The 51,126-nt window shown below is 37.8% G+C and overlaps 2 protein-coding genes across 3 annotated transcripts; both read left to right on the plus strand.

Moving 5' to 3' along the window:
- Positions 1-3,720: 3,720 nt before the first annotated feature.
- On the plus strand, positions 3,721-19,027 carry LOC111336974 (uncharacterized). Its single transcript, XM_088736837.1, has 16 exons — positions 3,721-3,991; positions 5,697-5,831; positions 6,085-6,201; positions 8,238-8,375; positions 9,293-9,415; positions 9,701-9,943; positions 10,106-10,234; positions 10,695-10,814; positions 10,956-11,078; positions 11,512-11,637; positions 11,865-12,074; positions 12,379-12,574; positions 13,144-13,305; positions 13,646-13,890; positions 14,767-15,306; positions 16,175-19,027. The coding sequence occupies exons 1-16, from the start codon at positions 3,922-3,924 to the stop codon at positions 16,420-16,422; spliced, it is 2,925 nt and encodes a 974-aa protein (XP_088592963.1). The 5' UTR covers positions 3,721-3,921; the 3' UTR covers positions 16,423-19,027.
- Positions 19,028-29,437: 10,410 nt separating this feature from the next.
- On the plus strand, positions 29,438-45,954 carry LOC111336982 (coatomer subunit beta). 2 transcript variants are annotated; one of them, XM_022943182.2, is made up of 27 exons: positions 29,438-29,647; positions 29,726-29,955; positions 31,506-31,568; positions 31,815-31,921; positions 32,272-32,386; positions 33,169-33,261; positions 34,154-34,291; positions 34,739-34,858; positions 35,196-35,303; positions 35,451-35,528; positions 35,656-35,724; positions 36,186-36,331; positions 36,664-36,760; positions 36,975-37,026; positions 37,920-38,043; positions 38,386-38,506; positions 38,684-38,755; positions 39,218-39,376; positions 40,821-40,910; positions 41,036-41,119; positions 41,530-41,674; positions 42,162-42,229; positions 42,549-42,600; positions 43,112-43,257; positions 44,688-44,777; positions 44,891-45,043; positions 45,667-45,954. In XM_022943182.2, exons 1-27 carry the CDS (start codon positions 29,557-29,559, stop codon positions 45,724-45,726), a joined length of 2,871 nt encoding a protein of 956 aa, XP_022798917.2. In that variant the 5' UTR covers positions 29,438-29,556; the 3' UTR covers positions 45,727-45,954. The 2 variants fall into 2 exon arrangements, with proteins under 2 accessions (XP_022798917.2, XP_022798916.2); XM_022943181.2 differs by having other exon boundaries at positions 29,439-29,647; positions 37,914-38,043.
- The last annotated feature ends 5,172 nt before the right edge of the window (positions 45,955-51,126 follow it).

Below are 51,126 nucleotides of genomic sequence, written 5' to 3' on the forward strand. Positions count from 1 at the left end.
CATGCTTGGGACAGCTCGATTTAGTATCAGTTTTCGGATTTGTTTATTTGCTGTTGTTTTTTCACGACCACGACAGTCCACAGCCAACTCCGAAACATCAATATCTCGTTTGCAACAGACTGAGTTACTTCCTCCTCACCTGTTCTGTTTACCGCCAGTTGTGGCTACACACTACCACGGAACTGTTCCATATTTTTCTTGTCTATCTTGCACCTGACCGTACGGCGGCCCACAGGGGCAGTACAAAAATATTTATCACAGTGCAAAGATATATATTCCAGTACAAAAATATCAATTTCAGTACAAAAATATTTATCCCGGTACAGAAATATTTATCCCAGGACAGAAATGTTTATCTCAGTACAAAAATATTTATCACAGTACAAAAACATTTACCCCAGTACAAAAATAATTTTGCAGTACAATAGTATTTTTCCAGTCTCTTTACTTGTCATTATCCCAACAGTAATTGTGACTTCTTTTTCTGGCTCTAGTTTGCTTTTCTTTGTCTTGTTTGTCGATTTTTCTCGAAAAAACGAGCTTCTCTCGGACCCCTTTTTAGCTTTGTACGACTTAAAGCTTGGCAAAGAAAATTTCCTTGTCTTCGGAGAATCCGGCGGTTAAGTGGTGTTGCTTGTAGACGTTGCGGGTGATGCTACAAGGAAAACCTCTGTGCCACATTTCGGGCAATACCTGTAAGCTGGATCCACGATTTTGAAACTACAGCAATGGCAAAAACAAGGTAGCCGCCAAAGGTGCCGCCATATTTAACCTCTAGGAGATTACTTCCCACTCCCCACTTGTACTGGAAAAATAGTTTTGTGCTGGGATAAATAGTTTTGTACCGGGATAAATAGTTTTGTACCGGGATAAATAGTTTTGTACTGGGATAAATAGTTTTGTACTGGGATCGATAGTTTTGTACTGGGAAAAATAGTTTTGTACTGGGAAAATAAAATTTGCACTGCATGCCCCTGTGGGCCACTGTATGACCGCCATAACCTTAAATCAACAGGCAGGCGAAGCTAAAAGATGACAAAAACGAAAAAAAAAAGCAGGAAAAAGGGAAGCCAATCAGACTAAGATTTACTAGAAGCTACCATCAAAACAATCCTTTATGATAAAGGATCTAATTTGTGTCGGTTCAGACACCGGGGCAAAGTTTGTCGGGTGTAGTAACGACCGGAAAAAGACTGATAACACGTATAAAAAAGCCACGGTGATAGGTAGTGTTTTTTCTTAAAATAACTTTTCAAATTCTACTAGATCCGGCGACCTGCGACACACGCTCATTATTTAGCACATAACTCAGAAGAACTTCCTGCAGCAATAAAAAATTTAGAAGACGGAAAACTTAGCGACGTTATTAAGTCTGTGCGCGAGTAATCTTGAGTGGCCTTGCTGACGTAATCAGCACTAACACCAACTTGACGACCGTCCCCAAAACAAACCTTCAGAAACCCAGGGCAGTATAATCTTTCCACAGCAACCTATAAATCAAGGAAATTGTGCTGAAATATGACGCAGAAAGTTGCAGAAAATGATTAAATATTCCACATTTTCTTAACATTGAGTTATTTCAGTTCCCTCGATAATCGAAAGTTAATTTCGCCTTTCTGAGCGCCAGGATTTTCCATGACCATTTCATTCACCACTTTATAGTGCTCTGCTAGTATTTTTAGCGGAAACTGTCGCTAAGCTGTGTAAATATCGAACAGAAAAATTCCAGTCAGATTTTAAATTCTTGAATTAAAGATTATCAATTGTTAACTGCTTCATGATTTTTTAAGGTCTTAGTTTCTCGTCATAGAAAGCTTCTTTCCTTTTTGGGTCATGAATGTTGTAATTACAAAAGGTTAAAGAAAGACATTATTTACATAGGAGTCATTCCTTTAAGACATAACAAACACCGATAACAGGGTCGAAATTTGAATTATTTCCATAGCTGAACTGCGCTTTCGATCTTGAGTAAATTTATGAATTTTATCGGGGTACTGTGTTGTCTTCAGTTCATTCTGTTCTGTTTGAATCCTCAAGTTTTTCAGGTGACTTGTTAACTCGTCTTTTTGTTCTTTCGAAATGTTTCATAGTTCCCTAAGGAGCTAAATAAAAACAACTCAGTAGATAACAAATTTCAGGACTTGTGAAGTCAAACTTGACGACGATAAACTAGCGAGAACGAATCGAAAGTAGTTATGCAAATAATTGAAAGGTCAGCGATGTTTGTTTGTAAAATGACGTTGCATACCAACTGGATTTCTATTTCAGTAGTCCGTCCATTGGCTTAAATCAAATTTGACGAAATTAGCACCTGAAGCGAACTATGAGTACCGACCTGGGAAATTGAAGGTTTAAAAATAAGCATACATATTTTCTCTGACAGCTAAAGCGAAAGGTTTAAACTATCAAATGTAATGAAAGAATAACAGATTACAGAGTGTGTAAATAAATAGACGTTTCACCATTCGCTGTAGTAGTCTTTAGTTGTAAAAACGGATGAAATAGACTCCCCTAATGTATTATTCACAAGAAATTAATGTCAATTTTGTCGCAGTCCGAGTTCCTCCGAGTTGATCAAAGACCATGATGATGATGATGATTTTTTTGTTCGACGATGAGGAAATGATCGGAAACGGTTCTTACTGCTGCCAGGAAGAATATTCTGTATCTTTTTTGGAAAAACTTCAACTGATGGAGACACCAGCTTAAAGGAAACAAAAACGAAATGAAACTTGTCAGCTTTACAGGTGAATTTGAAATTTTAAGTGTTCCGGTGATACGGATTCTCTTCCGCTTGGAAACGAGCAAATTGCATTCATCATTTTCGAGAGCAGCGTGATGAAGTTGGCCAATATATCTAGTCACAAGACAAGTTGACGTATTTGCTAATCGGGCCTCTCTTATCAGATTTGTGTTTCGTACTTTCTCTAGCCATGGCGACAATCGATGACAAAGAAGAAAATAGACTGTCTGGGTCTAGAAGAAGCAGTATTTGACAAGCGATATGAAAATTTATAAATTTTAAATTACAGGATGTTATCTGACAGCAGCTATATAAGCAATGATCGAGTGAAGTTCTTACTACATTTGTTCCTTACCTTGGGTATCGTTTCAGGCGATGTTTCCGCTGAAGTTGCGAAATTCAAAAATATAATTCATTAACTCGTATTGTGTAGGAAACTAAGTAGTAGCAAAGTGGTTTTTACCAATAAATATTCTAATTTATAGTTCAGCGAGATTCACACGTGCGATTAATATAATGAGATGTGATTATCAACCATATGAGTGAGTTATAACACTAAAAAATTCTCATGAGTAACAGGAACACTGGCTAGAAAACAAAATTTTCATAACGTGTTAGTTCGAATCTGAAATCTGTCCTCAGGCATGACTAGTGGAATACTTACTGTTTCGTTTTCTTCCTGACCCAGATGTACAGGGCGTGAGAAAAAAAAGAAAAAGAAAAAAAAAAGGAAAAAGGAAGGAAACAAATAACCTAAAGATCGGACATAAGGTCGCTAATTGTAAACTTTACAACGAAGAAAGGGAATTTTTCTATTTATTTTTGGGAAAGAGATTTTCGTTTAAGATGTTGGTTCGCTCCTCCTCACTCCAAATTATGAAATGTGTAAGCTGCATGTGATAGTGTGGTGTTATTGCATCAGCCACTTTTCCCGCGCAATGCGCGTGAGCACGCCCTCATTTCGTCAACAAAACATTGTGATCGCACTCATTCATTCATTCAGTCAACTACCGGCGTGCCTCTGATTCCAGCGTGGTTCAGGTCGCTTTTTATCAAAAATTATCAAGAAAAAAGGAGCCATTTTCTATTGTTTAGTGAAACGAACACTTACGAAAAAGTATAAAACGCTTTGGAGTCGTTGTCGCAGTCTAAAACGCTTTGAAGTCGTTCTCACAAGGATGAGTGTGCGGACCGGAGTTATCCATGTGGCAGTCTGTTTTGTTTATATCTTGACTACGGTTCACACTGGTGAGTTGAAATTGAAGGCATTGAAACCACGTGCAGTGAAATCAATTTACAAAACTAAATTGTTAAGTTGTAAGATGACTTTCATGAAAAATGAAGTTATTCTTCTCTAAATTTGGATCTTTGTAGTATTTTCACGCTTGACGTCGCGCTATGGCGTATTTTCTTCTCTAACTGATAACGACAGCCTCTTCGTTTTCTCTCGTTTTTACTTGTCTTGCTATTGCTATGTTCACCTACTAGGTACCTCCCGAATTTTGTTTTCAAATCTAAGCTTTCCTCTTCGGAACGTGTCCCCCATTTCATGAATCAAAGTACAATTATGATAAATTCAAGGCTTTCAATTTGGCGGTTTTTCAGTGATGCGTAAATATTGCACCCTTTGACTTACGAAAGTTTCAAGTCCATATTTACTATTTTAAAAATCAGACCCTGTTGGATACTTTGGAGTTTTGCTTGTATTTTCTCTTTTTGTTGTACTTAAATTTCTACTTAAATCGAAATGAGATTATTTCTAATTTTGGTCAGTCTAGAACCTCCGTCAGTTCGTTGTTGTGGGTGACAAAGTCCTTACTATCAACAATGCTAACAGATACAAATTATTACTATGTGGGCGATAGCATCTACGCACGCTATTTCCATTCATAAGAGTATTCCATCATTCTTTTCGTAGGAGGTCAATACATTAGGTTTTCGGAAGGCTTAAGTTGTGTTTCTTGCAGCCTGAAATATTTACAACTCTTTCCATCGATGATTCTCGTCTTCAATAGGTTTGTTGTACAGAGTTCACAATGGAAGTGAGGAAATGAAAGAGATTGTGTAAAATTGTAGCGCCATTTTCAAATATGTGTTCTGCTTGAAGTTCTTTTTGTCTTTTGGCGGCAACCTCTTTGAAATTGCTGAAATAGTTGATCAATCATGTGACTAATTTATCCGCGTTGTTATTTTCCGCAATATGGATCATTGTTTGGGATATTAGCGCGAAGGAGCATACGAGTTGCTTCGTGTGAGTTTCGATACTACGGAGATCAATATTCGCTTTGTTCCAGTATTGCTTCATGCGGCAACGAAAGGAAAGAGTTGGGTTTCACGTGGTTACATCTTTACCCTATCGCCGTCAGACATCAATAGACTGCTGGTGATTAAGTCAGTCTCTCTGTCGCATGGCGAGCGCGTGCGATTTATTGCATCAGCCATAGATCAACAGAAAATGCCTGCCAAGGCGGGTTCAAAGTCTTATTTGTAATTTCGATTTTTTTTGTAGTACTGGTACCTGCGGAGTTTTCATTGATTCACTGAGGCCTGAGACATGTTTGGAATGTTTGGTCGTTCTTGAAATTTCCTGAGAACGAGACATATTTTAAAAAATTTAAAAAGAAATATTTAACAGAAAATAGGCTTTGTGTTTTAAAAGCCATCCATTATGGGGGAGGGTCAACCACAGATTTGATTTAAGATCAACAGCTGAAAAGAATTCTTCCCTGTCGGTCAAAATTTAGAAACATTACTGCCATGTGATCCTCTAGATGTTATTGGCTAAGACACAACAAAACACTTAACCCTAATTGGCTTGTGTCCAGTACAATTGTTCAAATTGAAACGAAAGAGCGACTAAAAACAATTGTTCCCAAGCCACCTCGTCTGCAATTGATATGCTAATATCATGAGTAATCTCCATGCTTATTTGTTGTGCCATTTTCTTTCATAGGGATATCTAATCCTTCAAGCTCATATCAATGTGGAACAGGACAGTTTACCTGTACAAATGAAAAGTGCATTCCTGCTCATTGGAAGTGTGATAGAGAAAATGACTGTGGGGACCATTCAGATGAGGATGGTTGTCGTAAGTACATGATAATTAAACAGAATTTCATTACCTATGAACACATTTCATGTCTGAAAACAGAAAACTTGTATCAGGAATAAGTGTGGGAAACTTGAAATCTGATGTCAGTGACAACCATGACCAGTGTTCACAAAAACTTGTATTTATAGCTCCTGAGGTTTCAGTTTTTCAGACGTCATGTTGGACTGGTATGAAAAATAAACAGGCATATCTCGTTGTTGAAGTAATTGTTGCATTGGTGTCAATATAGCTGACCAAACATGCCAAGCAAATGAATTCCGCTGCAACAATGGACGATGCATCTCACAGTCATGGTATTGTGATCAAGCTGATGATTGTAAAGATGGATCTGATGAACACGGATGTGGTATGTTAACAGATGAACAATGGTTATTTAACCTTTCAATCTTCTCGAGTGATTGACCTTTAACTATTTTCTAACAATATCAAAAGGTAATGGATATGGACAAACATCAGTCAAAGAGTGTAATCTAGACCCAATGCAAAACACTTTTCTCACAGAACATTTCAGGCACCACTACCCTGAAAGCAATTTGTTTCTTGTTGCGTAGTTCTGCTGTTGAAGGAGAAACCAACTGCTTTCAAGGCGAGATTAAAGCAGCTAGTAATTTCTAAACTTGTTCTGACATTTACTTCTTTTTCAAGCTCACTAGCTTTCACATTGAATCTCATAATTGTCCTTAACTTTCATGACAGTTTACTGCATGAAAGTAGAATCAGATTCAGTCAGTCTGGTGAAAGAGTCGAATTACAGTGAAACGAACTCAACCGGGGCCACACAACGTTTTTTAGCCAATTACAAGACAAGTACGGAACAAAAGAATGGGAGTTCGTTCACCAGCGGTCAAATTAAACTGCTCTTTTGACTGGAGTCGATGTGAAGACATGCGAAAGCTTCTAGTTTTTTTATGGTGAAATAAATGTTGTTTATTTCGTTTACGGTAAAAGCTGATAAATATTTACCTAATAGCGGCCGGTAATTTTGAAGACGGAACAGCCTCAACGTACGTAAGTAAAGAATAATGCTGGGTAAACCAATGAAATTTATTTTTCGAAACACGGTCTGGAATGTCGGAGACAAGAACCTGTATAATTTACCGAGTATCGCTGCAGGGAATTTTGAAGACTGAACGAACTCAACGTAAATTTACCAAATTATTGCTGAGTAAACTTTTATAACAAAAATTTTTCGAAATAGGGTATGGAGTTTTGAAGAAGAAAGCTTGTATAACTTACCGAATTTTGGGGCCGGGAAGTTTGAAGGCTGAAAGGACTCAGACTTAAAGAAATTTACTAAATTACGGACGAGTTAACTTATAAAATATATATTTCGAAACACGGTCTGGAATGTCAAGGATGAAAACTTATGTAATTTACGGAATAATGCGGCTGGGAATATTGAAGACCAAACGGACTCAATACAAATGTATTTGCGGAATTGACACGGCCTGAGATTTTGAAGACGAAATGGTTTTACCTCAAATCAGTAAATGTTTGAAATACTTCCCGACTTTCAAACTACAATGCAAACGGAATCAACCACCGGTAATACATGCAAAAACTAAATTTGAAATTTTCTTTGTCCTTGTGATTGGTTACTAAAATTCCCGGTAAAATTGTAGATACCCATCTGGAAACTCGATTTTTTAAAATTGTTTATTTCATCTTTAATTGTAGATACGGCCGTTTTTCAATGATATTTTAAAAATATACTTGTGTTGAGCCGGTTTCGCCTTGAGGTTTAGCCGGCCGTAATTTGATATATTTATTTACATTGATCGAGCCCGTTTCGTGCTCAAAATTCGCGGCCGCAATATTCAATAAATTACATAAGCTCTCGCCTTCGGCATTCCAGGCCGTGTTTCGGAAAATATATTGTATAAAGTGAGTCGGCCGCAATTTGGTAAATTTAACTTTAGTAAATATTTATTCACCTTTACCGTAATAGAAATGAAAAATATTATATTTTTTTTGCTTTAAAAAAACTATAAGCTTTCGCATACCTTCACATCTGATCTAGTCAAACGAACAGTGAAATTTTACCCTTATGGTGATTGATCCGCTGATGAACGAACTTCAATTTTTTTTGTTCTAAACTCGTCTTGTGATTGGCTAAAAAACGTTGGGTGGCCCCGGTTGAGTTCTTGTCACTGTAAATCCCCTGGTAACATTTTGTCATTTTGTGTCTACATAGGAGGTAATCACAATTGTCTCACAGCCACCAATAAATTGGAAGAATCCATGTACTTGATTATCATTATTAGTAGTAGTAGTTATCGTTATTATTATTAACGGTGGTAGTAGTAGTATTGTTATTACTATTATAATTATTACTATTATCAGTCATATATCTGAGCTTTGAACCAAAATTTTTTTTCTCAGAACAAAATGTGAATTGTAGTGCCCAAGAATTCAAATGTACAAATGGCAAATGCATCAGAAGTCACTGGAAGTGTGACAGACAAGATGACTGTGGTGATAACTCTGATGAGGATTCATGTACTGATGGCTCAGGACGGGGTACATCTACATTTACTATCATTCGATATTAAAAAAATAAATTACAACGAAACATAATCTGTAGAAAAAACAATATCAAAGTTTGTGGTGGCCCTGACCCTTATCCTTGCAAGCACTCATACTAAGTGGATTGAACTTAAAGCTCTGTGTGGTCATTTAATTGCTTTTTGGTTAATAACACAGTATTGGCTTACTACAATTTTCAGTCGTGCAATAAGTGATATTCTTTACTTAATAAGTCTATTTATCCTGAAAAAAAGGGGGAAAAATATATATTATCACAAAGGGGGGAGATATGCTTTTTAAGTACAATGGCAAACGCATAATTTAAAAGTAAATAATGAGTACTTTAAAATGGAGAATAAAGAATTTTGTGAATCATAAGCATATAAAAACCATATAATAAATGAATCTCTCGTTAGTTCAAATGCAAAGCTAATGAGAAGTATTGACCTAACTGTCCAAGCACTGAAAGTATTAAACCAATTATAAGCATGATTTGATGGTTTAGGTATTAAAGAGTGTAATTAATACTTAATCTTATATTCTAGTTAATGGAAGAGCCATTTTGTTGCAAGTATAGGATATTATCAAAAAACACAAGTTCTTTAGGTAACAATGTGTATCATAGACCCCATCTGATGGGTAACCAATGAGTCTAGTACACCTCTTGGACTGAGCAAGGCCTGGAAACAGGTTCATTTTAGACACGTACCCTACATCAATGTTGTTTATATATGGATTATGTGAGGATGGGAAGTCCTATTAAAATATTAACTGTTAATGCTATCTCTATCCCTGCCTTTTGTTGTTGTTGTTGTTTTTTTATTGTAGTTTTAGTCAAACTCTTTTTTCTTCTCAAGTTCTCTTCTAAAGCATAATGCATTTGCTAAAATGTTATGATTTTCACTTTTCAGCACAACCAAGTTGTGGAAGTGGTGAATTTACATGCAACAATGGCCAGTGTGTGCCTTGGTCATGGGTTTGTGATGATGATGATGACTGTGGTGACAACTCTGATGAAGAACCTCGCCACTGTTGTAAGAAATAGTTTGTTAACCCCTTAAACTTGAAATATGTAATTTCTTTGTCACAAGCGTGGATCAAAGATAATATCTTAACTCCCCATGCATCTTTATATTTTAATAGTGCTCCCAGTGGCCATCTGTGTTCCTTGTGGACTTCCTAATTTTACCTAGTAATGAGCATCAAAGGGTGAATTCCAAAGGTCTGGGGCTCAAATCCTTGTTTAGGACTAAAAAAAAAAACTCATAGCTATATATTTAACTAGTGATTAACACACAGTTTAATTTTCTTTCTTTTAGCTGCCAAAACCTGCAGTGCTAGCCAGTTTACTTGTACTAATAAGCAATGTATTCCACTGCGATGGAAATGTGATGGTGATTCTGACTGCAGTGATGGTTTTGATGAAAGTGGATGTCCCACTAGGGCACCTCCAGTTTGTTCAGAAAAAATGTTTCGCTGCGATGATGGAACCTGCATCCGCGGTCATTGGAAATGTGATGGAGAAAATGATTGTGTTGATGGATCAGATGAGAAAGGATGTGGCAAGTATCTGAAATAGCACTGCATTCATAAATGAGAAAATATATTACTTTATTTTAGTTTATTATGATTAAGTGAGAATCATCAATCATTAGTTAGAATGACTGCATTAGAGACTTAAAGATAGATAAAATTGTTAATTTGTGTATGTTTTGTTGTTTTAGCTTCTGCTGTTAACTGTACTATGGATCAGTTTTCTTGCAATGATGGAAGTAAATGCATTCCAAAAACTAAAAAGTGTGATGGAGTAGAGGACTGTCAGGATGGGTCTGATGAAAGTTCCAGTTTCTGTGGTTAGTTGTAGATTTGTTTCTGCCATGGATTTGTGATGTGTAGCTTGAATGACTAGTGTGAGTAAAACTGTTTTATAAATGGGGTTCATTTCATGTATACTGGGAGCAAGTACCTTTTTTTCATTGTTGCATAACTAGGTGTTGTTCACTATTTTAAAAAAGAGAGTTTCTAATTCACCTCCCAAGGTGTTCTGGTTATACTCAGCAGAAGTGTTATTTTTAAAGGTAGCATAGAATGGAGATTATAGATTATAAGACATCTTTATTATAAATAAGATAATCAAAATACTCCATACTCCATAGTTCTCTCTTTTTCCTTTTCCTTTTTCTTTTTTTATTTTCTGAATTAATTTTTTGCTCTTACAATGTAAAATCAATAGTTACACCCTTCATGACAAAAGTGAACAATCTGGGTTACCAAATAAATAAATGATGGAGTGAATGCTTTTTTGTCAACTAGTGGCTAACTGTACTGCTGATCAATTCAAGTGTGGAAGCACACCAAAGTGTATTGAAAAATCGAAACTCTGTGATCGAAATAGAGATTGTCCTGGCGGAGAGGATGAGCAGCAAAACTGTGGTATGTTTCATGTACTGGTCATGCTGGGTATTGGAAATAGGAACTTTTTTCATTTAATAGATTGTCCCAATGAGCTCTTTTTCTGACTAGAGATAAAGTTAATGTTTTAATTTAAAATTTTTGTTTTGTCTCTTTTTTTAGATATCAATGAATGCATGGATCACAATGGTCACTGTCAACAAATATGTAATGATCTGAGCATTGGCTTTGAATGCTCCTGTCTTTCGGGCTATATACTTGCGGAAAACAAGAAAAGTTGTGATGGTACATTTTATTGAAATTTTTCATTTGATTTGTTAAGTCTTTTGACAGGTCATAGTCAGAAAACATGTTAAAGTTTCTATCTCCAGAAATAGTTTTACTCATTTTATTACCTTAGTTTTTACTACCACTTAAGAAATGCCACTTAACTCCAAACCATTAAAGTTAGACATTAAACATTAATTAAAGGCAGGAATTTCACCAAATGGTACATTCAGGAAATAATACAGTCAGACTGAGTCAAGTAAACTATGACAAACTACCATACCTTATATTTAGAGAGTGATATCATTTGTGAGGTAGAAATATCATATCTTCAGTTTTCTGGTTCAACCAATTGTTACAATTTTAAGTGAGTTTTGTACTTCTTTTTGCCATGACTGGTTGGATGTCAACAGACTCAATTGAGTGAGGTTAATATTTCTTCATATTTCAGATGTTGATGAATGTAAAGTGTTTGGAAAGTGCAGTCAAGATTGTCAGAACACCAAGGGAAGCTACAAATGTTCATGTAAACCAGGTTATCAATTGGAGCCTGACAAGAAGACATGTAGAGCAAAAGGTAATTTTTTACCTCTTGTGAATTTTCTAGATGTCAGTAGATGTTACCTCTGGTGAACTCTAAAATACTGAGTACAAGACTTACCGAAGTATTTGTGGGTTTCAGATATGTTTATCTTAAGTTTCCTTGTTGTTGCATTTCTTGGGGTAGTAAGAAAGAACTAATACATAAAAGCCTTTTGGAATTTTAAATGGTTGAATCGTATTTTGATCTGTTCCTGCATACAGGCAATACACCATACCTGTTGTATTCAACACAATTTGGTATTCACAAGATGCCTTTGGATAGAACCTCCAATGCTCAAACTGTAGTTGTGAAAAATCAGAAAGGAGTGGTAGCCATTGACTATGACTACTATAACAACTACGTGTACTGGACAGATGTCAGAGATGAGAGGATTTGTCGTGCTCAAATTCCCACCCATGGAGGAGATGCAGGTATTGGTAGTGATGAGATTGTCTAGTACCTATCAGAGTGTGCTATTAACACTCTGATAACAACATTACAGATTAAGTCTTTTATTAAAGATACTCCAATTACTTGATGTGCAACAGAACAATAAACTCTTAAGTCAAAACATTCAAATTAGGTAACTGAACAAGTATTTAAGAGCCATCTGTCTCTCTTTACATTGTAAACTATCATTTTTCTTGGTTCCACAAGTTGCACCTCATTTCTATTCCACCATAAAATAACTTGTTATGTTAATTCTTTTATACTGATATATTTCTTTTATTTCAGCTGATTGTGAGGTTTTGGTGTCAAATACTCACACTCCTGATGGAATTGCTATTGACTGGGTTGGCAAAAAAATGTACTGGACTGACGGGCACTACAACAGAATTGAGGTGGCAGAACTTAATGGTTCTCATAGATTGACCCTTTTCGACTCTGGACTAGATGAACCAAGAGCCATTGTTGTGGACCCTCTTTCAAGGTTTGTTGATTATTTCTTTTAAGTTTTAAATATGTTTCATCATTAGATCTAATGGTGTAAAGTGCTGGATCAAGTATATTGAGACTCTGAACTACTTTACTTTGTGTATGGGGGCCACTAAGCTTAGCGTTACCAGCCAGTCCTGCTTGAGCTGGCCCTTTAAAAGGAGACCATTAAAGGATTTTAGTAGTTTAAAAGTCTCCTGAATGGAAGGTTTTGGTCAAGTTATTTTCTAAATGATTTATTACAAAGGATGTAAAATATTATTCCTTCAAACATTTTGTTTAAAGACAGTGCATGGATCCAGGAAAGTTTAGAGTGAGTGCATGGATCTCGTTAGTTAATTAAGAATAGTAAAGAAAATAAAGTTTCAGGAAAGTCCTTCAAGTTCTGCAAACCTCAATATCACACACCTAGAAAGGGATCAACAGGCAGGAGTAATTTAATTTGCATTTTATCAAAGTAAGTTCTGAAACACCAGTAGCCACAAACTTGAGCTTATTAGTCAACCAGTAAGGAGTGCTTGTTGCAGTGAGTGAGCTCCCTGTTTATTTTCTGTTAATTTGTAGACATCTATACTGGACTGACTGGGGAGACAACCCAAAGATTGAAAAGGCAGCTATGGATGGAGACCCAAAAACAAGACAAGTCATTATCTCTGAAGGGTTAGCTTGGCCTAATGGACTCGCAATTGATTACACCTTAAAAAGAATCTTTTGGGCTGATGCAAGGTAATACACAATTAAGGCATAAGATCAGTGAGTTATATATGTAGAAATATCTATGTTTTAGGATCAGCAATGCTTGCTGCGAATTGTCTAAATGCAATTAGTATCTGCCTTCTTCAATTTAGGCAGTTCGATCATTGGTTTGACACTGTGGTCACCAATTGAAGGATGCCTAAACATATTTTGGATAAGATGTCAGGATTTCAGAGTGATTTTGGCACAACTTCTAAACTGCAGAAAATATATGTCCAAGCTTTTATCTGTTTTGTAACAGGCCAGAGACAAAAAAAAACTACTTCCATATAAGGAAACAATTTTGATTTGCAAGCAATTTTATTTTCAGACTGAAGAAGATAGAATCCAGTAGGTATGATGGCTCTGACCGCCGTCTCATTGCCAGCGTCATACCACATCATCCATTTGGGTTGGGCGTGTTTGAGAACCAGTTGTACTATACAGATTGGTACAAGTTTAACAAGGGAATCAGAAAGCTAAACAAATTCACTGGATCTGATAAGCAAAAGATCAAACCCACACTGTGGTCCCACATGGATATCAATGTGTATCATCCTCTCCGTCAGCCTAATGGTAATGGTGTGAATATTATTACTTGATATATAATCTTCTCATAAGGGGAAGCAGGGATTAACTCTCATTGAAACTAAACGGGTATGCTCAAGGCTGTGCTCTGAGAAAAATTGAAGGGAGCCCAGTGCTCTGAAACTGGGAAATCCAGGGTGCCCAGCATATGCTTTTATAAGAAAAAAGCAGGTTCCTGAGTTGCCTAAGAGCAAAAGTAAGGTGCCAGGGGCCACCGGGTGCTACTAGGCCACAGCCCTGGGTATGCTGGCCAGAAAATTCAAATCCAAAAGGAGAAGGATTAAGGAACTGGCCAATATGGACTTAAAATACGAAGGAAAGTGAAAATTAATTGTTGAGTTGTCTTAATAGCCTAAGCTGGCTAAATAGCTCTGGTTTCTTTGCTTTCCTTTTTCATTGTGTGCAGAATCAGCTTCTGTTCATGACATCAAAAGATGATGGTCTGCACAAATAATTGAGCTTCTCCTTCTTATTCATATGGAAGTTACCCCCACAGGAAAATGATTTTTTTGTCTGAAGTATTCTTTTGAATAGGACTTTTTCCTTCAGCCCTTTCTGTCCTATGCTCTCTGAGTTTTTGTTGTGAGATCTGAATCCATATCAATGTGCTGGTTTCCATGACAGTTATTTGACAACAAAAGCATTCCAGTTTGGAAGGTATTAGTATAGTTGAATAAAATATTATTGAAAATTATTATGAGTAGAGTAAAATGCAGACTAATGTGGGAAAAATTGGGCACACCTTCTACAGGAACATGACCTTTTGGTTGTATGTTTCCATGTGCACTCATTTCACATTGGGTGATCATGGGCTAGCTTATATAGAGATTAATAATGGATGGTGATTTTGTGGTGTTTATTCAGTTACCAATCCCTGTGAGGTTGAGAATGGTGGATGCAGTCACCTGTGCCTGTTGGCAGCAGTTCATTTAAAAACTCATACATGCCGATGTCCTGATGGAATGAATATCTCTGCTAATGGCAGAAACTGCACTGGAAAGGAAACTCCATGGCATCCAACCCCTACAACCCCCACTTCTACACGTGAACCAACGAAAACCACTGCCCAAGTTGCTAAAACCACACAAAAAGCAATTTCAGCTAAAACCACACAAAAAGCAATTTCAGCTAAAACCACACAAAAAGCAATTTCAGCTAAAACTACACAAAAAGCTCCTTCAGCTAGTACCAGATCTGTTACAAGAAAAGTGCCCTCTGAGTCACCATTGCCTGAACCCACAAAGAAAATAATGAAACCATCAACAAGATCAAATATAGCAGTGTCAAAACCCCCAAAGTCCCCTTTGACCAGTGCTGCAGATACATCCAGCACCCCAACTTTGTCTCCTACAAAGAGTTCTACAGCCACCCCAGGGGGACCAGTTGTGGCTTTCCAGAGAAAAGGTAAGGGTTCTTTATCAGAAACGTAAACTCTCGTGTCTTGTTTGATTCAATTTCTAGCAAATCATGGCATTGTTTGTGTAAACAGAATGTTCCAACAGAGGACATGATGAATATGCTAACACAGTCTTCAAAATCCACATGAGGAAATGTTGAGAATATTGAAATAATCTGCAGTAAAATTGCATTCCTATAAATGTCTTTTTAATGTTGCAGTTAAGTAGAAAAGCCAACCAAGTTCGTTCCCCATAACCATCCCTTGTCACCACCCCTCCTCTGGTCCACCAGGTTTAGTTTCATTTAATTCACTTGAGGAAGGGAGGTATTTAAAGTTTAAAGCAATTTATACCTCATCTCTTAATAAAAATTGATAATCACACCTTTGTTTAGATGCAAGTATCAGAACCGCACACCCCTTAAACCATTTGTCTAGTTCTCTTCAATTTCTGCGGCTCACACATTGTGATACAGTCAAAACTGCAATTCATGCTAACTCAGCCCAGATTTTGCATTTGGTGTATTTCTGCTTAAATGAAATACCCAGGTTAGCAAGCACCACTATTAAGCAGCAGCAAGTGTCAATCTTGAAGCACTCTCAGTGTGATCAGTGGGATGTGGCTGACAGTTCACAAACCTGAGTAACCCTTAACTCAAATAACCAACATGGAACTAAATATCCTGACAATCTAGAAAATAAAGTGATGACTTAAAGCACACCTATTGGCTATATCACCAAATTCTTGTAATAAGAAATTTGAGACATTTATGAGAGAGAGAGTACTACTAAATGGTTAATTCAAGACCCTGACTGCTCGTTTATATCTATATATGAGCATAGGCAATGAATTTTTAACGTAATTTTAATTTTCAGACGATACAGAAGAAGCTCTCTCTGGTGGTGTCATAGCTGGTATAAGCATTGTTATGGTCTTAGTAATCATCCTTGGTATTGTTGCCATCTGGTACGTGAGGAGTCGTTCTAATTACAACCGTGGAAAAAGCATTAGCTACTACAAAGACATGTCCTCCAAGCCTCTGGAAGAAGATTTTGATGACGATGATGAGAGATGTAAGGTGTTTGATGACAGGGGATCGCGTGAAAGGGTTGAATTTGCCTGAAGTTTGTAAAATGTACTATTTATATCTTCTACTGCTAAGTATTTGTTGAATGCAAAGGTACAGTATGTGAGATCAGTTTTTTAGTCACTTAATGTTAACATCCTTTTGGTGTGTGTGCGAGTCTCTGACGTGTCTTTTATAAACCCTTCCCAATATCCTTGATGGCTCGTTACCATTTAACACTGCGCTGTTATACTGGGTTTGTCATCAGTGCAGTACACACAGTTAGCCTGTGCACAGCCGCCCCTTCCCTCCCCTGAAAAATGGCTCGTGCACGATATCCTTCCTTATGACATAAGTAATTGATAGTTCGTCTAAAGGACTTATTTTGAAAATAGATCAAAGGTCTAGTATGTTTCTTTTAGTCCATATTACTATATTTTCCTACCGAGATTGTAGTATATTTAAAGATAAAGAAAGATTCGTAAAGAGTTAATATTTCTTTAATCAGCAAAATATGGTGGCGAAGAGGTAGATTGAGAAACACGAGTATTTATTTCAACATATTTTGATCATCATGTGGTGATCAATATTTATATAAATGCTGTTAACATTAACCTACAACTTAACATGTGTTTTCAACCACCGTTCAACAAAAGTTAATGATAAGTCATTAAAAATAATTGCGACTAATAAACCTTAAGTCTTCGTAGCCTTAGATAAATAGAAATAGGTCGGAACTAGCCTGGTTTATCAGGTGCCACGAAAAAAAAGAAAAAGAGAACCAAAAATACCTGACGTGTTTGCCATAAGCCGCAGTTACTGGCTTTAGGCATCCAAGAGATCATCAAGTTGTTGACTATTTACTGAAATTTGAAATATTTTAAAATACGAATTACAATCAGTACTAACCAACCCTCGTTTGGAAAAAAAAAAGTTAAAGTTAAGGAGAAAGAGAGAATAATGTATGCTATAGATAGTGAAAGGTTCTGCAGTCACTGCTCCATAGCTAGTTAGCTATCAACAGTTCCAATTTCAAATGGCTTTAATTTATCGAATTCAGATAGGTAGTGGCGGGAACCCCACTTTTGTAGCTTGACGTCCTGATTCTGGTCCACACAAAAAAGAAAAACAAGCGAAAAACTAAACAGAAGGAGAGATAATTGTAAGGAAAGTTCATCGGATTGAAATGTGGACTAGTTATCCACAGCTTTATAAACTGCGGGCACCGGGTGAAAGCCTGATATCATAAGGGCTGCGAAATTACTCGTTTCCCATTGGTCGCATGAAAAATGCTCGGTACTTTGCTCTATCTTGCATTTATGGCTTGACTAACCGAGCATTCTGCTTATCAGGGGTCCAATAAATTCCTATAAATAATGTAAATACTTGGATGCAATGATGTACAACAATACATGTAGAGCTTAAAAGTAAATATATTTAATACAGTAGAACTGGTAATTGTTGTGTTATCAAGTTAAGTAAATTCAAGATAAATCTTTCTTTGACGTTGTATACATCTTCCTATGGCAGAGTTCTTATTTTATTCCCTAATAACTGTTTCAAAACAAAAATGGTTAATTAGTTTGATAGCTTTTGTAACAGGAAGTCGGGCTGGTCCCTCTCCCTGTCTTATTTTTGCTACTAATGAATAATTTTGTTGAATATTGTCCATGACACGGCGTTTTGCGAAGTGGTTTTTTTTCGCCAATCTGTAAAGAATGAAAAACACTCTTCAGTGAAATGAAACCTAATTTAGTCCAAATGCTGGATGCTACAAATCCAATTTTTGAGGCGGAACCAGATACTAAAAGTAAATTTTGCTTATGAAAAGTACTTATGTAAGAAAAAAATTAAAGGTGTTAAAATTTGAAAATATATAAAAGGCTTATGTAGAAAAACAATTATCCTTCCTAGCTGGCCGTTTGAGGACGTTAAACCGTCAGAGGAGCAGCGAAAACGAACGGCACTGAGAACCTCGAAGGGTTCTACCAACTCCTGGCGCAGTTTTGCAGCTCTTTTCTAGCTCCAAGAACTTCCTCGAGACAGCCAGTTAGGTCTTAAGCAAAAATAAACCATTAGGCTGTGATATTTTATGCAGAATGGTTGTAAGGGAAGAGCTCGGTAAGAAGATGTATTCATAGCAGTCACTTTCGTTTAAGTTATTTATCTGTAGATGTTATTGTTACTATTGTTAATGGTTTTTAAGGTTTGGATCTCAAGTGAAAAACCTACCGCGATAGAGAATCCTGTTATTTACTGGAAGAAATACTTAACGCGATGTCTGTAAAAATGTGAGAAACTCGCCCAAACAGTACAAAAAGAACATTGCAAGACATTGTAATGTATTAATTACATTTTCATGTTTGTGATCGACAAATTGGGTTATGACACAATTTCATATTGAAAATAACAAGTATTTCAGTGTTGTAATTTCGTATTACCCGTGTATCATTTTTAGGAGTAATACACTTTATTAATCACGAGATATAAATAGTTTGAAATCGAATAGCAACGGTATTAAGTATCATTATCTCTTTGTATTTAAAATGACTTTAATAGTACAAGCCTGATCACAGGAATATGAAATCGTTCCAAGTTTACAAGTTATAAATAATCGGCTTTGTATATAAGCATAAATAAAGTAAACCTGTGTGAAACTTGAGTCTTGCTGTTCGTGGCTCAATCTCTTAGGACGGACCCTTGTCTATTTCTCCTGAGGCCAGTATTGTAGGTTTTCGGGCTTTTAAGGATAAGGATGTACTAGGTAACGGTATGGGCATAAGTATGGGAATAAGTGGAACAAAGACGTTAGGCTTCCTATACTACAGCAAACACTTCGTACCGTTCTCGCGGGTGTTCCACCGCCTCTAAACTACCCCACGGTTTTGAGGTCTGGCCAAGGCCAGAATGTTAATGTGTGCCAGATAGAAAATTTTAGGGACAGTACTTAGGAATTAAAATGAAAGTAACGATTAGTCTACCAATAATTATATATCTCATTTCTTATATTACAAGTTAACGGCACGATTAAATCATTAGGGGAAGAAAAAAGGACAAAACTTTGGGGTTAAACTAATCCAGATCAGGTCAAATGGTAAAAGGGTTGAAAGCACCCCAGTCCCGACAGATCACTTGCAGCAGAGCGCCAAGAAGTAAATGAACACTATCCGTGAAAATAGCCATTAGGAGGAGAACTCTACAAAGAAAACCTTAGCGGGAGTGATTAAAAGTTTACCACACGAGTTTTAAATTGGCAAAATGTGAAAACCAACAGGGGTAGGGCGCGTAATATGGTTCAAAATTAATAAAAAGCAAATTCACTTTACTGCTTTGTTTCTTGGGAAGAATTTAAAAGTCGAAGAATTTGAATATCGACAAAATCGAAGAATCTGCCGTTAGAGTAAACAAAGTACATCGCAAGAAGCAAAGAAATTTAAAGACGTTTGCATTTATTCATTTTGAAGAACAAGCCTTCATTAAGTCGATAAAACAATAAGATGCATTAGTCGTCCAATAGATTGGACCTCAGTGTTCAATGAGATGTGCGTGGCCCCCGAGTCAAAAGCTTTAATTTATGTGACGATAGAGCTTTTGGGTGCCTGTTTCGAGATTAACGTCAGCTTTCAACTTTTCCTCTCTGACAAAGCAAAAACAATTTCGTTTTACTTACACAATTCCGACCCAAAAACATTTTACCATAACATTATCGTTCTGTAGAAGGGCTTCACTGTTTATATTAGAGAGATTTAGCAAGAGGACGGGAACGTCAGTTGACAATGGCACGCGCAGCAAAAATACCGGTAAGAAACTGGGTCGAGAACGTCGCCCCGTTGTGTTTCAGAAGTGATTTAGCAGTCGCTGCAACCACAGGCAGCCCAAGCTCTCTTTGAGAACCACACAAGGAACACAATTTGCATATCGATTTATAAGGATTTGTATGGGATTTTCTACAAGATAGCCATAGAGATAGTTAAAAGTGAAAATATTAAACAAAAATGGCTAACCTTATTTCATACGTGTGTTGCTTGCTCCTGGTGTCGTTATTTTACCGATTTCACTTGATTTAAGCGGAAATCGGTAAAATAACGACACCAGGAGCAAGCAATACACGTATGGAATAAGGTAAGCCATTTTTATTTAATATTTTCACTTTTAACTTTCTCTATGGCTATCTTGTAGAAAATCCCATACAAATCCTTATGAATCGATATGCAAATTGTGTTCCTTGTGTGGTTCTCAAAGAGAGCTTGGGGCGCCTGTGCTGCAACGAGACGCCAGGGCAATATCTGTTCTTCAAGAGCCTAAACTTGGCTTTTCAAAGATCGCCAACACAAATTTTCGTTTTCACAAACAGCTTTAAGGACAACGAAACTATCCTCTATGAGAGTGATGCAACAAGCGCAAACAGAGGATAATTATAGTTACGGAAAGTTAGATGTTTATAATATACGAACCACATGGGCGATTAAACTCTATAATTGATCCATTCTAGGTAAGACTCGTGTCGGTTGATTCCTGTATCGAATTTTAGAGCCCATTAGATATTTTTTTTTCGATTTGTGTCGCTGTCTTTTCGTTTCGTGCCATGCCATTAGATTTTAGCACTGCTCATCTTTCTTCGCAATTTTGCAAAGTATAGTTTGGAAATCATCATCGTTTTTCCCCTTGTTTACTGAATATTTCTATTCATTCATGAAGGTACATCTCTTTTGAACATTGAATACTTAGAGGTGCAAAGCATTTTGAACGGGGTTATGGCGAAACCATGTAGAAACCAAGCGACCCAACGACAAAGTTGTTTATGATGATCATGAGTTCTTGTTTAACGCTGAAAGAATTACTGCAAGTCACCCATGAAACGGTTAGGCTTAGGATAAGACTTGGTTTCGGTTTTTTGTTTGTTTTGTGTTGTTTCTTCTTTTTTCGACGAAGTTGTTCAAGACTGAATCAAATTACTTGATTTAGAAAGTCGTGTCGAAATAAAATTGATTGTCATTTTCTTCTGTTGCGTGAGCACGACTTTCTTGTTTTCATCGGCGCTGATTAAAAAAGTTTAAGACATAAAAAAGTACAAACCCGAGAAAATTCTCAAATTGTTAATCTCTGACTTCAACCACAAAGCATTCATTAATGATCGGTAAAAACGACAACGACAACGAAAACAAATAATAAAAAAATTTTTACGGTATGTAAGCTTCGTGATTGTTCATTTCATTGACTGCTCCAAACTTCAACATGCAGCATGGTTATTCATGAAACGATTTACGATAAAATTCAACAGCATATATCCCATTCTTAGAGTTTTCACATAGGCTTAATTAAAGAAATGTATTAAAGAAAAGCCCTTTTATTGTCTAAAGCCTTGCTCATTCAAAAGCAAAATGAGTCCTGAAATCTTGGATCGCTTGCCAACGATTATGTTCCAATTTCCTTTCGGGAACCACCATATTGAAGCGACAAGTTTTCAAAAATACACCGATTAAAACAAAGAAAGGGACCCAATTATCCTGAACATGAGTATTGAAATACTTCCAAACAGTATTATCTCGTTTGGATCGATTTACAAGTGCACAATTGATAGAAATCGGCGACGTTCTGATCGCGACGGGAAAACCAGCAAAGTGACGTCCTAAACTTGTTTGGGAGAACGGCAACGCTAACACCGGAAGTCGAATGGTGTCGTGTCCAGACTATTCCGCGCGCTCTCCCGTTCTGAAATGACGTTCCCGTCCTCTTGCTAAATCTCTCTAATATTGTTCACGTACGAACGTCACGTACTTCATTAAGTCAGTTGCTTACGTGCTCTGACTTGTCAACGGGTTTTGAAATCTGTGACAATTGTAATGCATACGATATAGCAATTTGCATGAGGAAAGAAAACCACTGTTTTGTTTGAATGATAACGCAGCGAATCTACGCTTTGAACTATATAGAACCTGAGCCAAATGCAGTTGACGAGTTACAGTGGCAATGTCGATGTTCCGACAGTTACAGTAGCAATGTTGACGTTCACGCGACATGCCGCCAACAAGTTAAGTTGTTGGTGGCATGTCGCGTGACTTCCACACTCAGTTAAATTTAATTTCTTAAAGCTCAAAAATCATGAAAAACATATTGCACCAAACGTATCCAATGAAATTATTAAGGGCTGCTGATTTGCAAAAACTGAGTTTGTTCTAGTCTCGTTCGAAATTTTCAGCTTTAGAATAAGGAAAACAAAATTGTTGCCATTTGTTTTTTCGTGCAAAGTCGTTCAAGTTGGCAGCCAATCAGGACCGAGATTTTAGGGGCAAGAGTAATTTTATCTAGAACAATAACACCGAGCGTCACGTGACTGACCGAGCGTTCAGATTGCACGGGTAGGGTAGGGGAGACTATCAAAACGAAGGGAGGGGTGTCTCAGGCGAGTCTTGGCAAATGCATATCTTTTATGTTATCATTAATTAATATTACGAACTTGGGAGCTCCGCTTTTGAGCTTGGCTAAATCTATATATTAGAACTAATCATAAAGCCTAGGAGAAAAATTTGACGTTGTCTGCCACAAATAACGAGGAGAGGAATCTCACTGGGGCTTTTTTCATTACGAAAAAAGAAGCTATACTTACAAAATATACAGCATCCCATGATCATCAAAAGCATTTGGTCAAGGTTCCCGTTCAACTGTTTGACACCGGCTTTAAGTTTCTCAAATTGTGTGTCGACCATTTCAAATATTAATTTAATTTTCCTTCCACAGAAAACGATAATATAGCACTAGAGCGCTTTCGGCCTTATAATTAATTAACAAATGGTAAACACCACAGCGTACACTATTGAGTTATGGATACACGCGGGAGGTTGCTAAGCACGAAAGAAGCGTAAGAGTCGCGCGAGGCGATAGCCGAGAGCGACTCTAGCTTCTTGAGTGCTTAGCAAACCTCCCAAGTTCTTGAGTGCTTAGCAAACCTCCCAAGTTCTTGAGTGCAAAGCAAACCGCCCAACTTCTTGAGTGCTTAGCAAACCTCCCAAGTGCATCCATGACTCATTATAACATAACCAAAGTAAAGCGCGCGCTCTGATTGGTCAATTTAGCGTCCCCCATTTGCCCATGGGTGTACGCTGCTGACGTGAGCAAATGCAAAGACTATTTTTCCGCGCGCGCTTGTTTTTTCTGGTCGCGTAAGATTTGTTAAATAAAAGGGAACTCTTTAGCTACAATGTATCAATGTTATGTTATAAAACAAATGGTAAACACCACAGCGTACACTATTGAGTTATGGATGCACTTGGGAGGTTTGCTAAGCACTCAAGAAGCTAGAGTCGCTCTTGGCTATCGTCTCGAGCGACTCTTACGCTTCTTTCGTGCTTAGCAACCTCCCGCGTGCATCCATAACTCAGTAGTGTACGCTGTGGTGTTTACCATTTGTTAATTTGCATTTGCTCACGTCAGCAGCGTACACCCATGGGCAAATGGGGGACGTTAAATTGACCAATCAGAGCGCGCGCTTTACTTTGGCTATGTTATAATGACTAATGAAACACACGCAAAACAACAGCAAGTTTCTCATTTAATCTATAAGTCTTGTTTACGTAGTAAAAATGCAAATGATTTTGCCGCGTTTTTAGAGGTCGCAATGGTTTCTTTGAAGGCCAGGTGATGTGTGGGTGATTGTGTGCCAGGTGTAGGTAAGAAGCCTCGCACGTGAGTAGACTTTGTTTCAAGGCTGAAAAATGTAAATATTTCTCGTTAACAGAAGCCCCCCGTATGTCTATAGCGACTCATTCGTTAATTCACTGGCGTCGAGCTGAGTCCAACAGTCGCGTCGCTTTTGGTCAAGGGTTGCCAAAGTAGGTGGCTGGTTCCTAATGTCTAGGGAAATGAACGTGTTCGAAGAAGTATAAAACGCCTTGAAGTCGTTGTCGCAAGGATGAGTGTACGGAACGGAGTGGTCTACCTGGCAGTCTTGTTAGTTCATATCTTGGCTATAGTTCACACTGGTTAGTTGAAACTGAAAACCTGGAAACCACATACATGTATACGTACAAACGAACGTGTTCATACTAACACTACCCCACAGTTTTGAGGTCTGGCCGAGGCCTTCAATAGCTATTCTATCAGATTGTTAAGGTGTACCCCCTAGAAATGTAATTTTAGGACCAATAGTTACCCAAACTGTGTGTCGGGCATTTCAAATGTTAAATTAATTTTCCTTCCACAGAAAACGCTAGTATAGAACTGACGTGTTTTTCGGCCTTAATGAATAAAGAAACACACCAGAAATAACAACATAGTCTACAAGTCTTGCGTACTTAATAAAAATGCAAATGTTTTGCCGTGTTTTAGAGGTCACGATGTTTTCCTTGAAGACCATGAGATGTGTGGGTGATTGTGTGACATGCATGATTAAGAAGCCTCGCACGTGAGTAGACTTTGTCTCCAAGAGAAAACAAAGCCATCTCATAGCCGAAAAATGTAAATATTTCTCGTCAAGAGAAGCCCCCTTATATAGGTCTTTAGTACAACTTCAGAGCTGTGCAAAGAGTTTCCAGCAATCTGATTGGTCGAGCGGTTCCTTTTATGACGCTATATAAACCGCTCCACGCGGTTTATATAAAATGTTAAAATAAAATGTTAATAAATGTTATGACTTTAGAAACTTCTCTGTTGTTCAGCTCTGAAATTATACTAAAACAATTCGCCTCAGGTTCGGTGAATATTGTCGAATAATCCCCTCGTCTTCGTCTCGGGGATTATTCCACGATATTCACCGAACCTGAGGCGAATAATTGTTAAATAGCAACTCATTCATGTTTCAGTAAGGGTGACTCTCATGAACAAAACTCCCAAGAAGATGATTAGGAAGGGCAGGCCGGTCAAGGATCCACCGCGGAACGACGTTTGTCATGGCTGTGCTTTTAATTTGTTCTCAGAGAAAAAAAGATCAGTGCAAAAAAATTGATATTAGCGCGTGTTGCGATGACGTTAAGATTGTTGATAATTAATTGGATTGAAATTTGAATCCACTCCGCCGTGCAAGGTCAAACTCTTGGGCTTAGTCCGTACGTAGTCCCTACTTTTTGGGCACCTCACTCTTAGAGCACTTGCAGCGCATCGACGTCACTCCAAGATTTCAATCAAGATGACTGGATATTAGCTATAGCGTCACATCGGTGCCAAAATTCAACATTGCGATCTGACATTGTACTTTTAGTATTCTTCCTTATTTCGCGATTGGACATTCAAGGTTTTATTCCTTATGAAACTTTTTCCGATTCAACATTGTCTTTTTTACAATTAAACTTCCAAGTTTCAAGTATTAAACTATTGTGGCAATGCAATATTTTTGTACTTATGGTATTGATATATTCAACATGCAGTACTTCGCGCTATTCAACATTCAACTTTCCATCATCCAACCGCAACCCAGCTATAAACGAAGGAGCGCAGGCTCACTAAGTTCAAGTATCTCATGTAGGCCTCATAACTTCGTACGAGGTTATCTTGTGAGATGAAAAGTGGATGATAACTCGTATTTGCTGGACTGTGTTCATAATATTCTAGACATTTTAAATGATGTCCAAGGCGTACATAACAGTCATGGAAATGTTCAGCTTCTTGTTGGTAAAGTACATTATTTGCAAAGGATGTTGGTAAATCTAGACATCGATGATTTCATAACAGAAACCATGGGAAGAGCTCATAGTTTGCTGGTAGAAATCGAAAGAACTGAGAATTCTTATGGAGGTTATAGCGCTAGCGTGCAACAAGATGGTCACGGATGTGGACGACCCTCGTACGTAATAAGCAAAGAACAGCTCTCATATTTAATTGAACAAGGTTTTAAATTGCAAGAGATTGCAACTATGCTTGGAGTAAGTTGCAGAACATTATGAACACAGTCCTGCAAATACGAGGTATCGTCCATTTTTCATCTCACAAGATAACCTCGTACTAAGTTATGAGGCTTACATGAGGTACTTGACCTTAGTGAGCCTGCGCTCCTTTGTTAATAGCTGGGTTGCGGTTGGATGAATGGAATCGCAAAAAGTTTCATGAGGATTAAAAACTTGAATGTCCAATCGCGAAATAAGGAAGAATACTAAAAGTACAATGTCAAATCGCAATGTTGAATTTTGGCCCCAATGGGACGCCATAATTAGCCTCGTTCCATTTTCGCTTTTTTTATGGATCTCGACTTCGTCTCGATTCATAAAATCACCATAAAAAAAAAAGAACTCGGCCAATATCTAGCCATCTTAACCGAACACACCTAGTCAATAATGCAGAATAAGGCTAAAACCTATTTATATTTTAAGGCAGTACCTAAAGAATAATAACACTAAATGAAACAAAAAGTTCTTGTGTTTTCAGGTGTCTTTATTACATCTATAGCAACAGCTTGTTTTACATTATTCATTATTCAGCAAAGAACATTTCCCGCCGCCTTTGATACCGAAGTTGCCCATTACGATGCTGGCATTTGTTATGGGTTCGCTCTGGCTTGTCTGGTCCACCTAATATGTTCAATGATGCTATTGCAATGGTGATTACTAATGCTGATGATCAGTTGGCACTCAAGGCGTTATTCTATTCACGTGTCTTGTTTAACACTGTGATCACTGACCAGAGGGGCAAACTGGCCGCTACTATAGACCTAAACAGGAGACAAAGTATGTCAAATCAATACTTGAATATCTATGCGTTATTAACCAAGCGTGAGGTCAAGATGGCTGGATATTGGCCGAGTTCTCTTTTTGCATTTTTATGGACCGAGACGAAGTCGAGTTCCATAAAAATGCGAAAAAAGAACGAGGCTAATGTGGCGTGACACGCGTGACTGTAGTCATGTGATCAGAGTCACATAATCCGTCGTGCCACGCTGCACCACAGACTGATGTAACTCGAAAAACCCCAACTCGTCATTAAAAAGTCTTGTTGCAGTTTTTAACCCAGAGCTCTGTGGTCTAAATCGTCGTCACAACTCAACAGCTAATACATTTAAAGGGTCGGTTGATAAAGGATTTATTATATTACGAAAAGATTTCACTTTACGAAGAATTAAGAATGACTTGTTTACTTCGAGAGCCAGGAAAGAAAGCTAACTGTGTTTGTCGCACAACAAACTCACGAGAGTCGTTTCTGTTTTCTTTGTTTTGACTGGCTGTCTTCTGCCGCTTTTTGCGTTTCCATCGCCAACATTGCTCAAAAGTTACGAACTTTGTAAGCCCGCTCCACACACTTCTTATCTTGCGCGGGAACAAAGCGGGTAATCCCGAGCAAGTACGATGAGCCCATTGGAGAGCCAATCGGAACACAGGATTCGCTTCAATTTGCCCACGGGCGCTGTCAGCTATGTAATAAATTTTATTAAAAGTACGTATGTAATAAAAATATTTAAGGTTTAAAAAATTTGAAAATATATAAAAGGGCCCTGCAGAAAAACAATTATCCTTCCTAGCTGGCCGTTTTTGGGACGCTAGACTGGCAGAGGAGGAGCTGCTAAAAAAAAAACAAACAAACAAAAACGGCAGAACCTCAAAGATTCTTCTACCTACTCCTGTCGCAGTTTTGCAGCTCGTGTCCAGCTCCCAAAACTTCCTCGAGGCAGCCAGCTACACAGGTCTTAAGCAAAAATAAATTACTTGGCTGTGACATTTTATGCGGGATGGTTGTAAGGGAAGAACTCGGTAAGAAGATGTTCAAAGCAGTTTCTTTTGTTCAAGTTATTTATCTGTTATTATAATTGTTAATCATTTTCATGGTTTAGATCTTAAACGCAAACGTACTTTTATAGAGAATCCACTTATTTACTGGCAGAAATACTTAACGGAGTGTCTATCAAAATGCGATTAAAACTAGCCCAAACAGGACCTAAAAAAAAGACATTGTAAGTCATTGTAATGTATTACTTTAAAAAAGTGGTTATGACACAATTTTATTTGAAAATAAAAAAGTATTTCAATATTTAATTTCGTATCACCCTTGGTATTAAATGAGTTAGACGTTGTTTCCGTTTTTACTTTACCCGTGTACCATTTCTTAGAGTAGCACACTTTATTAATCATTTTACTAATACTTTGGAACTGAATAGCGACGGTATTAAGTATCATTATCTCTTTGTAATTGAAATTGCTATAATAATACGAGCCTAATTATAGAAATATGAAATAGTTACAGGTTCACAAGTTATAAATAATCCGCTTTGTATATACTTGCATAAATAAAATAAACCTGTGCGAAACTGGGTGTTGCTGTTTGCGGCACAATCTCGGACGGACCCTCGTCTATTTCTCCTGAGGCCTGTATTGTAAGTTTTCGGTCGTTTAGAGATAGAAATATACCAGGTAACGGTAAGGGCATCTAGTTACACTGATGATTCCCTAGAATTAATTATAAGTGGATCAAGGATATCAGGCTTATATACTACGGTAGACACTTGGTATCGCTCTCAAGGGTGTTCTACCGCCTCTAAGTTACCCCCACGGTTTTGAGGTCTGGCCAAGGCCCTCAATAGCCCCTCTAACAGATTCTTGAGGTGTGCCAATTAGAAATATAATTTCAGGGACATTTGTTCCCTAGAGAAAGAAAAACTGAAAGTAACTTTTATCAAAAGTTATATTTTCACTCGATGCGTGAGCGGTGGGTATTCTACAAATCCTGCAATCTGATTGGATCAGAGAGCGGGCAGAATTCTCCCATCCATGACCGCTCAAAGCGGGTGGTTTCCTATCCGTTGTGTGTTGAGCAGCCTAGTACATCCCTACCTTCGTTGTAAATTTCCATAAATATATTGTTTTGCCGACCTTTAGCTTTAGCCGATAAATAACTTATTAATTATCTCTTCTTACTCTCTCAAATCATTCTGGTTTTTCCGAAAAAATTGATTTCGAATTGAATTTTGTGGTAGATTGGCACCCGGCCACAAAAAACGTTTGTGATTTGATAATCCATCTAAAAAGGTGACTCAGAAAGTTAAAACGAGAGGTATTTACAGTAAACAATTCTCCAAAACTTATGTAGACTTAGTGGGGTGCTGCGACGCCAGGTGAATAATACATGAAGTAATAGATATTTTCATCCGCTGTTCCTCGTGACACGTCACTGGATCGGCTACATTCGATACAGCCATTTTTGCCATTTTTACTAGACGTGAATTTGAACGACGATTTTTCCAAACTTTTTTAGAGTTTTAGTACCGTTTTCGCCAACATGTCTACGGCTGAACTACCTTGCTACACTTTGATTAATGTTCTTGGTGATTCAGAGGCACAGAGTGACCAAAAGCTCGCCGAGGATCTGGGTAAGTCGAACAAATCCAAAAGGTATTTTTGTTTCAAAATTGGTTGGACCACTAATATCTCTCTATTTTATTCTTCAGAAAAAGGCGATCTCAGGGTAAAAACAGATGCTCTCAAGAGAGTGATCCAACAAATTTTAAATGGGGAGAAAATGCCGTCCTTGTTGATGGTGATCATCAAGTTCCTGATGCCTCTTGATGACCATACCATCAAAAAACTCCTTCTGATTTTCTGGGAGATTGTTCCCAAGACTGGCCAGGATGGTAAACTGTTACAGGAGATGATTCTGGTTTGTGATGCGTACAGAAAGGTACGAACGACAAAATGGGGCCATTTTATAAATTCTCTAAGCGTGTAATACTGAATAGGCACTCGTTAGAAAGCTTAGATTTAGGATCAAACATTGTTTGTATACATGGATATGGGTAATTCACGTAGGAGGAAGTTATTTCTACATTGTAAATGCATTTGAAGGGAAGCAGAAGGTTCTCTTTTTGAGAGAATGTGAGAGCTGGCAAACCTGTGGAATTTATCATGTGAAATACTTTACTTATTATATTTAAGTGGCTTGCAAAATCAATTTGAGACCACAATTATAAAGGAATCATATAGCTCACTGCCATGACTTACATTAAAAATTAAACCATACATACCCAAACTTTTATGAACTTTTAACCTTGACACCTCAAGATATAAGTACACTTTATCAAGCCTGAAAGTGACTAGTATCTAATTTCTCCTTACACTATCACACATTTAGGTAACCAGAATAAACAATGTGATCACCTGCCAAAGAAGCTCTTGATTGTTAAACAAATTCTCCTTGTCAGCACCTTAGGAAATGTGCTTAGAACAGTATGGAGAATATGCCTCCCGGTTAGCTCAATGGATAGAGCGCTGGACTGTTGTGCGGGAGGTCGAGGGTTTGAGGCCCGGCCAGACCGACACTCAAGGTCTTAAAATCATTGAGGAGAATATGCTACCTTTCTATAACATCAAGAAATGGTTAGATATTCTAGTCTTCTCAGATAGGGTCGAATAAATGGAGGTCCCGTCTCCTGCAGGGGTTAGGGGTAGGAGACGTTAATTTCCCACGCATGAGATTACTGTGTGATGGATGTCCTCCCCTGGGGTGGGATGGGTGGGTTAGGACAGCAGGTCCACATCAGCTATTACAGCTCTGCCAATTAATGAACCTGCTTAAACAAATAAATGAATTTATTACACAACTCGGGCAGTCAGAGGGCCAATAACTAAAATCAAACAATCAAAATGCTCTATTGCCGGTCAATATTCTCTCAGTATTGGACCGGGCACTGTCCCAAATGGTCCTGAATGATACCACACTTGTGTCTCTTTGAACTTCAGTCGTATAATAAATGTCTTATTAACCAAGCTTGCTTGGGACTGTACTGGAAGAATATCGGCCCTCAGTCTTTTTTGTATGGTTAGTAAGATATATGTAATGTACAAACTGATGTGAGGGTGTTGAGGGTTAATTCTCCACACTGTTTGCTGCAGATACCTCATGACTTAAACTCAAAGAATTTTATTTTTCATCAAGCAATATTCCGATTTCTCTTCTTCTCATCACTTTTCGGAATGAAAGTGTCTTGACAATGTAAAGAGAATAACTGTTTTGATCATTTCTCAGAGTAAAACAGTTAGAGTGCCATTTAGTTTAGTAGAGCCTAATCTTGCTGCCCTGCTGCTTTGGTTAGTAAGACTCACTTTGTAATCTTGGGCTGATTTTCTGACAAGCGTTATATCTAAAACCATCATTCATTCCTGTGGACCTTTCTTAAACATATCAGTTTCTGATTTGAGCATCATGTATATTTTTGTCTTCATCGACATTAGGATTTACAGCATCCCAATGAGTATATCAGGGGATCTACTCTGAGATTTCTTTGCAAGTTAAAGGTGTGTGCAACTAATGGTGTGCATTGTTTATCTTTTTGTGTCATTGTTGTTGTTAAATATATATTTTAGGTCAAAACGTCTTCAAGCTATTTTGTTTTTGTCCTTCCTTTGGTTGTGAGCTTCGGTGTAACATGTGACATGTGCATGCATTAGATATGAAGGAAAGTTGGGAATCACTTTGATCTAAAATTTATTTCTTAACCAATTTAATAAATAAACTTTATATCACCTTTTTGAACTCCCAAGGAAGCTGAGTTGTTGGAACCTCTCATGCCTGCCATCAGAAACTGCTTGGAACATCGTCACTCGTATGTGCGACGTAATGCTGTAATGGCAATTTACACAATCTACCGGTTAGCAGTTTGTATTTCTACAATATGTTTTTTTTATAGAGAATTATGTTGTGTATACTTTCCATAACCTGGGCTCTATCCTCTTGAGAATTGAGAACCTCGATTATAAGAAACTGTCCATATAATTGTAGTCCAAGAGAGCAAAGTCGATAACATGTCTACAATTTCTTGTTCATGAAAAAAAAAAAGAAGAATACCTTAAGTTACACGTGCAGAATAGCATAATTTGTGTCCCAGAATATTAGCAAGGACTTGATAACTCGTGCTGTGTGAAAGTTTTATAGACATCAATGATGGAGTGCAACCATTCTCTCAAATTGTATAATAAACTATTTTTTTTTCTTCAATAGCAATTTTGACTTTCTGATCCCTGATGCCCCAGAGTTGGTACACACCTTTCTTGAGCAGGAGCAAGATGCATCCTGTAAACGTAATGCCTTTATGATGCTTATCCATGTGGACCAGGTAATATTTGAAATTGGTATAATGTCAGAGCTGAGCAAAGAGTTTCTAGCAATCTGATTGGTTGAGCGGTTCCTTATATGACGCTATATAAACCACTCCACGCGGTTTATATAAAATGTTAAAATAAAAAGTTAATAAATGTTACTAAAATGTTATGATTTTAGAAATTTCTCTGTTGTTCCGCTCTGAAATTTATACTAAAACAATTATTCGCTCAGGTTCGGTGAAAATTGTCGAATAATCCCCTCGACTTCGTCTTGGGGATTATTCGATGATATTCACCTTGCCTTCGGCGAATAATTGTTAATTATAACTTTATCTGTTCAGTAGGTTACAAATAATTTTAAACAGGTATATGTACGTTCATTTTGCAAATAGCATTGCTATGTGACTGGATCACTACACAACTGTTCATTGTACGTCTTAATGCCTTGTTTTTTAAGGAAGGTTGCACGAGGGAACTGCATGAATTGTACAAGTATTAAAAAGATTAAAGAGGTTTTCTGTCATTTTTTTCAGTCCTGAGAGAACAGAGGGGAAGGGGAAAATTTTGTTCAAGAGTCTTTGAAACAAGATAACAGTTGACAAGTAATGAGATGTGAAATTTTAGAAAAGCAAATTGCAAGCTGACTTCCGGTTTCTTCCCTGATCAGCATATATAGGGTTTCCCAAATTTATTCAGAACCGCATCAAACAGAAAATGATAGCATATGTTTGTGATGATATGTGATGTAAATTGTATTATGCCTACTGTAGACGCTCATTTGCTGTTTTCTGTTTAGGAACGAGCTTTGGAATACCTGAGCACCTGTATAGATCAGGTTAACACTTTTGGTGATATACTACAGCTGGTGATAGTTGAACTGATTTACAAGGTATTCCTGTTATCTTTTTTGTACACATATGTACCAAACTGTCTTCTGTCTTCTTAAGAGGTTGTGTTACTGTATGAGATACAAAATTTCTCTTCAAGGGTTGAAAATATTTTTCCAACATGAGAAGAGAAATTTGGTGTCTCCAACCACCACGTAATATTCTATTTATTATAAAAACTCCAATGAAAATCCAAACCATTTCACTTATGCTATGAAAGGTGCAATTTATTGTGTAACAGTATTATTGTTGTGTGTGAAGATATCATGTTTTTGTGGGAAAGCTCACCTGGTATTTCATGGGTGTTTTTACAATAATAGTTTGTATTATGGTACATGTACCCTGTAATTTCTCATTGCATGACTATGGTGGATCACTATGACATTTCATTTTGTGTTGACTCAAATGTCACAGTTGAACCTATGTAAATATACAGGTAAACATCCTTTCAGCATCTGCCTTAGTTAGGTTCCAGCCACATTTAAGTATTGTTCTTTTACAAATAACTTTGGATATAGTGGTTTTTTTTTGTGTTTTTTTTTTTTTTTTTCCTGAAGATTCAGTCATTTTCTCTCAACATTTTGCATCCTTGGTAATACAGTAACTGTAATCTTTGTATCTGGTAACAAACTTACCAAATTCCACACATCAGCTCCAGGCAGAGTGTAAGACTGTCCCAGATTTTGTACCCAAAAAGTTAAATGTAAACACATGTACCTAGTTTCAGATCAAAAGGGATAAAAAAATCATGCCCTTCCTATACCCATAGCCAACATACAAAGTTCTGTATAACACTGTAAATGAGATATTCGAAACACTGCAGCTGAATTTAAAGTTGAAAGTTTACACTAAACCCTTGTATTGATTTAAGTATTGCGTAATCTATATTTGAAGGTGTGCCATGCCAACCCAGCTGAGAGATCTCGCTTCATTCGATGCATCTACAATTTGTTGAATTCTTCATCACCGGCTGTGCGTTATGAAGCTGCTGGCACTTTGGTGACCCTATCATCTGCTCCCACAGCAGTAAAGGTACAGTCAGTCAGTCTGGCTAATTGATGTCACTCAATCATCAAATCTCTCTCTCTCTCTCTCTTTTTTTTTTTTTTTTAATGTCACAGAATGTCATTGCTTGTTCGTTAATTTTCTGTCTGTGGCAGTAAACAGTCAATCCAGTTGAACACTCAACTTCATGAAGAGTATATTTACTCTTTTGCATATACATTAAAAGAATTTGAAAGAGAACAACCATAAAATGAATGATCTGAAAATGCAAAAACCATAAGGGAGTAATAGTACACACAAACTAAACTAATAAGTGGAGGAATAGTTTTTGAATGTCATTTCCTCTTGACTGTTATCAGAATGACTGTGTGAATTTTTTAAAGGTACATGTAGAACACTTTTTTTTAATGCAACACTATTTTGTTATTTCTCTTGTGATGACTGTTATCACTGCTTTTTATTTTTGCCCATCAGTCAGCAGCATCCTGTTACATTGAGCTGATTGTGAAGGAGAGTGACAACAACGTGAAGCTCATTGTGCTAGACAGGCTGGTTGCTTTAAAAGACAACCCTTCTCATGAGAAAGTCCTAAGGGTAAGTTTTAAAGTCTCTTTTCCCTATGTATTTATTGAGGAGCAGCAATAAGAGGTGATTGACAGATAACTTGTTCTTACGGTATGGTCTGTTTTTCTCATTTGTCTAAGTTTGACAAAGTTTTTATTTTGCTCTCTGACGTATCATGATATTTATTTTAATATACATATATTTCTAAAACATAAACATTTTAAAGAAAATAAGAAACATTTCGTCTATTAAGAGCTAAAAATCTATTAATCCAATGCATCAAAGTTGATGAATTGTGTACAACAGCATTTGATCTTTTAATTATTAGTGGATTTCTTTTATGAAGGTCAGTAAATTTATGTTCTAGGAATTGGTGATGGATATTCTTCGTGTACTGTCCTCTCCTGACCCTGAAGTCCGTAAGAAGACATTGCAGCTTGTGCTGGACCTGGTTACTTCAAGGAACATTCATGAGGTAGAGGATGTAAAAACATGCAGATTACTGATCTCTCAGGGTTTTTTTTTTTTTCCTTTCAGAAAGATGAGATTTAAGTTCTTTTTGTTTTCTGTAAGGGCTGAATACCTTACTTTTTGAGCTGACATGTAATAATCCTTTCTTCAGGTTGTAGCAGTTTTAAAGAAGGAGGTGACCAAAACACACAATGACAGTGAACATGAGGATGTTGGTGGATATCGGCAGGTATTTTCATAGAATTTCTATCAAATACTCTTCTTCACTTTCGCTCATTTTGCTCAGTCTGCAGTGACTGCAACCTCAATTGATATTGTCTTTTGTTATCTAAAGTTAGAAATTTGTCTTTGCGTAGATGCTTGTCCGCACTCTTCATACATGCAGTGTAAAGTTCCCTGATGTGGCTGTGTCTATTGTACCACTGGTAAGTAAATGGTATCGTTAGCGCTAAGCATACAGGGAGAGCATGGTTGGTAGAGTGATGTCAGCACTCACCTCACTCACAGGTTGAATTCCCAAACATACACTGTAGTGTTACATGTGAGTTTAGTTAAATGTTGGTTCTAGCCTTTTCCAGGCATTCATTTTTTAGACGGTATACCCGTCTTTCCCAAGGTTCAAGTCTCCCTCTCTCAATAGAAAGTAACATTGCAACTTCCAATTCAACTTGTTAAATCAAATTTTCCTTTTGACACATATGTTTCCACTTGTTTTACTAACTGTAAAATGTCCAGTTGTTTGTGATGTATCTCTAATTTCGTGTACTTTGGCCATTGAGATACAGTGTACACATAGGCTACATTACATTTGCTGTTATATCTTACTTCTCTCTCTCAGTAGATTCCTTAAACTTACAGATGTAAATGTAATTTTTTTCCCCTTTAGCTGATGGAATTCTTGGGTGACAGTAATGAGCAAGCAGCCTTTGATGTGTTGGTGTTTGTTCGTGAGGCAGTGCAGCGCTTTGAGCAATTGAAGCCTGTAATCATGGAGAAGTTGTTGGAAAATTTCCACACCATCAAGACTGTCAAGTAAGTTAGGTTTAGATTAACCTTCTGAAAGGTTGAATGATAAAACTGCCCAACTGGAAGACATGTCCTGAATATACAGTGTATGTTAATAGATCAGGTTTACAGACCAATTCAAACAACCACCACAAGAAACCTGACAAGTTGCTAATGGAGAGAAAGAGAGATATTATTGAACGATGAGCAATGTTTGTGGGTTTCTTTGTGCCAGTGGAACTACCAGCTATTTGGCTTGCACATGTATGTGGACATAGTGATTGTAACCATATCATGCTATTTGTTAGTTTTTTTTACATTTTTGGGGTTGATTTTGTCATTTGTATTATCTGTGACAGGATTCATCGCCATGCCTTGTGGATTATGGGTGAATATGCCAACAGCAAGCAGGATATTTTGGATGTTATGGAAGAGATCAAGAAGGGCCTCGGCGATGTATGCTAGTGTTTCTTTATAACTCATCAGCATGCTATTTTACTAATGAATGAAAAAAGGATGGGAGAATTGAAAAGAAGTGAAAGAAAATGGGGCTTTTTTTTTAAGATCGTAATGAATAGATCTTATGACTAGTGCAGGTTTAAATGATTGATTGGACATATTCTTGTCTGCCCTGTCAACAAGCGACAAATGCTGCGAATGTTTTTTTTAGGTTCCCATCGTGGATGATGAAATGAGAAGAGCTGCTGGAGATGTTACAGAAGGTAAAAGCACCATTACTTGTAATTAGGGAATGTTGTTTTGGTCCACATGGAAGGTCATTCAATTTGGGTATGCGATAATTACAGTACGAGAGTTGAAGAAAGATTTATTTTTATCACTTGGAAATGCATTCAGTGATTTCGTCACATTCTTGCTGTTACAATTTACAATCTCTGTAGCCGTTGTTTGGACTCTACTCACAGGATGGTTTTTTTTAGCACTACCTGAAATGATTTATGCACTATGAAAATAATTATGCACTATGTAAATAATTATGCACTATGGAAATAATTATGCACTATGGAAATAATTATGCCTTATGAAAATAATCATGCATTAAAAATAATTATGCACTATGGAAATAATTATGCACTATGGAAATAATTATGCACTATGGAAATAATTATGCATTATGGAAATAATTATGCATTATGGAAATAATTATGCATTATGGAAATAATTATGCACTATGGAAATAATTATGCCGTATGAAAATAATCATGCGTTAAAAATAATTATGCACTATGGAAATAATTATGCACTATGGAAATAATTATGCACTATGGAAATAATTATGCACTATGGAAATAATTATGCACTATGGAAATAATTATGCACTATGGAAATAATTATGCACTATGGAAATAATTATGCACTATGGAAATAATTATGCACTATGGAAATAATTATGCACTATGGAAATAATTATGCACTATGGAAATAATTATGCACTATGGAAATAATTATGCACTATGGAAATAATTATGCACTATGGAAATAATTATGCACTATGGAAATAATTATGCACTATGGAAATAATTATGCCTTATGAAAATAATCATGCATTAAGAAATAATTATGCACTCCATCTTCACTGCATCTTCCTCAGGTTCAGAGCAGGGCGCTTCTCAGACATCTGGTGGGCAGCGTCTGGTGACAGCTGATGGAACGTATGCCACCCAGAGTGCTCTCAGCACTCCTGGGATAACTTCTCTCACAAAGAAGGACGACGAGAAAAGGTGATACTTAGATTCTTTCAATTTTTGGAAGAGCTACATTATAACATTCGAAGGTGATGGAGATCACAAAATATATTAGTTAGGGGAGAGAAAAGAACGCGAAAGGGGCAATAATAAGCTAAGTTGGTACAAGAATGGCGAAGGATTGATAAGATAAAAAACGGATTGAATGTTTAAAGGCTGATTTTCAAGTCACGCAAACAGTTACCGACGTAGTCAAAACGAAGGCTCTTCTTTTTAATGAATGAGTTGTAGGAAGAGTGAAAAAAAAAACATTTTAATTAGTTTTTGTTATTGTTAACTGTAGATGACTTAATATTTTGATTTGTTGTTTTCCAACAGACCTCCTTTGCGTCAATACCTTTTGGATGGTGAATTCTTTGTTGGGGCGGCCGTCGCTTGTACTTTGACAAAACTTGCTCTGCGCTATTTGGACATGGAGGAAGACAAAGAGAAACAGAATGTAAGTTTTAGGATGTATCGCGTTATTTCTTCATTGTGTTTTTCAGGGTTTTTTTTTTTTTTTTTTCAGTACGGACCCTTTTTGAAGTAGGTGTAATAAAGTGATGTACTTCAAAGTATCCGCCGTTGTTGTAAACCCTTCACTAACCAATATGTGAACGCTGTTGTTTCGTTTCAGGTCTTTTGTGCAAACTGTATGCTTATCATGGCCAGTATATTGCATCTTGGAAAGTCAGGCCTACCGAAGAAGGTGCGTGCTTATTTGCGAGTACCCTGTGAAGAAAGTGGTTTTCAAGCTGGTTTTCAACTGCTAGCGGTACTACTCACCGCGTAAATTCTCTCTCCCTCCCCTCCTCCGAAGAAAAAAAGAAAGAGAATACACCGAAAATTCTCTCTCCCTCCCCCCTCCTCCGAAGAAAAAACGAAAGAGAGAGAATGATGTCGAGTGCTTTTCGAACAATTATTAATAGACAAAGTATTCGCAATGGCCAATCAGATTAAAGGAAATTTCGCATTGAACCAATAAGAATTCACACGTGAAGCGCGCGGGAAATTTCTTATGACTAAATTAAACTGTGATCGAAGGTTTGTTAAGTACGCGGTACGAGTTGGTTAGCCACTCGTAGGTGTTTTATGGAGTAGAACTAAAGGGATTCTGCGTTGCTTGAAACTTTCAATTGTTAACCGCGTTAGCTAACTGTTTGGTTTTTAGATTATTACCGATGACGATGTAGATCGTATTTCTCTGTGTGTTCGTGTTGTTGCCGAGCGTGTGCCAGTTATGAAGAACATCTTCACTGTTGAGTGTCGTAACTCCCTGTCGTCCATGTTGGATGCCAACAAGAGAGTTGAGGAGGAGAAACACACAAAGGTATTTCATCTTGTAATCTGATTTATTGTTGCTGGTGATCTCTACTGGTTACCAGATGTTAAAGCATTTATGTTTTTTTTTTTCGTGGTTAGAGAACATTTATCAAATTATTTGTCTCTTTTGTTGTTGATTATGGTCTATAAGGAGCTACGGGACGATTTACATATTTTTCTTTCGTCGTCGACTTGCAAAACTACCTTACATACTTTACATAAATACATACTTTATTTAACGTGGCTAACACTTAGCTATATAAAGCTACTTTACAGGTCAGTCACGGAAGAAAAGATAAATAAACTTAGAAGCTATGTAAAAATGTTTAAAAGGATTTAGTATTAAGGAACTGCCTAAATTTATAGAACTATTAACTTATAAAACAAGAATAAATTGCGATAAGAGATTGCTTTGCCTTTAAAGTGTTTAAAATGATATAGTATATACAAACTACAATTATGAAACTATAATGCTTATATACTAAGAAAGCTAAGTTAAATACAAAAAATAAGGAGCTATAAACCTGCAAGGTCGAGCTCCTTGAGTTCACGTTTAAAACTGCGATAGGTATCCATATTTCTCAAATTATTAGGAATAGAGCTGAAACCTTGAGCTGAAAGGACTAAATATTAGTTTGATAATACAAAGAAAGCACAAAGAGGTACTCATAAACCAACAAGAAAAGAGAATGACAAGGATGGAAGAGATTCACATGGATTGCTAACGATGACGTCGAAAAGTTTTTGTGTTTTTGTGTTTTTGTGTTGGATAGAGCGCTGGACTGTTGTGCGGGAGGTCGAGGGTTCGAGCCCCGGCCGGACCAACACTCAGGGTCTTAAAAATAATTGAGAAGAATTTGCTACCTTTCTATAACATCAAGAAATGGTTAGATATTCTAGTCTTCTCGGATAGGGACGAATAAATGGAGGTCCCGTCTCCTGCAGGGTTGGGGTAGGAGACGTTAATTTCCCACACACGAGATTACTGTGTGATGGATGTCCTCCCCTGGGGTGGGATGGGTGGGATATAGGGCGCACTTAATAAGGAGCCTCGCTCTGTTGTGCGACCCTCACCACACTCTGGTGAAAGTGAGTAAATCAAGACAGACAAAACAGGACTCCCAGCTCTGAAAAGAAGGGGTTGATGATCTAAGAGAACTATTTCAGTTGACCCAACCATCCTCTTATAACAGAGAAATTTTTTTGCTCGATGACGATATCATGTAAAGATGAAACAATTTTTAGTGTAATAGAAAAAATCCGAGCCCCAGATGGGACTTGAACCCACGACCCTCCGTGATCCAGTCGGATGCTCTAAACACTGAGCTACTGGAGACTCTATGGTGAGCAAGGGTCAACTTGTGGGCCTCGACTGGAACCGCATCGCGCGGCTACACAGCCAAGTATCAACACTTAATTGATTTAACCGTGGATTTTGTTAATATTCACAGGCAGACATTGAGAAGGCGCTGGCTATCCAAGTTGATGACCCAATCCCCTTCATGCAGCTGTTGGCAAAATCAGATTCTGGAATTACTGAGGTATGAAAGAAAATTGGTTTGTTGATCTCTTCAGTTTGTCCCTGCCTTGTTTGATTGTCCGAGTTTTGCATATCACATATATATATATATATATATATTTTTTTTTTTTTTCAATTAACTCTCAGGACCAGTTTGCGCTTGCTTTGTCTCAAGCGGTTGGTTCTACTGGAAAGAAGGATGATGAGCTTGTCGGATCTAAACTTAACAAGGTAAATATCGCGTTACCTCTGTTGAACAAACATTCCAAACGGGTCGATGAAATACAAGCAAGCATAATGATCATTGTTTGTTTTCTTATGACTCTTTTTTGTTTTCAATGGTGGTGATGTATTTGCTATCCAGAAACTTCAGTCTTATTTTCTCTGAAGGTGGTACAGTTGTAATTCTTCTAGGGATCAGAACCGAATAGGACAGTTGTGTTCGGCGACACCGAAAAACGCTGCCATCTGATTGAATCGTTTGTATGGTCAAAAATATTTCAAAGAACGTACCAGACACAAAAAAACAATGTTAATGTCATTTCGTGAAGAAAAGAACCAAGTCTCCCAAAGGCTTCATGCAAAAATACAATGAGCGCATTGAGGAGAATTCAGATACTGACATGTTTGTCGTTTGCAAGGTGGCGCAGCTGACAGGTTTTTCGGACCCAGTGTATGCCGAGGCGTACGTAAACGTGAATCAGTATGACATCGTGTTGGACTTGCTGATCGTGAATCAGACTTCGGACACACTGCAGAATGTCACTTTGGAACTGGCCACACTTGGTGAGAGAGCTTATGTTTTGCAAGTGGGAAACTTGGAGATTCTTTTTCAACAACCTAAGGGTGGTTGAAATGTTTCCTTTTTTGCTGCTTTACCCGGCGAATGTGGCAAGGGCTCTAACTAAGAGACCCTGTTGGTGTTTACACGATTTTATCCCATAGTCAGCACAAGGCTGTTTTAAACTGTTATTAGAAAAAGATATAAAAATTACTGTCAAGGTGTGACAAGGTCCTCTGTTCATTAAACATATGAAAGTTCCTGTCAAGGAGTGGCAAGGCCCTCTGCTCATCAAACAAATAAAAGTTCCCGTCAAGGTGCGGCAAGGCCCTCTGCTCATCAAACAAATAAAAGTTCCTGTCAAGGTGCGGTAAGGCCCTCTACTCATCACACAAATAAAAGTTCCTGTCAAGGTGTGGCAAAGTCCTCTGTTTATTAAGTGCTAGTTACAACGTGTTCGCCTCTTGAACATTTCCATCTCTCATATTCTAGGTGACCTAAAGCTTGTTGAAAAGCCACAGCCCATCATGCTGGGACCGAACGACTTCTCTAACATTAAGGTAAGTTTGGCGGGAATTGTCCAGGGCGACAGGATCGAATGGACTAAATGGTTACCACGCAGGACTTTAAATGGAAATATGTTGGTTGGAGCCCAGTCCCTCGCTCGCTCCATCCCTGCTGGGTACCAGTGTGTTGTTAGGGTCTTTTGACAAATTGCTAGTGGATAACCGGCTGGCGATGGGAGATTCCATGCCAGAAGTGTCCTAGACTCTAGATTTACCATGCGGTTGGTTTGTCTTTTTCCTCTTCATAGAGTGGTGTTACCTTACTCTAATGAATTATTGGAGGATATTAATTAAAATTTTCGTCAACTTTCAGGCGAATGTTAAAGTGTCGTCGACAGAGAACGGAATTATCTTTGGCAATATCGGTGAGTATCTGTGACTGCCAAAGCCATTTGGTCTCATCGGGCAGAATGCGTGAACATCATTAATTATTCATAACCGATATAGCGGCAAATTTGAACGCGACATCGTTTTGAAGAGCACTAAATTAGAGAAGAATGGGCCAAAATTGGCTTACTAGGCTTCGTAAAACTCACTTTTCCGAGTTTTAAAAGTGTTTGCTTCTAAATCAAACCACAGATCTATAATTTTTCGCTGCTACAAGTAAATGTCGCAAGAACAATAGGCATTCTGCTCCATGTATATTGTCTCATGCGGCCATACTACATCATGGTTCTCCATTTCCTTCTCAATATACAGAAATCTTCAGGTAACAGTAAATGCAGATGTTTTCACTTTAGAAATTTAAAAACGGCTGAAAAAAGACAGGAGGAATGTCAAGTGTTACAGTTAAACGTGAATGCCATGGTTAATTTCTCTACAAGTATCCATTGCCATCATTTACTGAGGAAGTTGTCTTTGTAATCTGTTCCACAGTTTATGACGTGTCAGGAGGTGCAGGCGACCGCAACTGTGTGGTGTTGAATGATATTCATATCGACATCATGGATTACATTGTACCAGCTTCTTGTACGGATTCAGAGTTCAGGCAGATGTGGGCTGAGTTTGAATGGGAGAACAAGGTAAAGTTACCTTCATAATCACGAATTGTATTTTCAGAGCTTACCTTCAATCGCACCTCAGTTGTTATTCTAAAAAAGGCGACTAAAGCCTCAATATCTCGTAAGGGTCTGGACATCAGTGCCCATTTCACCGCGTTAAAGATCATTTGAATGGCTTTCTGCGTTTGCTCATTGTTTACATTTGTTGCCCTAACGGTCGGGTTCAATACGAGGTGTGGCGTTAAGCATCATTTGTATGGCTTTCTGCGTTTGCTCATTGTTTACATTTGTTGCCCTAACGGTCGGGTTCAATGCGAGGTGTGGCGTTAACCATCATTTGTATGGCTTTCTGCGTTTGCTCATTGTTTACATTTGTTGCCCTAACGGTCGGGTTCAATGCGAGGTGTGGCGTTAACCATCATTTGTATGGCTTTCTGCGTTTGCTCATTGTTTACATTTGTTGCCCTAACGGTCGGGTTCAATGCGAGGTGTGGCGTTAAGGATCATTTGTATGGCTTTCTGCGTTTGCTCATTGTTTACATTTGTTTCCCTAACGGTCGGGTTCAATGCGAGGTGTGGCGTTAAGGATCATTTGTATGGCTTTCTGCGTTTGCTCATTGTTAACATTTGTTTCCCTAACGGTCGGGTTCAATGCGAGGTGTGGCGTTAAGGATCATTTGTATGGCTTTCTGCGTTTGCTCATTGTTTACATTTGTTTCCCTAACGGTCGGGTTCAATGCGAGGTGTGGCGTTAAGGATCATTTGTATGGCTTTCTGCGTGTGCTCATTGTTAACATTTGTTGCCCTAACGGTCGGGTTCAATGCGAGGTGTGGCGTTAAGGATCATTTGTATGGCTTTCTGCGTGTGCTCATTGTTTACATTTGTTGCCCTAACGGTCGGGTTCAATGCGAGGTGTGGCGTTAAGGATCATTTGTATGGCTTTCTGCGTTTGCTCATTGTTTACATTTGTTGCCCTAACGGTCGGGTTCAATGCGAGGTGAGGCGGATTAGGGGCTAAATGGACAGAGTGGGTTTAAATTCGTCATAGAAAAACTGAAAGTCATGGAATTTTAGAACGTCATTTTCTAGTCCTGGAAAGTGGTGAATTTGAATGTGGGGCCATGAAAATGCGCAGAAGACTACTAAAAATCATTTTTAGTGACAAAATCAAAGAAAGCAATGTTGTCTTCATTTTTGCATCGTAATTTTGTTTAAGTTCTCGATCAGAGGTAATAGAAAGTGTCTTGATGTGTCTTGGAAGAGCAGTGCAAACCTTGTAGTTTTTTTTAACCGTTTGGAATGAGATCCCAAGAGTTAGTAGCCTTGTCACCTTTATTTTTGTTATTGTTCTGATCATGGTACATGTCTACCTAATAATCAACTTACAAGGGCAGCTTTGAGAGAGTTCAAAGACACTGAAATTTATCCCTACCGTGTTTATCTTTCTTAGGTGACTGTGAACACAAATATCACCGATCTCCGTGAATACTTGGATCACTTGATTGCTTCAACTAACATGAAGTGTTTGACCCCGGACAAGGTTTGTAAGCAACAGCAGTTTCCCTATACTGGGGCAGTCATCGCTGTTTAGTGATGAAATTTCCATTAGTTACAGCGTAACCCAGGCCTCTAACCCTTTCTCGTTTTCCTCAGGCTTTGGCAGGAGAATGTGGTTTTATGGCAGCCAACCTATACGCCCGCAGTATTTTTGGAGAAGATGCTTTGGCTAACGTGTCCATCGAGAAACCCAGTGACCAATCAGGGCCATCAGTGACTGGTCACGTGCGCATCCGGGCTAAAAGCCAGGTAAGAACGACATTTATTTTGGTTTTAATAATAATTATACGTGTAAGGATATCTTACCATGTTTGAGATGAGAACAATCTATACTAATTGCATTTTGTGAGACCTCTGGTCAGTCTCGTGAATATCTGATTTTAAATTAGCCCTTACACTCCCAAAAGTGATCAAAAAGGAAATTCTTCTAACGTTAGTAGTACAATTTCAAACAGAGCAGTGGTAAGAAGAAAGAGAAATATCAACTATGGGTTTTTTTTTTTATCGGGTATGGCAGACAGTACAGGGAATTTATTTAAAGGTCTTGTGGGTGAAAGGTTTCGGACAATGTATTTCTAGCGTTCTGTTTGGTTCACCTAATCCTAACTAGTAGTTTATATAACGTGGGTTGATTTTATGTAGGAAATGATTGGAAAATTTAACGAAGGTTTTTTTCCAATGGAATTTGGGCCCACGCTCTTCAGTAGCTGTGTGCTGTCCGGTTCTCAATCCCCTCTCCCCCCCCTCTCCCCCCCCCACCTCTCCCCCCCCCTTCTTCGGAGTGATAACGGGTTCATAGGTATCTTCATTACCGTTACATTACTTGGTAACTTCCTGACAATGTTGTTCTACTGTTTTTGACTTCTTTGCAGGGAATGGCTCTGAGCTTAGGAGACAAGATCAATCTATCTCAAAAGAAAGTCACTAAGTAATAAGATTCCATCTTTTAGTCGGAAGATGCAGTGTAATTGTTAACTCAGTGATGCTTTAACTAGAATGTAGTTTTTAGTTATCAAGAACAGTCATGTTAGAAATAAAACAGGACTGGAAAGTTGATTTCAGTTTCAGTTTCAGCTGTCGATTCAGTTACGTTATAGCATGTAAGGTTTCTTTGTAACTGTGAAAATTGCCTATGAAAATAAATATTTACCCGTACAATATCCAGCATAGAAAAGGTAAAGTCTGTATAGAAGCCAAGTGGCCCATCCGGCCGCTTAACTCCGGTTTCCGTACCATGCAGCGACTAGGAGTATCACTACTCTCCCCTGGATGGGATGCTAGTCCATCATAGGGTTACACCCAGCATTAAATCTGCTGGTACCCATTTAAACACCTGGGTGAAGAGAGGCGCTGCGAGGGTAAAGTGTCTTGCCCAAAAACACAACACTCGATCCGAAATCGAGCGCACTAACCATGAGACCACCACGCCGGTGGTGAACCCTTAAACTCCCCGCAGTGATTAGGATGCAATTTCTCCCTATGACACCCACACATCCAGCAGAGAGGTAATGAGAAAATACAAACTTATCAGCTTGAAATTGTTATCTCGACCTAATTCCAAATTCTTGCAACTAATTTGCAAGAAAATCTGTAGCAGCAAGAGAGGAGAATTGAATATTAGATCTTGGGAGTTGAAATGACGGGAAGAGAATAGGATACCGTTATGTATTCCGCTGAAGACAATCCAAATTAAGTTTTATTGATATCACAAACACCTTTATCTTTATTTATTAATTTCCCTTCGCTCGCCTCGATTTTCCATTGAAACTACAAAATCAATCAGTCGATCAAGTGTAATTCAACTTCTTGACGTGCAACTTGATTATCTCAACACCAAATGTCCTTTTTCCTCGGTTTCGACCTGGCAATGTAACTCCTGCCTGTAAATATTCTGAATTTAGAGATTGTCCTTAGAGTTAGTTATTTTGGCCAAGAAGGACAGGAACGGGGGGGGGGGGGAAGAAACCAAATAATTTGCTGGCACTTACTTCACCCACGACACTTTTGCTTTGGATTGCTTTAATAACAAGGGTGTTTGAATTTGACGGCATCGATCGGGCAACTTTGCCTTTCTGTCAAAGGAATATCAAGAATTTTGCTGGAAAATTGAAAACTTGAAAACCAGTCAATTATGTTTTAAGTGAAATCGATCGCATTTATGGTGATATTTAAGTTTTGTCGGGTTTGATTTCTGTTTTTTTACTTGTAGCTTCACCGTGCGGCTTTCCTTGAAGTGTTTGCGGTTTACTTTTGCACTCAAATCGTCAGTAACACAACAAAAAAAAGCCCCTTGGGGAATTGATAATAGATCCATTAACGAGAAAGTGCAAACGAGCTCTTTGCAGAGAACTTTAGGACTCTCCCTTGGATTTTATGGTGTCAAAGTGCGCTCTTTTGTTTTCGACAAGTTTTGAAATTAATTCGACTTCCCTTGGGCTATGTTAAAAACAGCATTAAAGTTTAAGCAGTATTCTGGTAATTTGTTGTGAGGTTGAACGTTAATAAGCGACCAATGCGGTTTCCTTTGTTAACTTTTGGACAGCCGTATCAACATGTTATTGTTTTATCTTCATGCAAATCCAACCTTCTCGCAGGTGTACATGTGGTATATTCAAATCAAACCACTTTGTACAGTAAGAAGCCACAATAGAGGAAGCTAAAAGATTTTTCAGAAAGAGTTGTCAAGGGTCTTGTAGAATTATTCTAAAAACTTAGTTGAGCTTGGTCGGAAAATAAGCTTTATTCATCAACCAAGTGTCGCCGTGTGGTTTTCTGAAAAGGACGTGTTCCACTGCCTATTGCAAGCGCCTACAATACGTATTATAAGCGCTACCATCCGTTATTACCTTGTCTGGAGACTCTTTGTTTTGATTCTGTTGACATGAACGTTGAAGTTGGTTTCTTGGTGTTTGTGCTGTATTTTTACCTTTTCCTCGACTTGTTCTCGTCCTTTGAAAAGCTGCTCTGCGCGAATGAAAACAGCCAGGGAAAAAAATCTTGGCGCTTACATAGGAATTTCCTGCCGCAGAATGAAGTCAGAAGGGAGATGGCGTCTTGCAAGAATATGAGGAAAGACGAACGAGCTGTGGACTCTCCTGAAATTTCATTTTGTCGCGAAACTATGCAACCACGTGCAAGAGAGAACGAACGAATGATCAGTTTTGTACAACAGAAATCGCGGTTGTGGGGCAGGGGATAAAGTCAAGAACAGCGGTTTCGATTTCTAAATGAAAGAGGATTGGAACTTTTTAAGTATGTGTCATCAAGCGAACTGTGTATATATTGTACATTTTTTGATGATTCGTTTCGAAGTTGTTTTCTTCGGGACATAAACTTATGAACCGCCAACGGAATTTTTCACTCTTTACGAAAACCAGCAGTTAGTTATGCTGGAGATTTAGGTAAGTGTAGTTCCTGCCGGGAAAAGTTTGCAATGGGCCACCTGACAAGAAAATTTGGGAGGAAGAGATGGGGTTTCCTTCCTTTCACCCACCCCCAGAAGAAGTGTCCAAGTGGACCGTCCTGATAAGGTCTAAACGTGGAAACCTTGGGTCCACAGCTGGAATTTGAGAGACTTGGTGAATCAAAGTACGCAGAACTCCTTTTTTTTCAGCTTTGTTATTTTGCCTATTAAAAAATTAAGATCGTATTAAAAACGTTTTAACGTGATGTTATTGTGACCAGTTGTATCAATGTAGACACTTAGTTAACTGGCAAAGACCCACCATACATCGACTAGTGGGTTGAAATCGTGGGGGTATATTTTATCGAAATTGTGAACCTCAATGCCGGACAAAGTAAAGATGGAACGATCTTTTAAAATAGCACAAGAAAATTAGACCTGCCAAGCTGATCTATCTTGATCGAAATTTTAAGAGGTCTTTTTACTTTGGCAGTAAGATTTCTATTTGTCCTTTCAAAATATTTATTGTTCTAATTTTCAGACGGTGTAATAATTTTATTACTCAACAAATGATTTTTATTATTATATCATATCTTATTTATCTATTTAATTTGTCTTCTGTGTAATACCAGAAATTAAATTAACTTGTACGTGTCTGTCACCAATAGCTAGGTGCATTTATACAGTAAACTAATATGAGTACGACACTCTGTCCATATGATATCAAGTTTGGGATTGAAATTTCACTAATGCCTCATTCGTTGAAACACGTTGAAAGACGTTTCTTCATAAAGTGCCAACTGAAATAAAACCCTTACATTAGCGTCCCCTTCCACTGTATGCAAATTAACACTTTTCTGTGACTCGATCAAATCACAACAGTAACGCAGATGGTAATCACTGTAACCTCATTGTATAAACAGAAGCCATCATTGCGAGTGAAAGGAAATCTCACATGGTTTTATTATGTACGTTGAGCTCCCTACGGGCCCACAAACTGTCGGGGGCTCTTTATCAAATGAATTTTATACAGAATATTTGCGACATGTTCTGAGCCTGCTCCTTTTTTTTTTTCGGTTATCTTATTCTACATAAGGTATTCGTTGGGATAAAACTCCCTGTCTGTTCTGATTCGGATTGAGATACGCGGCATCCCAACAGTTAGTGCGCGTGCACTTGACTTCAGGTGGAGAGGTCTGGGTTCGAAAACTGGCTGGGTCACTAAGCAATAAGACACTTAATTCTCAAAGGGGTAACAGCGAACTGTTAGAGAATCTTAATGAAATGCTTGTGGGGGGAGGGAAGGGGGACTGGTATCTAACCAAGGGGGAGTAACAATCGGCTTCTGATGTAGGATCTTCGAAAAGTGGCCAGCGCTAATCCAGAATAAGTCATCAACCCTTTCCTTAGATTCTGTTGTCTAAAAGCGTTTGACAGAGCGAAGGTTCTGAGGGGTTTAGTTTGGTGTTACAAAAAAAACCTGAAGGAAATAAAGTAGCGGTTGCTCAACTGGCTACAAATGAATTAACCTGAGATAAACAATGTGCCCTAACCTTGGGTTTAATCAATCTTCTATTGAATACCTCAGCTCTAGCTTATAGTTGCTTCATCTTACGGAAACTGGAGTACCATATGGCTAAATGGGCGACTAGACTCAAAAGCAAACTTTTCAATTATTGATAAAATTTGCATCATCAAGAAAGGGCCTTATGCATGCTAAAAAGATAGGACGGGTTCGGGTTAATAAAATGAGATAGTGCATAAATATTTTGGAATTTCAAAACTGTGGAAACATACCTGTGAACAGCGCAGCTCAGGATCGACAAGCCGCTTTTTTTTACGTGAGGGGCTTTTTATAATAAAATTTTTCAAGATGTCCCTCATCTAAATAAAACCTGCACAATGGCCTGGGCTTTTATCAGAGTAAACAAAGTGACTGAACTAAATGAACTGAAAAACATTAGTTTTGACTACATTCATTTTTGCACAAAAGTGGCGGTAATGTACCAAATACGGGCGTAGGAAACAGGCCGCAAATTTGAAATGTGTTCATTTACTCTGAATTCTGGCTGCTATCACTAGAAAGGTCGACACATCATACGACTGAAATATAATCGATAATCTGTCCATTAAGACTTCCCTTCCAGTCAAAGCAGTTGATGTTCATTGCTTGTGTTTTATTTCTATTTGTTTATGTTAGCGTCTACAAAGGAAGTTTTTCACATTAAGGTCGCCAAACTAATGGTCTAGTGTTTGAAACAACTGAAAATTTCGAAGAATAAAAATGATAAACTTCCGTAACAATACATTCGCTACAATTCTACGCGATTAGATAAAATCAAAGGGAAGGGTTTCTGATCCCTCATCTTAAATAATTCATGTCCTGAGCAAGGTCACATTGGTAAAAAAAAAAATTGTCAAGAAGACACTTGAGAAATTATATTTTTCCTTAGAAAAGTCAGTTCCAAATGGAAGTATGAGTGCGTCAAAGCTATCAAATATGATTAACGAAGATATCTTTGTCCTCAGAATCAGATATTACAAGGCTTATGGATTAAAATGATTTTGAAAACTCAATTCGGTTAATCTGTTTTGCCTGTAAATTGAGAGGAAATTGATCCCGCCTAAATCAATGGAGTAAGATATGATCTTTAAAAAACATTTTCCCTAATGAAACGCGAACTCTGACCAGCGGGAGTTCTGTTTCGAACGAAAACCGGAGGTGGGTAAGAGAAAATAAATTCTAAAGAAAATTTCATTATATCTGATTAATTAAAAGTTCGAGAATGAGTTTCAATTAGCCTTTCTCCTCAACACTTGGCGATATGAGACTATTCTGTTGATAAGTTTTTTGATGATAGTTAATCTCCGAATTTTATCCGATTCTTACCTTTTCCCCCTAAAATAAAAAAAAAAGATGTTTAGCTTG

This window comes from Stylophora pistillata, chromosome 1 (genome assembly GCF_964205215.1).
Source record: "Stylophora pistillata chromosome 1, jaStyPist1.2, whole genome shotgun sequence".
NCBI classification, from domain to species: Eukaryota; Metazoa; Cnidaria; class Anthozoa; order Scleractinia; family Pocilloporidae; genus Stylophora; species Stylophora pistillata.

Coding starts and splice junctions, on each gene's coding strand:
- LOC111336974 (XM_088736837.1), top strand. CDS start 3,922: ATGAGTGTGCGGACCGGAGTTATCCATGTGGCAGTCTGTTTTGTTTAT. Junction 12,575..13,143: donor GTTGTGGACCCTCTTTCAAG/GTTTGTTGATTA, acceptor GTTAATTTGTAG/ACATCTATACTGGACTGACT. Junction 15,307..16,174: donor TGTGGCTTTCCAGAGAAAAG/GTAAGGGTTCTT, acceptor TTTAATTTTCAG/ACGATACAGAAGAAGCTCTC.
- LOC111336982 (XM_022943181.2), top strand. CDS start 29,557: ATGTCTACGGCTGAACTACCTTGCTACACTTTGATTAATGTTCTTGGT. Junction 39,377..40,820: donor AGGAGGAGAAACACACAAAG/GTATTTCATCTT, acceptor TAATATTCACAG/GCAGACATTGAGAAGGCGCT. Junction 42,601..43,111: donor AATTATCTTTGGCAATATCG/GTGAGTATCTGT, acceptor TCTGTTCCACAG/TTTATGACGTGTCAGGAGGT.